At 48.7% G+C, this 62,240-nt stretch overlaps 1 protein-coding gene across 4 annotated transcripts; it reads left to right on the top strand.

Moving 5' to 3' along the window:
- Window positions 1-17,262: 17,262 nt before the first annotated feature.
- Window positions 17,263-60,006, top strand: RCOR1 (REST corepressor 1). Of its 4 annotated transcripts, none has more exons than XM_063948568.1 (12): window positions 17,263-17,636; window positions 17,733-17,792; window positions 45,313-45,393; window positions 47,112-47,164; window positions 49,359-49,520; window positions 50,505-50,623; window positions 53,700-53,778; window positions 54,463-54,660; window positions 55,179-55,256; window positions 55,528-55,585; window positions 55,939-56,171; window positions 57,162-60,006. In XM_063948568.1, the coding sequence occupies exons 1-12, from the start codon at window positions 17,486-17,488 to the stop codon at window positions 57,198-57,200; spliced, it is 1,311 nt and encodes a 436-aa protein (XP_063804638.1). In that variant the 5' UTR covers window positions 17,263-17,485; the 3' UTR covers window positions 57,201-60,006. The 4 variants fall into 4 exon arrangements, with proteins under 4 accessions (XP_063804638.1, XP_063804639.1, XP_063804640.1 ...); XM_063948569.1 differs by having other exon boundaries at window positions 54,466-54,660; XM_063948570.1 differs by lacking the exon at window positions 17,733-17,792.
- Window positions 60,007-62,240: the final 2,234 nt, after the last annotated feature.

The following is a 62,240-nucleotide window of genomic DNA, read 5'->3' on the forward strand; positions in this document are numbered from 1 at the left end:
CAGATACAGCAGACAGAGAGAGCACCCCTTTCATATACAGCAGACAGAGAGAGAACCCCTTTCATATACAGCAGAGAGAGCACCCCTTTCAGATACAGCAGACAGAGAGAGCACTCCTTTCAGATACAGCAGACAGAGAGAGAACCCCTTTCAGATACAGCAGACAGAGAGAGCACCCGTTTCAGATACAGCAGAGAGAGAGCACCCCTTTCAGATACAGCAGAGAGAGCACCCCTTTCAGATACAGCAGACAGAGAGCACCCCTTTCAGATACAGCAGACAGAGAGAGCACCCCTTTCATATACAGCAGACAGAGAGAGAACCTCTTTCATATACAGCAGAGAGAGCACCCCTTTCAGATACAGCAGACAGAGAGAGCACCCCTTTCAGATACAGCACACAGAGAGAGCACCCCTTTCAGATACAGCAGACAGAGAGAGCATCCCTTTCAGATACAGCAGACAGAGAGAGCACCCCTTTCATATACAGCAGACAGAGAGAGCACCCCTTTCAGATACAGCAGACAGAGAGAGCACCCCTTTCAGATACAGCAGACAGAGAGAGCACCCCTTTCAGATACAGCAGGCAGAGAGAGCACCCCTTTCAGATACAGCAGACAGAGAGAGCACCCCTTTCATATACAGCAGAGAGAGCACCCCTTTCAGATACAGCAGACAGAGAGAGCACCCCTTTCAGATACAGCAGACAGAGAGAGCACCCCTTTCAGATACAGCAGACAGAGAGAGCACTCCTTTCATATACAGCAGAGAGAGAACCCCTTTCATATACAGCAGAGAGAGCACCCCTTTCAGATACAGCAGACAGAGAGAGCACCCCTTTCAGATACAGCAGACAGAGAGAGCACCCCTTTCATATACAGCAGACAGAGAGAGAACCCCTTTCATATACAGCAGAGAGAGCACCCCTTTCAGATACAGCAGACAGAGAGAGCACTCCTTTCAGATACAGCAGACAGAGAGAGAACCCATTTCAGATACAGCAGACAGAGAGAGCACCCGTTTCAGATACAGCAGAGAGAGAGCACCCCTTTCAGATACAGCAGAGAGAGCACCCCTTTCAGATACAGCAGACAGAGAGCACCCCTTTCAGATACAGCAGACAGAGAGAGCACCCCTTTCATATACAGCAGACAGAGAGAGAACCCCTTTCATATACAGCAGAGAGAGCACCCCTTTCAGATACAGCAGACAGAGAGAGCACCCCTTTCAGATACAGCACACAGAGAGAGCACCCCTTTCAGATACAGCAGACAGAGAGAGCATCCCTTTCAGATACAGCAGGCAGAGAGAGCACCCCTTTCAGATACAGCAGACAGAGAGAGCACCCCTTTCAGATACAGCAGACAGAGAGAGCACCCCTTTCAGATACAGCAGGCAGAGAGAGCACCCCTTTCAGATACAGCAGACAGAGAGAGCACCCCTTTCATATACAGCAGAGAGAGCACCCCTTTCAGATACAGCAGACAGAGGGCACCTCTTTCAGATACAGCAGACAGAGAGAGCACCCCTTTCATATACAGCAGACAGAGAGAGAACCCCTTTCATATACAGCAGAGAGAGCACCCCTTTCGGATACAGCAGACAGAGGGCACCTCTTTCAGATCCAGCAGACAGAGAGAGCACCCCTTTCATATACAGCAGACAGAGAGAGCACCCCTTTCAGATACAGCAGACAGAGAGAGCACCCCTTTCAGATACAGCAGACAGAGAGAGCACCCCTTTCAGATACAGCAGGCAGAGAGATCACCCCTTTCAGATACAGCAGACAGAGAGAGCACCCCTTTCATATACAGCAGAGAGAGCACCCCTTTCAGATACAGCAGACAGAGAGAGCACCCCTTCCACATACAGCAGGCAGCGAGAGCACCCCTTTCAGATACAGCAAACAGAGAGAGCACCCCTTTCAGATACAGCAAACAGAGAGAGCACCCCTTTCAGATACAGCAGACAGAGAGAGCACCCCTTTCAGATACAGCAGACAGAGAGAGCACCCCTTTCAGATACAGCAGGCAGAGAGAGCACCCCTTTCAGATACAGCAGACAGAGAGAGCACCCCTTCCACATACAGCAGGCAGTGAGAGCACCCCTTTCAGATACAGCAGACAGAGAGAGCACCCCTTTCAGATACAGCAGACAGAGAGAGCACCCCTTTCAGAAACAGCAGGCAGAGAGAGCACCCCTTTCAGATACAGCAGACAGAGAGAGCACCCCTTTCATATACAGCAGAGAGAGCACCCCTTTCAGATACAGCAGACAGAGGGCACCTCTTTCAGATACAGCAGACAGAGAGAGCACCCCTTTCATATACAGCAGACAGAGAGAGAACCCCTTTCATATACAGCAGAGAGAGCACCCCTTTCAGATACAGCAGACAGAGGGCACCTCTTTCAGATACAGCAGACAGAGAGAGCACCCCTTTCATATACAGCAGACAGAGAAAGCACCCCTTTCAGATACAGCAGACAGAGAGAGCACCCCTTTCAGATACAGCAGGCAGAGAGAGCACCCCTTTCAGATACAGCAGACAGAGAGAGCACCCCTTTCATATACAGCAGAGAGAGCACCCCTTTCAGATACAGCAGACAGAGAGAGCACCCCTTCCACATACAGCAGGCAGCGAGAGCACCCCTTTCAGATACAGCAGACAGAGAGAGCACCCCTTTCAGATACAGCAGGCAGAGAGAGCACCCCTTTCAGATACAGCAGACAGAGAGAGCACCCCTTTCAGATACAGCAGGCAGAGAGAGCACCCCTTTCATATACAGCAGACAGAGAGAGCACCCCTTTCAGATACAGCAGACAGAGAGAGCACCCCTTTCAGATACAGCAGAGAGAGCACCCCTTTCAGATACAGCAGACAGAGAGAGCACCCCTTTCAGATACAGCAGACAGAGAGAACGCCCCTTTCAGATACAGCAGACAGAGAGAGCACTCATTTCAGATAAAGCAGACAGAGAGAGCACTCCTTTCAGATACAGCAGACAGAGAGAGCACCCCTTTCAGATACAGCAGAGAGAGCACCCCTTTCAGATACAGCAGACAGAGAGAGCACCCCTTTCAGATACAGCAGACAGAGAGAGCACCCCTTTCAGATACAGCAGACAGAGAGAGCACCCCTTTCAGATACAGCAGACAGAGAGAGCACCCCTTTCAGATACAGCAGACAGAGCGAGCACTCCTTTCAGATACAGCAGACAGAGAGAGCACCCCTTTCAGATACAGCAGACAGAGAGAGCACCCCTTTCAGATACAGCAGACAGAGAGAGCACCCCTTTCAGATACAGCAGACAGAGAGAGCACCCCTTTCAGATACAGCAGACAGAGAGAGCACCTCTTTCAGATACAGCAGACAGAGAGAGCACTCCTTTCATATACAGCAGACAGAGAGAGAACCCCTTTCAGATACAGCAGACAGAGAGAGCACTCCTTTCAGATACAGCAGACAGAGAGAGCACTCCTTTCATATACAGCAGAGAGAGAACCCCTTTCATATACAGCAGAGAGAGCACCCCTTTCAGATACAGCAGACAGAGAGAGCACCCCTTTCAGATACAGCAGACAGAGAGAGCACCCCTTTCATATACAGCAGACAGAGAGAGAACCCCTTTCATATACAGCAGAGAGAGCACCCCTTTCAGATACAGCAGACAGAGAGAGCACTCCTTTCAGATACAGCAGACAGAGAGAGAACCCCTTTCAGATACAGCAGACAGAGAGAGCACCCGTTTCAGATACAGCAGAGAGAGAGCACCCCTTTCAGATACAGCAGAGAGAGCACCCCTTTCAGATACAGCAGACAGAGAGCACCCCTTTCAGATACAGCAGACAGAGAGAGCACCCCTTTCATATACAGCAGACAGAGAGAGAACCTCTTTCATATACAGCAGAGAGAGCACCCCTTTCAGATACAGCAGACAGAGAGAGCACCCCTTTCAGATACAGCACACAGAGAGAGCACCCCTTTCAGATACAGCAGACAGAGAGAGCATCCCTTTCAGATACAGCAGACAGAGAGAGCACCCCTTTCATATACAGCAGACAGAGAGAGCACCCCTTTCAGATACAGCAGACAGAGAGAGCACCCCTTTCAGATACAGCAGACAGAGAGAGCACCCCTTTCAGATACAGCAGGCAGAGAGAGCACCCCTTTCAGATACAGCAGACAGAGAGAGCACCCCTTTCATATACAGCAGAGAGAGCACCCCTTTCAGATACAGCAGACAGAGAGAGCACCCCTTCCACATACAGCAGGCAGCGAGAGCACCCCTTTCAGATACAGCAGACAGAGAGAGCACCCCTTTCAGATACAGCAGACAGAGAGAGCACCCCTTTCAGATACAGCAGACAGAGAGAGCACCCCTTTCAGATACAGCAGGCAGAGAGAGCACCCCTTTCAGATACAGCAGACAGAGAGAGCACCCCTTCCACATACAGCAGGCAGCGAGAGCACCCCTTTCAGATACAGCAGACAGAGAGAGCACCCCTTTCAGATACAGCAGACAGAGAGAGCACCCCTTTCAGATACAGCAGACAGAGAGAGCACCCCTTTCATATACAGCAGAGAGAGCACCCCTTTCAGATACAGCAGACAGAGGGCACCTCTTTTAGATACAGCAGACAGAGAGAGCACCCCTTTCATATACAGCAGACAGAGAGAGAACCCCTTTCATATACAGCAGAGAGAGCACCCCTTTCAGATACAGTAGACAGAGGGCACCTCTTTCAGATACAGCAGACAGAGAGAGCACCCCTTTCATATACAGCAGACAGAGAAAGCACCCCTTTCAGATACAGCAGACAGAGAGAGCACCCCTTTCAGATACAGCAGGCAGAGAGAGCACTCCTTTCAGATACAGCAGACAGAGAGAGCAGCCCTTTCATATACAGCAGAGAGAGCACCCCTTTCAGATACAGCAGACAGAGAGAGCACCCCTTCCACATACAGCAGGCAGCGAGAGCACCCCTTTCAGATACAGCAGACAGAGAGAGCACCCCTTTCAGATACAGCAGACAGAGAGAGCACCCCTTTCAGATACAGCAGACAGAGAGAGCACCCCTTTCAGATACAGCAGACAGAGAGAGCACCCCTTTCAGATACAGCAGGCAGAGAGAGCACCCCTTTCAGATACAGCAGACAGAGAGAGCACCCCTTTCAGATACAGCAGGCAGAGAGAGCACCCCTTTCATATACAGCAGACAGAGAGAGCACCCCTTTCAGATACAGCAGACAGAGAGAGCACCCCTTTCAGATACAGCAGAGAGAGCACCCCTTTCAGATACAGCAGACAGAGAGAGCACCCCTTTCAGATACAGCAGACAGAGAGAACGCCCCTTTCAGATACAGCAGACAGAGAGAGCACTCATTTCAGATAAAGCAGACAGAGAGAGCACCCCTTTCAGATACAGCAGACAGAGAGAGCACTCCTTTCAGATACAGCAGACAGAGAGAGCACCCCTTTCAGATACAGCAGAGAGAGCACCCCTTTCAGATACAGCAGACAGAGAGAGCACCCCTTTCAGATACAGCAGACAGAGAGAGCACCCCTTTCAGATACAGCAGACAGAGAGAGCACCCCTTTCAGATACAGCAGACAGAGCGAGCACTCCTTTCAGATACAGCAGACAGAGAGAGCACCCCTTTCAGATACAGCAGACAGAGAGAGCACCCCTTTCAGATACAGCAGACAGAGAGAGCACCCCTTTCAGATACAGCAGACAGAGAGAGCACCCCTTTCAGATACAGCAGACAGAGAGAGCACTCCTTTCATATACAGCAGACAGAGAGAGAACCCCTTTCAGATACAGCAGACAGAGAGAGCACTCCTTTCAGATACAGCAGACAGAGAGAGCACCCCTTTCAGATACAGCAGACAGAGAGAGCACTCCTTTCAGAAACAGCAGACAGAGAGAGCACTCCTTTCAGATACAGCAGACAGAGAGAGCACCCCTTTCAGATACAGCAGACAGAGAGAGCACCCCTTTCAGATACAGCAGAGAGAGCACCCCTTTCAGATACAGCAGACAGAGAGAGCACCCCTTTCAGATACAGCAGAGAGAGCACCCCTTTCAGATACAGCAGACAGAGAGAGCACCCCTTTCAGATACAGCAGACAGAGAGAACGCCCCTTTCAGATACAGCACACAGAGAGAGCACTCCTTTCAGATACAGCAGAGAGAGCACCCCTTTCAGATACAGCAGACAGAGAGAGCACCCCTTTCAGATACAGCAGAGAGAGCACCCCTTTCAGATACAGCAGACAGAGAGAGCACCCCTTTCAGATACAGCAGACAGAGAGAGCACCCCTTTCAGATACAGCAGACAGAGAGAGCACCCCTTTCAGATACAGCAGACAGAGAGAGCACTCCTTTCAGATACAGCAGACAGAGAGAGCACCCCTTTCAGATACAGCAGACAGAGAGAGCACTCCTTTCAGATACAGCAGACAGAGAGAGCACCCCTTTCAGATACAGCAGAGAGAGCACCCCTTTCAGATACAGCAGACAGAGAGAGCACCCCTTTCAGATACAGCAGACAGAGAGAACGCCCCTTTCAGATACAGCACACAGAGAGAGCACTCCTTTCAGATACAGCAGACAGAGAGAGCACCCCTTTCAGATACAGCAGAGAGAGCACCCCTTTCAGATACAGCAGACAGAGAGAGCACCCCTTTCATATACAGCAGACAGAGAGAGCACCCCTTTCATATACAGCAGACAGAGAGAGCACCCCTTTCAGATACAGCAGACAGAGAGAGCACCCCTTTCAGATACAGCAGACAGAGAGAGCACCCCTTTCAGATAAAGCAGACAGAGAGAGCACTCCTTTCAGATACAGCAGACAGAGAGAGCACCCCTTTCAGATACAGCAGACAGAGAGAGCACCCCTTTCAGATACAGCAGACAGAGAGAGCACCCCTTTCAGATACAGCAGAGAGAGCACCCCTTTCAGATACAGCAGACAGAGAGAGCACCCCTTTCAGATACAGCAGAGAGAGCACCCCTTTCAGATACAGCAGACAGAGAGAGCGCCCCTTTCAGATACAGCACACAGAGAGAGCACTCCTTTCAGATACAGCAGACAGAGAGGGCACTCCTTTCAGATACAGCAGACAGAGAGAGCACCCCTTTCAGATACAGCAGAGAGATCACCCCTTTCAGAAACAGCAGACAGAGAGAGCACCCCTTTCAGATACAGCAGAGAGAGAGAGCACCTCTGTATACACACACACACACACACACACACACACACACACACACACACACACACACACTCTCTATCCTCAGTGCTGCAGCCCCTCTCATCATCTTCACCAAAGTACTACATCCACCTCCTCTCTCTTGCAGGACCTTCACTGGCTCCCCTTCCCATTCAGAATACAAGTCAAGCTTCTCACACTCACTTACAAAGCCCTCACCCTCTCCCATCTACATTTCTGACCTTATCTCTCTTTACATTCCCACCCGTCTTCTTCACTCTTCTAATACACGCCATCTCTCCGGCCTACGGGTTACTTCCTCCCACTCCTACCACCAAGATTTTACACGTGCTGCACCCTATCTCTGGAATTCTCTACCTCTCCCCCTCAGACTCTCCACCTCTCTACAAAACGGGCAATCAAGACCCACTTCTTCACCAAACCCAGCCAACTTTCCTCCTAGCCCTCTTGTCTACGCTCACTGTCTACCCCATCTGTGTCACCCTGGTCTGTCGGCTCTTCACCTTTTAGATTGTAAACTCGCAAGAGCAGGGACTTCTTTCCTTACTTACACAATCTTATACCCCATACTCCCTTTGATGGCACCTGATCCCTGGTTTTCTATACCTGTCCTATGATGTCTTGTACTGTAAGTGCTGTCTTCTTGTTTGCTCCTTAGATTATGTATTGTGTAATGGGCGCTGTGGATCCCTTGTGGCGCCATATAAATAAAGGATAATAATAATCCATAATAATCCATTGATGGCACTACTGTCTCCTCTAGCCCCCAAGTACGCTGTCTTGGTGTAATCCTGGACTCCTCCCTCTCTTACAAACCACACATTCAGCACCTCTCGCAAACCTGTCATTTTCATCTCAAAAACATTTCCAGGATCAGATCCTTTCTGACCCAGGATGCCACTAAAATCATTATTCACTCACTGGTCATCTCCAGACTGGACTACTGTAATCTCCTCCTAACTGGCCTCCCTGACAATTACCTCTCTCCACTCCAATCTATCCTCAATGCTGCTGCCCGGCTCATCTTCCTCACCAAACGCACTACGTCCACCTCTCCTCTCCTACTAGATCTTCACTGGCTTCCCTTCCCTTTCACAATCCAATTCAAGCTTCTCACACTCACTTACAAAGCCCTCACTCACTCCTCTCCCATCTACATCTCTGACCTTATCTCCCTTTACTCTCCCACCCGTCCTCTTCACTCTGCTAATGCATGCCGACTCTCCTGTCTTCTGATTACTTCCTCCCACTCCTACCTCCAAGATTTTTCACGTGCTGCTCCCTTCCTCTGGAATTCCCTACCTCTCCCCCTCAGACTCTCCACCTCCCTACAGAACTTCAAACGGCCTCTTAAGACCCACTTCTTTACCAAACCCAACCAAATCTCCTCCTAACCCTCTGTTCTACACTCTCCATGTACCCCATCTGTGTCACCCCTGTCTGTCTACCCCTCCCCTTAGAATGTAAGCTGTCACGAGCAGGGCCCTCTTCCCTCATGTGCTTATCCTTTTCTTACTTTAATAATCCTCAACTGCCCAAATCCTGCAGTTTTCGGCCACCTGGAACTTATCTCTGTCATTTACTGGTGTAGTTATGTTTAGTTACCCTGTACTTGTCCTATATTGTCTTCAACTGTAAGTCACTGTTTTTCTGTTTTGATTATGTGCTTATGTACTCTGTAATTGGGCGCTGCAGAACCCTTGTGGCGCCATATAAATAAAGGATAATAATAATAATAATAATAATAATAATAATAATAGTCCAAAACCCATGAGAATCCGACAGCGGGAAGATGACGTTCGGCCTTGCTTTGGGATCTGAGTAAGGCAGGAAGTCCCGAGCTGGACTGGGATCCCGGCTCAGATTACAATGTTTTCCTGAGAACCGAACCCGCTCATCTCTAGTTTTTAGCCACTCTGGCTCAGGTTTTGAAAGAAGCTCCAGTGCGTTCAGCACAATGCTGTTTTTCCTAGTGGGGGAGTGAGAGAAGCGCCAGTACGTTCAGCACAATGCTGTTTTTCCTAGTGGGGGAGTGAGAGAGGCGCCAGTGCTTTCAGCACAATGCTGTTTTTCCTAGTGGGGGAGTGAGAGAAGCGCCAGTGATTTTAGCACAATGCTGTTTTTCCTAGTGGGGGAGTGAGAGAAGCGCCAGTGCTTTCAGTACAATTCTGTTTTTCCTAGTGGGGGAGTGAGAGAAGCGCCAGTGCTTTCAGCACAATGCTGTTTTTCCTAGTGGGGGAGTGAGAGAAGCGCCAGTGCTTTCAGCACAATGCTGTTTTTCCTAGTGGGGGAGTGAGAGAAGCGCCAGTGATTTCAGCACAATGCTGTTTTTCCTAGTGGGGGAGTGAGAGAAGCGCCAGTGATTTCAGCACAATGCTGTTTTTCCTAGTGGGGGAGTGAGAGAAGCGCCAGTGCTTTCAGCACAATGCTGTTTTTCCTAGTGGGGGAGTGAGAGAAGCGCCAGTGCTTTCAGCACAATGCTGTTTTTCCTAGTGGGGGAGTGAGAGAAGCGCCAGTGATTTCAGCACGATGCTGTTTTTCCTAGTGGGGGAGTGAGAGAGGCGCCAGTGCTTTCAGCACGATGCTGTTTTTCCTAGTGGGGGAGTGAGAGAAGCGCCAGTGCGTTCAGCACAATGCTGTTTTTCCTAGTGGGGGAGTGAGAGAAGCGCCAGTGCTTTCAGCACAATGCTGTTTTTCCTAGTGGGAGAGTGAGAGAAGCGCAAGTGCGTTCAGCACAATGCTGTTTTTCCTAGTGGGGGAGTGAGAGAAGCGCCAGTGCTTTCAGCACAATGCTGTTTTTCCTAGTGGGGGAGTGAGAGAAGCGCCAGTGATTTCAGCACAATGCTGTTTTTCCTAGTGGGGGAGTGAGAGAAGCGCCAGTGATTTCAGCACAATGCTGTTTTTCCTAGTGGGGGAGTGAGAGAAGCGCCAGTGCTTTCAGCACAATGCTGTTTTTCCTAGTGGGGGAGTGAGAGAGGCGCCAGTGCTTTCAGCACAATGCTGTTTTTCCTAGTGGGGGAGTGAGAGAAGTGCCAGTGCTTTCAGCACGATGCTGTTTTTCCTAGTGGGGGAGTGAGAGAAGCGCCGGTGCGTTCAGCACGATGCTGTTTTTCCTAGTGGGGGAGTGAGAGAGGCGCCGGTGCGTTCAGCACGATGCTGTTTTTCCTAGTGGGGGAGTGAGAGAGGCGCCAGTGCGTTCAGCACAATGCTGTTTTTCCTAGTGGGGGAGTGAGAGAAGCGCCAGTGCTTTCAGCACGATGCTGTTTTTCCTAGTGGGGGAGTGAGAGAAGCGCCAGTGCGTTCAGCACGATGCTGTTTTTCCTAGTGGGGGAGTGAGAGAAGCGCCAGTGATTTCAGCACAATGCTGTTTTTCCTAGTGGGGGAGTGAGAGAAGCGCCAGTGCTTTCAGCACAATGCTGTTTTTCCTAGTGGGGGAGTGAGAGAAGCGCCAGTGCTTTCAGCACAATGCTGTTTTTCCTAGTGGGGGAGTGAGAGAAGCGCCAGTGCTTTCAGCACAATGCTGTTTTTCCTAGTGGGGGAGTGAGAGAAGCGCCAGTGATTTCAGCACAATGCTGTTTTTCCTAGTGGGGGAGTGAGAGAAGCGCCAGTGATTTCAGCACAATGCTGTTTTTCCTAGTGGGGGAGTGAGAGAAGCGCCAGTGCTTTCAGCACAATGCTGTTTTTCCTAGTGGGGGAGTGAGAGAAGCGCCAGTGCTTTCAGCACAATGCTGTTTTTCCTAGTGGGGGAGTGAGAGAAGCGCCAGTGATTTCAGCACGATGCTGTTTTTCCTAGTGGGGGAGTGAGAGAGGCGCCAGTGCTTTCAGCACGATGCTGTTTTTCCTAGTGGGGGAGTGAGAGAAGCGCCAGTGATTTCAGCACAATGCTGTTTTTCCTAGTGGGGGAGTGAGAGAAGTGCCAGTGCTTTCAGCACAATGCTGTTTTTCCTAGTGGGAGAGTGAGAGAAGCGCAAGTGCGTTCAGCACAATGCTGTTTTTCCTAGTGGGGGAGTGAGAGAAGCGCCAGTGCTTTCAGCACAATGCTGTTTTTCCTAGTGGGGGATTGAGAGAAGCGCCAGTGATTTCAGCACAATGCTGTTATTCCTAGTGGGGGAGTGAGAGAAGTGCCAGTGCTTTCAGCACAATGCTGTTTTTCCTAGTGGGGGAGTGAGAGAAGCGCCAGTGATTTCAGCACAATGCTGTTATTCCTAGTGGGGGAGTGAGAGAAGTGCCAGTGCGTTCAGCACAATGCTGTTTTTCCTAGTGGGGGAGTGAGAGAAGTGCCAGTGCGTTCAGCACAATGCTGTTTTTCCTAGTGGGGGAGTGAGAGAAGCGCCAGTGCTTTCAGCACAATGCTGTTTTTCCTAGTGGGGGAGTGAGAGAAGTGCCAGTACGTTCAGCACAATGCTGTTTTTCCTAGTGGGGGAGTGAGAGAAGCGCCAGTGCTTTCAGCACAATGCTGTTTTTCCTAGTGGGGGAGTGAGAGAAGTGCCAGTGCGGTCAGCACAATGCTGTTTTTCCTAGTGGGGGAGTGAGAGAAGCGCCAGTGCGTTCAGCACAATGCTGTTTTTCCTAGTGGGGGAGTGAGAGAAGCGCCAGTGCGGTCAGCACAATGCTGTTTTTCCTAGTGGGGGAGTGAGAGAAGCGCCAGTGCGTTCAGCACAATGCTGTTTTTCCTAGTGGGGGATTGAGAGAAGCGCCAGTGATTTCAGCACAATGCTATTTTTCCTAGTGGGGGAGTGAGAGAAGCGCCAGTGATTTCAGCACAATGCTGTTTTTCCTAGTGGGGGAGTGAGAGAAGCGCCAGTGCTTTCAGCACAATGCTGTTTTTCCTAGTGGGGGAGTGAGAGAAGCGCCAGTACGTTCAGCACAATGCTGTTTTTCCTAGTGGGGGAGTGAGAGAAGCGCCAGTGCTTCCAGCACAATGCTGTTTTTTCCTAGTGGGGGAGTGAGAGAAGCGCCAGTGCTTTCAGCACAATGCTGTTTTCCCTAGTGGGGGATTGAGAGAAGCGCCAGTACGTTCAGCACAATGCTGTTTTTTCCTAGTGGGGGAGTGAGTGAAGTGCCAGTGCTTTCAGGACAATGCTGTTTTTTCCTAGTGGGGGATTGAGAGAAGCGCCAGTGCTTTCAGCACAATGCTGTTTTTTCCTAGTGGGGGAGTGAGAGAAGTGCCAGTGCGTTCAGCACAATGCTGTTTTTTTCCTAGTGGGGGAGTGAGAGAAGCGCCAGTGCTTTCAGCACAATGCTGTTTTTCCTAGTGGGGGAGTGAGAGAAGCGCCAGTGCTTTCAGCACAATGCTGTTTTTTCCTAGTGGGGGAGTGAGAGAAGCGCCAGTGCTTTCAGCACAATGCTGTTTTTCCTAGTGGGGGAGTGAGAGAAGCGCCAGTGCTTACAGCACAATGCTGTTTTTCCTAGTGGGGGAGTGAGAGAGGCGCCAGTGCTTTCAGCATGATGCTGTTTTTCCTAGTGGGGGATTGAGAGAAGCGCCAGTGCGTTCAGCACGATGCTGTTTTTTCCTAGTGGGGGAGTGAGAGAAGTGCCAGTGCTTTCAGCACAATGCTGTTTTTCCTAGTGGGGGAGTGAGAGAAGCGCCAGTGCTTTCAGGACAATGCTGTTTTTTCCTAGTGGGGGAGTGAGAGAAGCGCCAGTGCTTTCAGCACGATGCTGTTTTTCCTAGTGGGGGATTGAGAGAAGCGCCAGTGCGTTCAGCACAATGCTGTTTTTTCCTAGTGGGGGAGTGAGAGAGGTGCCAGTGCTTTCAGCACAATTCTGTTTTTCCTAGTGGGGGAGTGAGAGAGGCGCCAGTGATTTCAGCACAATGCTGTTTTTCCTAGTGGGGGAGTGAGAGAGGTGCCAGTGCTTTCAGCACAATTCTGTTTTTCCTAGTGGGGGAGTGAGAGAGGTGCCAGTGCTTTCAGCACAATTCTGTTTTTCCTAGTGGGGGAGTGAGAGAGGCGCCAGTGCTTTCAGCACAATGATGTTTTTCCTAGTGGGGGAGTGAGAGAAGCGCCAGTGCTTTCAGTACAATTCTGTTTTTCCTAGTGGGGGAGTGAGAGAAGCGCCAGTGCTTTCAGCACAATGCTGTTTTTCCTAGTGGGGGAGTGAGAGAAGCGCCAGTGCTTTCAGCACAATGCTGTTTTTCCTAGTGGGGCAGTGAGAGAAGCGCCAGTGCTTTCAGTACAATTCTGTTTTTCCTAGTGGGGGATTGAGAGAAGCACCAGTGCTTTCAGGACAATGCTGTTTTTTCCTAGTGGGGGAGTGAGAGAAGCGCCAGTGCTTTCAGCACAATGCTGTTTTTTCCTAGTGGGGGAGTGAGAGAAGCGCCAGTGCGTTCAGCACGATGCTGTTTTTCCTAGTTGGGGATTGAGAGAAGCGCCAGTGCGTTCAGCACGATGCTGTTTTTCCTAGTGGGGGATTGAGAGAAGTGCCAGTGCGTTCAGCACGATGCTGTTTTTCCTAGTGGGGGATTGAGAGAAGCGCCAGTGCGTTCAGCACAATGCTGTTTTTCCTAGTGGGGGATTGAGAGAAGCGCCAGTGCGGTCAGCACAATGCTGTTTTCCTTAGTGGGGGAGTGAGAGAAGCGCCAGTGCGGTCAGCACAATGCTGTTTTTTCCTAGTGGGGGCTTGAGAGAAGCGCCAGTGCTTCCAGCACAATGCTGTTTTTTCCTAGTGGGGGCTTGAGAGAAGCGCCAGTGTTTTCAGCACAATGCTGTTTTTTTCCTAGTGGGGCGTTTTTATTTTGCTGAATAGATTGGGACTGTGTCACATATTCATTTATTTTCAAATTCTACATTTAAAATGCCAGTCATTGTCATATAGGTGATTATGATGAATGACGTCTCCTGTATGTGGCCACATCATGAGGCGCTTACCCCGTATCTCCATGCATTCGCTGTGAATGCATTATGCTGAGTTACCCATATTTTAAAATACATGTAAATGTGAATAAACATGCAAATGCACCATTGTATGACACCCATGTCTTTGGATGCAAATACGTCCTACTCTACTTGAGGCTTTATCTGTAATATGTATTTAGCATGAGTTTGTCCTTATTTGCCTCTTCTAAGCATTTTCCTGCTATTTTTAAGTTATTTCAATACACTGAAATCTACAAGTAAGTTCTCTTTCTGCGGAGGAGGGAAATCACACCCAATAAATGTCACAAGTGTTAGAACACGTCCTTATTGTTGTTGTTTTTTTTACAATGGTAGTGTGAATTGTTCAACAATAGAGTTAAACGAATAAACAGTCACCATTGACAATACTGCAATGCAATGTTATGCCGGCCGCAGACAAGTAAACTTACTTACCCCATGCACTAATGTGTTCTTTATCCAAGATTCTATATACCTAAGGTGGCCATAATGAGCTTTAAAATCATTAACACATGATATATCTGGCAAAAAACAGAGTCCTTAGAGTACATGTAACGTAGCACTGATGTGACGTTATATAAATGTAATAGAAAATGTCTGTTTTTAGAACGCCAACTAAAGGTTTTACATTTTAGCAATTGGTTAGTAACATAGAAGAACCTTGCAATAATATTTTGGAACTGCAATAATATTCCTTTTCCTCTCCAAAACCTGGGAGGGGGGGGTGTCAATCAGATCCGAACTGCGCATGCGTCTGAGCTGCACTGCGCCGGCGCGGCGGACGGCTGCTGCGGGGACTGGCGCCCTGCGCATGGGCATTTGCCAGGAGATCAACAGGAAGAGGCCGTGGCAACTGACAGGGTGGCAACTGACAGTTTTCCGTGAGTGTCCGGAAAAACGCAGGCGGGCTCAGGCGTTTTGAGGGAGGGTGTCTGACGTCAGCTCCGGCCCCGATCAGGAGGATTCAATCGCTGCGTAAGTCCTGAGCTGCGCAGAGACTGCACAAACTGATGTTTGTGCACACCTGCACAGGCTTTTCCCCTCCCCCTGCAGGCGGCGACTATCTGATCGCAGGGCTGCAAAAAACGCAGCCCAGCGATCAGATCTGAATTACCCCCTATATTGGTAGTGGACACCTCTCTTATTAAGCTATGTGTTTGCGGGAGCCTTCGCTTCCTCATCCTCTGAATAGGGTGTTAGGGTAGAGCTGACAAAAAAAGGGAAAAAAAAGCAAATAATAAAAAGAAATGTAAGACGTTAGGCCACGGCATGTGTAGATTAGGTGTGGCGCTAAATCCCATCTTGTTGAACATACTGGCCAGTGTATCCCCTGCACGCCTCATTTCTCCTATTGTCTCACACTCCGCCAGGACAGTGGGGAGTCTGTGTGCCAGCAACCCGCCACCCCCTGCTCTGCCCCACGCTCTTTTGTGGTGAATAGCCCCAGCAGCCCGCAGTTAAGATATTTGAGGAATTATGTTTACAAAGGGTTAAAACGGCAGAAAGTGACCTGGGACCAGTGGCAAACGCAGGATTTCTAGAGGGGGGTTTCCAAATGCTACCCCACAATCTCCCTCTCTGCAGAACATTGGAGCAAGTGTGGGAGTCTGGGGGAGCTGTAGAGGAACCTAGTACCAACCCTGGACATTAAGTTACACATTGGTCTTCTTATACACTGTATACTGTATGGAAAACAGTATTAATATTTAACACTGTAGATGGTCTATAGTGTAGGTGGTATCAAACATTTCAGTAATATAAGTGGTCAGGAAAGGGTTAAACAAAACATAATAGAGCCAGTACTGCACTTTCTAAGCACACATTCTCCCACCTCATGGTAAGGCTCCTGTCTCTTCTTCCTGGGAGCTACTCTCTGGTCCAGTGCAGTGACTGAGCACTTAGAGCCACTCACACATCAAACTTGGTAGAAGAAGTAGCTAGAACTGGGCACGGGCAGCAGCTCCGCTTTGTCTCTTACACTACATGTGTCGGCAGCTCTAGTAAGTGTATAATATACCACTGCTATTGTTGTCATAATTTGAGCCACTTGTCAAGAGGGAGGTTTCCAGGCAACCGTAACCCCCACGTGTGTGCGCGTTTGCCCATGGGGATGGTGTATAAGGGTGGCTGAGGTAGAAGATCACCCACTGAGTGGGGTTAGCAAATTATTTGCAACCAGAAGGGTGCACCATATATATATATATATATATATATACATATATATATTTATTTATTATGACCCAAAGAGGGGTACACACCCCAACAGGGAGCAGCCACCCCAGGGAGGGGGACTTGTGTGGCTTATTTTCATATTTATTTTGGGTCATCATTGTTTAGTGATTGGCCTTAGCCACAGCCGGGTCTCTAGAATAGGGTGAGTGGTAGCTGCAGAACCTCTTAGAAAGTCACCACTATTGGCCAGCACTGCAGATTCCATATGCTTTGCATTTGTTCTGTTTTTTTTTTATTTTTCTTTAATGGGTAAAAAAGTGACTTGCAGAGGCCAGCAAGGGGGCAATGTGCAGCTGCATCCACTCCACAAGTGGCCCCCTGCATTGGTGGATGAGTGTGGACTCCCAGCCCTGCCTATTATAATACAGGGGAGGAGTGTGTGGGAGGCTGGGGAGTGCTCCCACCTGAGGTAGCAAATATAGGTTTTACCCCCACCCATGTAAAAACTTGTGACCTACTCATCCATCCACCCACACACTGGCACCCCTGGTAACTGCCCCCCTCATTGCTGGGTATTATATTGGGATAAAGAAGTCTTTATAGTGTAGCCCTCCGCCCCAGTCAAGGAAAAAAATAGTTCCCCTCACTTCTAATTCTTGCTGTCCCTCACAAAGTGTCCCCCGGCAGCCGCAGGGCCACAGTGTGCAATGGCAGCCGGGTTTCTGAGCTACTTTCATTCAGTTGCGCTGACACTGGCGCCCGGGGGACGGGTTTGACACCCTCTGCCCACAATAAGAAGGCAGAGAGCAGCTATAACAGGGCGGAGGGATCCCAAGCTCCGAGCCCACGTACAGGAGAGCTGCTGCTGCTGCTGCGGCGCAACCGAACCAGGCCAGCGGAAGCGCCGGCAGCGGCTGAGTGGCGGGGGCGGCAGCCAATGGGCAGCGAGATGTCTTTCCAAAATTCCCCTGTGGCCAATGGGAGAGGGTGAGAGGCGGGATTAGGCCGGGCAGCGGGTTAGGTTGGTCCCGGCCGCTGTGGCTGCTGTGTGGAGCGGAGTGCGGGCGGCGATGTGACGGAAAGTTCTGCGCTCTCTTCTCTCTGTGGCGGAGACGGCACCGGAGGCGTCTGCGGGCGGCGGAGCTCGGCTCAGCGGCCACCAGGCGTCACCCCCCCAGTACCCACCCCAGCGGGCTCCCCCATGCCAGCCATGATCGAGAAGGGGGCAGAGGTGTCGGGCAAGAGGAGGGGCAGGAACCACGGCGCCAGCAGCAAAACTTTGGCCCCCAACGGCAACGGCAGCAACTCCTGGGAGGACGGCAGCTCCAGCTCCTCCAGCGACGATGAGCACGGTAGGTCACCCCGGGTGGTAGCCTCGAACTCTGCCCCCTCCCCGGAGAGAGGAGCTCACCCCCCGCCTGACCCCCCCTCTCTCTCTGACCCTGCAGGTGGCGGCGGCATGCGGGTCGGGCTGCAGTACCAGGCGGTGGTGCCAGAGTACGACCAGGGTAAGTTCTGCACCATTGTGGTGGTAGCCTCAAACTCTGCAGCGCCTGTGCCTCCTCCATGAGGCAGCTAGGTGGTGCTGTGCCTCCCTCTGTGGGGGCAGCCGGGTGGTGCTGTGCCTCCCTCTGTGGGGGCAGCTGGGTGGTGCTGTGCCTCCCTCTGTGGGGGCAGCTGGGTGGTGCTGTGCCTCCCTCTGTGGGGGCAGCTGGGTGGTGCTGTGCCTCCCTCTGTGGGGGCAGCTAGGTGGTGCTGTGCCTCCCTCTGTGGGGGCAGCCGGGTGGCGCTGTGCCTCCCTCTGTATGGGGCAGCCGTTTGGTGCTGTGCCTCCCTCTGTGGGGGGCAGCCGGGTGGCGCTGTGGCTCCCTCTGTGGGGGGTGGCGCTGTGGCTCCCTCTGTGGGGGGTGGCGCTGTGGCTCCCTCTGTGGGGGGTGGCGCTGTGGCTCCCTCTGTGGGGGGCAGCCGGGTGGCGCTGTGGCTCCCTCTGTGGGGGGCAGCCGGGTGGCGCTGTGGCTCCCTCTGTGGGGGGCAGTCGGGTGGCGCTGTGCCTCCCTCTGTGGGGGCAGCTAGGTGGTGCTGTGCCTCCCTCTGTGGGGGCAGCTAGGTGGTGCTGTGCCTCCCTCTGTGGGGGCAGCTAGGTGGTGCTGTGCCTCCCTCTGTGGGGGCAGCCGGGTGGCGCTGTGCCTCCCTCTGTATGGGGCAGCCGTTTGGTGCTGTGCCTCCCTCTGTGGGGGGCAGCCGGGTGGCGCTGTGGCTCCCTCTGTGGGGGGTGGCGCTGTGGCTCCCTCTGTGGGGGGCAGCCGGGTGGCGCTGTGGCTCCCTCTGTGGGGGGCAGCCGGGTGGCGCTGTGGCTCCCTCTGTGGGGGGCAGCCGGGTGGCGCTGTGGCTCCCTCTGTGGGGGGCAGCCGGGTGGCGCTGTGGCTCCCTCTGTGGGGGGTGGCGCTGTGGCTCCCTCTGTGGGGGGTGGCGCTGTGGCTCCCTCTGTGGGGGGTGGCGCTGTGGCTCCCTCTGTGGGGGGTGGCGCTGTGGCTCCCTCTGTGGGGGGCAGCCGGGTGGCGCTGTGGCTCCCTCTGTGGGGGGCAGCCGGGTGGCGCTGTGGCTCCCTCTGTGGGGGGCAGTCGGGTGGCGCTGTGCCTCCCTCTGTGGGGGCAGCTAGGTGGTGCTGTGCCTCCCTCTGTGGGGGCAGCTAGGTGGTGCTGTGCCTCCCTCTGTGGGGGCAGCTAGGTGGTGCTGTGCCTCCCTCTGTGGGGGCAGCCGGGTGGCGCTGTGCCTCCCTCTGTATGGGGCAGCCGTTTGGTGCTGTGCCTCCCTCTGTGGGGGGCAGCCGGGTGGCGCTGTGGCTCCCTCTGTGGGGGGTGGCGCTGTGGCTCCCTCTGTGGGGGGCAGCCGGGTGGCGCTGTGGCTCCCTCTGTGGGGGGCAGCCGGGTGGCGCTGTGGCTCCCTCTGTGGGGGGCAGCCGGGTGGCGCTGTGGCTCCCTCTGTGGGGGGCAGCCGGGTGGCGCTGTGCCTCCCTCTGTGGGGGGCAGCTGGGTGGCGCTGTGCCTCCCTCTGTGGGGGGCAGTGCAGAGGGCACCCCAACTGTCCAGGTTTTAGGTTTATCCATGCTTGGCCACAGGTGACTTAATTAGCGCCTCAGTCAATGTGATGTAACCACCTGTGCTGAGCCATGGCTATACCTAACACCTGGCCTGTTGGGGTGCCATGTGGACTGCAGATGAGAACCTCTGTGTTATAGCATGGGGGATGTATTGTGCGAGCAGCAACACACGCTCCCCTGCACTGCCTCACCGTGCTGTCTAGAAGGGTCTGATTGCTGGAAGCTAATATTGGTCTTTAGGCATAAATGTTGCACATTGTATTGGAAAAGTTGCACAGCGGGGAGGGACCAGATTGTTAAATAATGAGGTTCCCCTGCGCTCAGTGACATAATGAACAGACCGCTTGTAAAGTGATCCTGGAAGATGGTTGCTGGTAAAATGAACTGATGAGAGTGACAGCTTTCTGTTCTATAATGTCTGAGACAGCAGTTGGGTGACTTACTGTGTGTGTGTATGTATGTGTGTGTATGTGTGTGTATATGTGTGTATATATATATATATATATATATATATATATATATATATATATATATATATATAAATTTTTTGTGTGTGTATAATGTGCCGCTGTCATTGTGAGGTCCTCCTGATGCAGTGTAGCAGGATTTGGTGGAGGGTATGGATGTTGTGTGACTGTATGGTATATGGGCCGGCAGGTGCGTAGACTAAACTGCAAACTCCTCATTCTGTTCTGCTCTAGGGCTTCCTGCATTTTCATTGATATCCGTATTAACCCTGTCACCACTAGATTACCTCCCTGTGTAAGTAACAGCATTCTATATGTATCTATAGATCAGCTTTCCATGTTTACCATCTTTCTCAGCTTTTCTGTGCAAATAAATATAGTCCAGGCTCAGCCACCTATTATCACTTGTTCCCTGCGTTGTACTTCTTGTGAGTGAAGGCCTTATCCTCCCACCCACAATACAGTGAGCTGCGTGGGGCGCTGTTTGTAGCAGTTGGTGATTTGTGTTGTGGTTTTGTGTTTAGATTATTATTATTATTATTATTATTATTATTATTATTATTATTTTCTCTAACAAGTTTAATACTTTCCCCATAAAATACATCTAAGACTAGAGATTTCATGCAAGATCTTTCTATGCTTGCGCTGGCTGGCTCATGTGCGGCTAACGCAGGCTGGCTGGCTCACGTTCAGTTGTGTAGATTGTAGAGCAGAAGTGGGCAATAAGCGGCCTTCCAGCTGCTGTGGGGCTACTTTCAGCATGCCATGGCACAGTTTTTCTGTCAGGGTGTGCTAAAACTGGCAGGGAATGCTGGGTTGTGTGGTTCACCAGCTGGACGGGCACTTGTTGCCCGCCACTAATGTATAGGCTACCTGGCTGGCGGATGGCCAGGCTGTGGTGAGGAGGCTGGCTGGCGGATGGCCAGGTTGTGTTGAGGAGGCTGGCTGGTGGGCGGATGGCCAGGCTGTGGTGGGGAGGAGGCTGGCTGGCGGATGGCCAGGCTGAGGTGTGGAGGCTGGCTGGCGGATGGCCAGGCTGAGGTGTGGAGGCTGGCTGGCGGATGGCCAGGCTGAGGTGTGGAGGCTGGCGGGCGGATGGCCAGGCTGAGGTGTGGAGGCTGGCGGGCGGATGGCCAGGCTGAGGTGTGGAGGCTGGCGGGCGGATGGCCAGGCTGAGGTGTGGAGGCTGGCGGGCGGATGGCCAGGCTGAGGTGTGGAGGCTGGCGGGCGGATGGCCAGGCTGAGGTGTGGAGGCTGGCGGGCGGATGGCCAGGCTGAGGTGTGGAGGCTGGCGGGCGGATGGCCAGGCTGAGGTGTGGAGGCTGGCGGGCGGATGACCAGGCTGAGGTGTGGAGGCTGGCGGGCGGATGGCCACGCTGAGGTGTGGAGGCTGGCGGGCGGATATGCAGAGGCTGGGTGATGTGCAGTTGTGTATATGTTAGCTGTTTATGTAACTGACAATATGTAACTTGTTTTCCATGCAGTAGCTTTGTGTCAGGTAGTTTTGCAGACACATTATTCTGTGTCTTTTGATCCCCATAATGATTAGATGCCAAATTGAATAAATGTCGGTAAATAACTCTGGGATGGACAATACCATCTCATTCACTGACGGAAACCACATTCCTGTTGCCTAAACATAGGCATGAGGTCTGCACAAAGAATACACACAATGGTCACTGACTGCACAAACCCAGACAGCAGTGTAGTATGGCATGCCTGTCTCCATTGTGTGTAGACGACACTGCACATGGCTTCACACTGTAACACAGGCTTTCTCTGAAGCGGCAGTCATGTGCTGGTCTGATGGGAGTGTTTCTGAGTACTACACTTTAGCTGCTTTTGTGCGACTGTTGACACACACCATAATACAATGGGCTGTTCTGGCTACAATACAGAACATGAGTTAAAAGTGATTTTTGATTATTTATGGCTATGTCCTGTTTGAAGCTTTTTATTAATATTTTTTGGCTGAATATTCATGGTATCCGTCATCTACATTTACAAATAAGAGTAAAAAAGTGATAAACGTTACAGCGTTATTACAGTGTTGCCACATGTTTGCAGATATGCTGCATCCAGTGCTTTGGAAGGTGCTGTTTACTTCTAGGGGCTCAAGTCCACACAGATCTATTGTCAAAATGCTAACTCTATAAAATGAAGGCAGTCCTGTCCCCCCTTCCAGCATAGATCAGAGGGAACACTAGTGTGATATTATGTATCACTTTGCCAGGCCTCTACCCCTGTACAAGCTATGTACATTTGAGCCATCGTGGCACTGAAATATCCGTCTGATCCTGCGACTTTCCCTTCCCTGATTCTGAGATGGCGATTAGTCTTTAATACAGAGGCCTGTGTGCCAGGCTTGTTGGGTGCTCAGTATTCGTTATTGCCATTTAAAGGACGGGTGTTGTCGTCGTCTCAGTTTCTTTTCTTTGACAGATGTGATCTTCCCATAGCCGGCTGCTGCCTCAGAGTAAGCCCTTGCCTCTTACCGACTAGTAACACGTTGCTGATTGTAGTTCCGGATCTATGAGAATCCGCTGAATCCTGTGATCACATCCTGTAGATGGGATACAAGTGGTCTGATGGGGTACACCAGATTATTAGATGACACCTGTGACAAGTGGGGTGCTCACGATGGTTTCACTAATTACTCCATGTGGTCATCCGTACCCTCTATACAGCTATGTCGGCTGTAGGATGCTGGCTTAAGTTTTATATCTAATTATGTAAAATATGTAGCAGGTTGTGCTTTTGCTGGTGGTTAGTATGCAAGAGGTTACTGTGCATGTGCATGCAGTCTGTTAGTCAGTTCCAGTAACAGAGAATGAACAACAGCGCTGTTTGATATAATACTTCGCCCTGAATGGTGTTACTGCGGTGATGGGAGCGCTCCGATATGGATATTTGCAGTCCCATGCTCTCCTACGGACTCCTTAGTTTAGTAGGATCCCAGCGTCTTTGCTGTTACCGGAGGGCTTTTGTAGACTGGGCACTGCGGGACGTACTGTGCAGCGTCTGTAGTGAATGCGGGACGCCTACTTGGTGCCGCAACTTCTGGGTTTGGGGCTTCCGGCTTCCACTTACTGCTTTCCACTGGTTGTTTGCGTCGCCTATAATTGGTGAATATCCAGGTCCACGCTGTGAAGGAAGCCAGAGAATTGGTCTAATAATTCATTGGGGTCAATTCTATTCTCCGACAGTTGAATAGCAACTCCGGCGCTATTCAATACAGCGACGACTGACCCTCAATTGTCGGGAATTCTTCTCTCATCCCCGGGGGATGAGAGAAGAAACACAACAAAAGTGCGGCCGGCGCGAGGCTGATTCTGTCGGGAATCGGCATCGCTGCGGGTAGTTAAGTCTGAGAATGCCCGTTCTCCCGACAAAACTACCTGTTAAGTCGGCGAGAACGGGCCATCGCCGACTTAACTGGAGCTGAATTGAATAGCGTCGGGAGCTAATTCCCGGCGCTATTCAACTGTCGGAGAATAGAATTGACCCCATTGTATTTTTTTTTTTTTTGTATCATGCAAACATCCAGCACATTGTATTTCATATATTAGCGCCCACTATATTGTTGTTTTTTAATATAACATGTCGCTCGTCATTGGTAGCGTAACGCTGCACGATCTGCGGCTAGTTATTAGTGATGTCTTTGAAGTTGAGCTGCATGTACAGACGACAGGACGTTGCTAGCGATATAGTGCACACACTGAACCATTTTAAGAATACGTTGCAACAAATGGTCGTTACCTGCAAATTCATTTAAAAATGTTGTCTAGTGTGTTCCCGGCTTAACTGGTATAGAAGTACTTTCTGCAGCGGGGTGCACTGGTGTAGCAGTACTTTCTGCAGCGGGGTGCAGTGGTGTAGCAGTACTTTCTGCAGCGGGGTGCACTGGTGTAGAAGTACTGTCTGCAGCGGGGTGCACTGGTGTCGCAGTACTTTCTGTAGCAGGGTGCACTGGTGTCGCAGTACTTTCTGTAGCGGGGTGCACTGGTGTCGCAGTACTTTCTGTAGCGGGGTGCACTGGTGTCGCAGTACTTTCTGTAGCGGGGTGCACTGGTGTCGCAGTACTGTCTGTAGCGGGGTGCACTGGTGTCGCAGTACTGTCTGCAGCGGGGTGCACTGGTGTCGCAGTACTTTCTGCAGCGGGTTGCACTGGTGTCGCAGTACTTTCTGTAGCGGGGTGCACTGGTGTCGCAGTACTTTCTGTAGCGGGGTGCACTGGTGTCGCAGTACTTTCTGTAGCGGGGTGCACTGGTGTCGCAGTAATTTCTGTAGCGGGGTGCACTGGTGTCGCAGTACTTTCTGTAGCGGGGTGCACTGGTGTCGCAGTACTTTCTGTAGCGGGGTGCACTGGTGTCGCAGTACTTTCTGTAGCGGGGTGCACTGGTGTCGCAGTACTTTCTGTAGCGGGGTGCACTGGTGTCGCAGTACTTTCTGTAGCGGGGTGCACTGGTGTCGCAGTACTTTCTGTAGCGGGGTGCACTGGTGTCGCAGTACTTTCTGTAGCGGGGTGCACTGGTGTCGCAGTACTTTCTGCAGCGGGGTGCACTGGTGTAGCAGTACTTTCTGCAGAGGGGTGCACTGGTGTAGCAGTACTTTCTGCAGAGGGGTGCACAGGTGTCGAAGTACTTTCTGTAGCGGGGTGCACTGGTGTCGCAGTACTGTCTGTAGCGGGGTGCACTGGTGTCGCAGTACTGTCTGTAGCGGGGTGCACTGGTGTCGCAGTACTTTCTGTAGCGGGGTGCACTGGTGTCGCAGTACTGTCTGCAGCGGGGTGCACTGGTGTCGCAGTACTGTCTGTAGCGGGGTGCACTGGTGTCGCAGTACTGTGCAGCGGGGTGCACTGGTGTCGCAGTACTTTCTGCAGCGGGTTGCACTGGTGTCGCAGTACTTTCTGCAGCGGGGTGCACTGGTGTCGCAGTACTTTCTGCAGCGGGGTGCACTGGTGTCGCAGTACTTTCTGCAGCGGGGTGCACTGGTGTCGCAGTACTTTCTGCAGCGGGGTGCACTGGTGTCGCAGTACTGTTGCTTCACTAGGAATAGTTGTTATTGTCCTCCTGGTGGCTGATCACTGTGTGACGTTACTGACTCTTAGCTACCATAGACCTACCCCAAATGCTCTAAATTATGATACAAATAAAACCTATATGTTCCTGAGGGGGAGGGGGGGGGGGGGGAGTAAAATTACTAACGCTTACACAGCTGAGAATTGGTGATGATCATTTCTCTATTGCCTTTAGAAAATGATAGACAGCATCTGCTTGGTTGCTATGGGCAACATCACCAATTCTCTGTTTTAGAGGCTTTGGTAAATTTACTCCTAGGAGTCAGCTGGAGCTGTTGCCTTTTGACAAATACAATGGTGTGTGTGTACAGTATATTAGTGTGTGTGTGTGTGTGTGTAGATAGAGAGAGAAGCTTAGGGTGGGCACTCCAAAGTTTAAGGAATAAAAGCAACGTTCTGCCTATCGGCTTGAGAGAGGATTGCAGATATCCAAAACATGGTTTATATTCCAGCAATAAACCTTTCGGTGTGTGTGCATCTGTATTATTTACTCATGTATGTGTGTGTATATATATATATTATATACAAAAAAAATACTGTTTAAACCAAAAAAAAGAAAGTTTTGGGGGATTTATTTATTTTAAACCCTGTGACCCCCCCCCCCCCCCCCCCCCCCAACCCTGAAAGTTACCCAATAAAATGTGACCCGACAGGCTGGAACGTTATGTATACTCCTCTGATATGTAATGTGGGACACGAGGGGGTTACTGTTGTTAATGAGGCTTTAAGTCCTTTCCTGGAGGTGGCGATTTCATTCCCTCCTATGTAGCAGCGTGTTGTGTTCTGTGGGGAGTGTCTATGCTGAGGCAGGCCTGACATGTGCTGGGGCATCCTAGCATGAGAACGTGGGGAAATGCTACCCCCGTTACCTACAAGCACTGGCAGGTAACTGGATGCTGCATTATAGTGTATGTTCCCAACGCTCGGAATAATGGCGCGCTGGTACTGCAGCCACAGCCTGGCTGTGCGCTGGAAGCTCACTGTAAAACTATTGCTTTTAGAGCTGTTCAATTCCTTGTTGCCATATTTATATTTTTTTTCTGTTTTTAACTGCACACACCCCATAAACCCCCCCAAAAATGTGCACCCAGGCAGGGATGTAACTGAAGCCAGAGCAGTCCCTGTATTTCTCAGTGGAGGAAGGCAGATGGAGAGGCTGCTGTGTGTCACCAGTGTGGGGAGCTGCTGGTTCTGCACTCTGGCTGCTCACTGCTTAACGTGACCTCTCACTGCTATTAAGGACAATGCATGTTCTGATTGGCTGACGAGAGTGATTCATTGGGAATTGTGGGTAATACTGGACCAAATTGGGATGGGGTCTTTGTATGACTTGTACCAGGCAATCTAATATTAATCTTGCCCATATCTGTGTGTGACTGACAGCTAGCGCAGGGAGATAAATGCATTAAAGCTGGGTACACACTAATGCAATCATTGGCCAGATATCTGCTGAACAGCCGTTGTTTGTAAAGGAAAATAATTTGAACTCCATCACTGCGCAAAAAGATAGCAGCCTGTGGAATTCAATTGGTGCAAAGCGTCACCCACACTTCAATAAAACATAATACACAAACAATATCACCAATATAGTCCCTCGGTGCTTTAATACTGAATGAGTGACTTCAGTAGGTCATTCAGTATTAAAGCGCAGAGGGACTCTATATTGGTGATATTGTTTGTATAGGTGTGTATGCGGTCTCGATGCAGGCGCGTCGACTAATAAATGGCTTATAACGCTCCTGTAATGGTTGGGACAGAGAGGCGGCATCTTATGTGCTGCACATGCGACCTCCTGATCCCCGCAGAAGAGCCGTTAAGAGACGTGTTTGGGTCTGAAGAATGAATCTGTTCTTATTCCTGGAAGTCCTGAGTGTAACTTCCTGTTAGGGGAACGTTTGGTAACTGTGTCCTGGTGGTGAAATACCCCTCTGCTTTCTTTCCGAGAGAATTAGTCCATTATCACAGCTGCAAATGTCATATTATAATCCAATTAGTCTGTTATATCAGCATAGACCTAGTTTTGTTACATCTCAGCGTTTATAAGAAGGGCCTCTTGCGTGTCCTTTCTGCAGCTAGAGATGGGAAATAATGGCAAATGTACTGTATGGTGGTCTCACCGTTCCTCATAGAAACCTCCTACTATAGTTACAGTACTAATAATTCTCTTATCTACCCTTTATTCCAACATAAAGATGCCTTCCTGCACCTGTCTGCAGATATACCATTCAGATGTGTTCTGCTCCCTGTAGTGGTGGAGGATTGGATAGAGCGCACCTATTGCTATCCCTGAACTACACTAACTAGGCAACCACTAAACAGTGAAGGATGCAGTGATGCAAGATCTTGCAAATATTCCAGCATTGAAATATCCCCCCCCACACCCCACCACATACACCCAGACACGCAACCAACCTTTTCCTGTCAGCATGTAGGAGATGTCTTTTCACCTTGCGTGGTCTCTGGAAGCTTGCACAATGCAGGACGTTTCTAGAAGCAGGCTGAAGATACTGGAACCCGTCTTTCATTCTGTGCACTAGGAATTTAATCTGATTGCTGATGTTGATGGCGCCTGTTTATGCGCTGCCTGTGTGTAACATGTCTCATAGCTGTCCGCAGGGTTTGTTTCTGTGGTTATTACATAAGAATGTCTTTAGGTTAGACGTTGCATGCTGTGAAATAGAGGGGTCTCCACTCCAGTCCTCAAGTGACCCCAATAGGACATGTTCTCTGGGTTTCGTTAATCACTCACAGGCAAGTTAATTTGTTTTCCTGGGTCAGTATTGGTATCTGGTCAGAAGGTCAATGGTGACCATGTAGCCATTCATAGGGGGCAATTCATATGTTGTGGTTTTTTTGGGGGGCACTGAAAGTAATGACACTATCAGTTCAATTCATTACTTGCTCTGATCGCAGCTAAACCACATTCATTTGGTCTCCCGAATAGCAGCTAATCCCATTGAAAGTCCAGGTTAGGGCACCCAAACCTCTGCACGGACGCCTGAACTGCAAACATTTTGTGCAGTTCTTCAAACCTCAGGAGGCACCGAGAAGCAATGGGGTCGATTCAATTCAGCAACAGTTGAATAGCGCCGGGAATTAGGTCCCGGCGCTATTCAATACGGCGACTAGTTACCCTCAATTGTCGGGAATTCTTCTCTCAGCCCCGGGGGGTGAGAGAAGAAAACCAACAAAAGAGGTGCTGCGCGGCCAATTCTGTCGGGAATCGGAATCGCCGCGGGTAGTTAAGTCGGAGAATGCTCGTTCTCCCGACAAAACAACCTGTTAAGTCCGCGAGAACGGGCATTCTCCGACTTAACTTTAGCTGAATTGAATAGCGTCTGGAGCTAATTTCCCGCGCTATTCAACTGTTGCTGAATTCAATCGACCCCAATATGTCTCCCAGGGCTAATGGGTGCCCAACGGAGCAACAATTCAATGGCTCTGTTCTGCGGCCCCTAGTGGTAGCTGAGGGGGAAAACAATTGAATTACCCCCATAATGTCTACACCACTTTGTCGACCTCAGAATCTTTAACATGGTTCAAACTGGCCCAGGTGGTCCACAGTAATAGCCGATCCGATATCTATAGACTGCATTGACTTGGGGGGGGATTCAGATCTGTTCGTACATGTGCTCAATTTAGCACATCTACGATCAGTTACTCAGATGTGGGTGGCACCCAGCATAGGGCTAGTACGCCCCGCATGTCAGGTCCTGCCCCCTCCGCACGGGTGTGAAAGCATCGCACGGCGGTGATGCTTTTGAACCCAGCTGAGTAGCTCCCTGCCTGCGCAACCTAGCTGCCTAGCAGTGGCTACCCGCCGCGTCCCGGGTCGCAGTGGCTGCGTGTGACGTCGCGCAGCCCCCCGCAACAGTCTGGGCACGCCTACGTTGTCCAGACCACGCCCCACCAATGGCGTTCTAACGCCGTTGGCACACCCCCTCACGCCCGCTTCTGCCTGTCTATCTGCTGGAATTACTTTTCCCCTCTTGAGACTATGCTGCATACCCTAAAGTGAAGACACTATTGGTCTGCTGTCTAGAGATGGTGGCGGTTTTCTCAGGATAGGATACCTGTGATCCATCTGTGTCTAAGCCAGGCATTCCCAACCACGGTCCTCAAGGCACACCAACAGTGCAGGTTTTAGTGATATCCAGGCTGCAGCACAGATGGTTAAATCAAAATAACTGAGGTAGGTACTAATTAAGTCACCTGTGCTGAAGCCTGGATATCACTAAAACCTGCACTGTTGGTGTGCCTTGAGGACCGTGGTTGGGAATGCCTGGTCTAAGCCCTTAGTGGGACTGAAACTTTTAGGACAAAATACCCTGTGGTGATTATTACATCCAAGATGCATTCTGTTTCCAGATAAGCCATCCCACGGCATGTCAAGTTGTGTCCAATCTCTATCAAGCCATTGACTTTATGTATGAATAATCACTGGCACCTGATCGCTTAACCCCTGATGAAGTCCTTGGTGACGAAACGCGTTGGGTTTTCCTTGCTTACGCAACATCTGCATCTTATTAAGGTCAAACTCCACTAAAGGAACCCAGTGTATTTAATGTGGATGAATTCGCTATCATGTACTATGTATGTGGATGTGAACTGATGCCATTTGTTTTTTATTCATTTTATTGTGAATAAATCTTTTATGTAAAAGTGAAGTCTATAGTGACTTAAAGGAAATAAATGTGTTGAATACTGTAATGTCTATGTCGGGAAGTCTCACACTCAGCGCCCTCAGATTGTCTATTTTCTCTAATGTCCTAGAGGATGCTGGGACTCCGTAAGGACCATGGGGAATAGACGGGCTCCGCAGGAGATATGGGCACTTTAAGAAAGACTTTAAACTCTGGGTGTGCACTGGCTCCTCCCTCTATGCCCCTCCTCCAGACCTCAGTTTTTTTAGACTGTGCCCAGAGGAGAATGGGTGCACTGCAGGGAGCTCTCCTGAGTTTCCTGCTAAGAAAGCATTTTGTTAGGTTTTTTTCTTATTTTCAGGGAGCTCTGCTGGCAACAGACTCCCTGCATCGAGGGACTGAGGAGAGAGGAGCAGACCTACTTAAATGATAGGCTCTGCTTCTCGGCTACTGGACACCATTAGCTCCAGAGGGAGTGGAACACAGGTTCGTCCTGGGCGTTCATCCCAGAGCCGCGCCGCCGTTCTCACAGAGCCGGAAGAAAGAAGACTACTGAGGCGGCAGAAGCCCTCGGATGCTTCACTGAGGTACTGCACAGCACTGCAGCTGTGCGTCATTGCTCCCATACACCTCACACACTCCGGTCACTGTAAGGGTGCAGGGCGCAGGGGGGGCACCCTGGGCAGCAATAGAATACCTCTCCTATGGCAAATGACTATATACATGTACAGGTGGGCACTGTACATGTATATAAAAGAGTCCCCGCCATATTTTATTAAGTTTGAGCGGGACAGAAGCCCGCCGCCGAGGGGGCGGGACTTCTCCCTCAGCACTCACCAGCGCCATTTTCTCTCCACAGCACCGCTGAGAGGAAGCTCCCCGGACTCTCCCCTGCTTGACACACGGTGAAAGAGGGTTTTAAAGTAGAGGGGGGGGCACATAATTGGCGATTATACATTACAGCAGCGCTACTGGGTAAACATTCTGTGTTTTTCTCCGGGGTCATATAGCGCTGGGGTGTGTGCTAGCATACTCTCTCTCTGTCTCTCCAAAGGGCCTAAAGGGGAACCTGTCTTCAGAAAAGAGTTTCCCTGTGTGTGTGGAGTGTCGGTACGCGTGTGTCGACATGTTTGACGATGAAGGCTCGCCTAAGGAGGAGAGGGAGTGCATGATTGTCAGGTCGCCGTCGGCAACGCCGACACCGGACTGGATGGATATGTGGAATGTCTTGAATGCTAATGTAAATTTATTGCATAAGAGATTAGACAAAATTGAGGCTAGGGATCAGTCAGGTAGTCAGACCATGCCTGTCCCAGTGGCACCGGGACCTTCTGGGTCTCAGAAACGCACATTATCCCAGATCACTGACACAGATACCGACACAGATTCAGATTCTAGTGTCGACTATGAGGATGCAAAATTACAGCCAAAAGTGGCTAAAGGTATTCGTTACATGATTATTGCTATTAAAGAGGTTTTGCATATTACTGAGGAACCCCCTGTCCCTGACACGAGGGTACACATGTATAAAGAGAAAAAGCCTGAGATCTCTTTTCCGTCCTCATTTGAGCTAAGCGAATTGTGCGAAAAGGCTTGGGAATCTCCAGACAGGAGTCTACAAGTTCCCAAAAGGATTCTTATGGCGTATCCCTTCCCACAAAAGGACAGGATATGATGGGAATCTTCGCCTAAAGTAGACAAGGCGTTGACACGCTTTCCAAGAAGGTGGCACTGCCTTCCCAGGATACTGCTACCCTCAAGGATCCTGCGGATCGTAAGCAGGAAGTTACCATGAAGTACATTTACACACATTCTGGTACTATTGTTAGGCCGGCTATGGCATCAGCATGAGTTTGTAGTGCTATCGCAGCATGGACAGATTCCTTGTCTACGGAGATTGAGACCCTAGATAAGGATACCATTCTAATGACCCTAGAGCATATCAAGGATGCTGCGTTATATATGAGGGATGCTCAAAGAGACATTTGTTTACTAAGCTCCAGAATAAATGCTATGTCTATTTCTGCTAGGCGACTCTTGTGGACCCGACAGTGGACGGGTGATGCCGACTCAAAGCGGCATATGGAGTCATTGCCTTACAAGGGTGAGGAGTTGTTTGGAGAAGGCCTCTCGGACCTTGTCTCTACTGCTACGGCTGGTAAATCGAATTTTTTACCTTATGTTCCCCCACAACATACTAAGAAGGCACCTCATTACCAAATGCAGTCCTTTCGTTCAAATAAAAGCAAAAAGGTACGGGGATCGTCCTTTCTTGCCCGAGGTAAAGGCAAGGGAAAAAAGCTGCACACAGCTAGTTCCCAGGAGCAGAAGTACCCCCCTACGTCTGCAAAATCCACCGCATGACGCTGGGACTTCCCTGGGGGGGCCAGATCAAGTGGGGGCACGTCTTCGATTTTTCAGCCACGTCTGGGTTTACTCACAGGTGGATCCCTGGGCAATAGAGATTGTTTCTCAGGGATACAGGCTGGAATTCGAAGAAATGCCTCCTTGCCGGTTTTTCAAATCGGCTCTGCCAGCTTCTCCGTCAGAAAGGGAGTTAGTGTTAACTGCAATTCAAAAATTGTACCTGCAACAGGTGATAGTCAAGGTTCCTCTAATCCAGCAAGGAAAGGGGTATTACTCAACCCTGTTTGTGGTTCCGAAACCGGACTGTTCGGTCAGACCCATTTTGAATCTGAAATCCCTGAACCTGTACTTGAAAAAGTTCAAGATGGAATCGCTCAGAGCGGTCATCGCCAGCCTGGAGGGGGGGGATTGGATGGTTTCCCTGGACATAAAGGATGCTTACCTTCATGTTCCAATTTTTCTTCCTCACCAGGCGTTCCTGAGATTTGCGGTACAGGACTGTCATTACCAATTTCAGACGTTGCCGTTTGGGCTTTCCACGGGCCTGAGAATTTTCACCAAGGTAATGGCGGAAATGATGGTGCTCCTGCGCAAGCAGGGTGTCACAATTATCCATTACTTGGACGATCTCCTCATAAAGGCGAGATCTCGAGAGAAGTTACTGGACAGCGTGTCACTGTCAGTGAGGACGTTGCAACAGCACGGCTGGATTCTCAATATTCCGAAGTCCCAGCTGGTTCCTACAACGCGTCTGACCTTTTTGGGTCTGATTCTGGACACAGAACAGAAAAAGGTTTTTCTTCCGATGGGAAAAGGCTCAGGAGCTCATAGCTCTGGTCAGGAACCTATTAAAGCCAAAAAAGGTTTCAGTGCTTCACTGCACTCGTGTCCTGGGGAAGATGGTGGCATCGTACGAGGCCATCCCCTTCGGCAAGGTTCCATGCGAGGACTTTTCAATGGGACCTACTGGACAACTGGTCCGGGTCTCATTTACAAATGCATCAAAGGATCACCCTGTCTCCCAGAGCCAGGATATCTCTCCTGCGGTGGCTGCACAGTGCTCACCTCCTGGAAGGCCGCAGGTTCGGCATTCAGGACTGAATCCTGGTGACCACGGACGCGAGCCTCCGAGGTTGGGGAGCAGTCACACAGGGAAGAAATTTCCAAGGACTTTGGTCAAGTCAAGAGACTTATAACATAAGGGTACACAATTGCGCCTGAATATGTGGTGGTAATGGTTGTAATACTAAATGACAAGTATACACTGTATATATGAAGAATAAGTGTATTTATTCTAAAACAAAATGACAGAAAGAGAATAAATGGAAAAAGATGTGAAAAAATAGAAAATTAATACATTAATGAAAGTGTGTGTATGTATGTATGTATATATATATATATATATATATATATATATATATATATATATATATATATATAATATATATATATATATATATATATATATATATATATATATAAGAAATCTATACATATGTATACTTTGGTCCGCAGTCCAGTACAATAGAGTGTGGCGTCCCACCTCGTTTAATTGTGCTCAAACTTCTACCACAATGTGTGGAGGGGCATATACAACACAGTCCCAGAGGAGCTCGTTCAGTAATATATGGGGGTCACGGTAAAAGAGTCTGTTGCAGCAGCTTGATCCTGTCTTGAGAGGCAGGGGGGGTGAGGTGATCTTCTGACGGTGCTAGCAAATGAAGGGGTACCCCATATATTACTGAACGAGCTCCTCTGGGACTGTGTTGTATATACCCCTCCACACATTGTGGTAGAAGTTCTCTTTCTGTCATTTTGTTTTAGAATAAATACACTTATTCTTCATATATACAGTGTATACTTGTCATTTAGTATTACAACCATTACCACCACATATTCAGGCGCAATTGTGTACCCTTATGTTATATATCTTTAAAGAGGTATTGGGTTTAACCTCCACCACAATTTTGCTGCCACAGCGTTTATCCACACAAGTAGAGCGCTGGATACAATTTGTTCATAAGTCAAGAGACTTGTCTTCACATCAACATCCTGGAACTAAGGGCCATATACAACGCCCTACGTCAAGCAGAGATCTTACTTCGCAATTGACCAGTTCTGATCCAGTCAGACAACATCACCGCAGTAGCTCATGTAAACCGCCAAGGCGGCACAAGGAGCAGAGTGGCAATGGCGGAAGCCACCAGAATTCTTCGCTGGGCGGAGAATCATGTAAGCGCTCTGTCAGCAGTGTTCATTCCGGGAGTGGACAACTGGGAAGCAGACTTCCTCAGCAGACACGATCTGCATCCGGGAGAGTGGGGACTTCATCAGGAAGTCTTCGCGCACATTGCAAGTCGGTGGGGACTACCCCAAATAGACATGATGGCATCCCGTCTCAACAAAAAGCTACAAAGGTATTGCGCCAGGTCAAGAGACCCTCAGGCGGTAGCTGTGGACGCCCTAGTGACACCGTGGGTGTTCCAGTCGGTATATGTGTTTCCTCCTCTTCCTCTCATACCCAAGGTGTTGAGGATAATAAGAAAAAGAGGAGTGAGAACAATTCTCATTGTTCCAGATTAGCCACGAAGGACCTGGTATCCGGATCTGCAAGAAATGCTCACAGAAGATCCGTGGCCTCTTCCTCTAAGGCAGGACCTGTTACAACAAGGTCCCTGTCTGTTCCAAGACTTGCCGCGGCTGCGTTTGACGGCATGGCGGTTGAACGCCGGATCCTAGCGGAAAAAGGTATTCCGGATGAGGTCATTCCTACGCTAATAAAGGCTAGGAAGGACGTGACGTCTAAACATTATCACCGAATATGGCGAAAATATGTTTCTTGGTGTGAGGCCAGGAATGCTCCTACGGAAGAATTCCATCTAGGCCGTTTTCTTCACTTCCTACAAACTGGAGTGAATTTGGGCCTAAAATTAGGCTCCATTAAAGTTCAGATTTCGGCCTTATCCATTTTCTTTCAAAAGGAATTGGCCTCGTTACCTGAAGTACAGACTTTTGTGAAGGGAGTACTGCATATTCAGCCTCCTTTTGTACCTCCGGTGGCGCCTTGGGACCTTAACGTGGTGTTAAGTTTCCTTAAGTCACATTGGTTTGAACCACTTAAAACAGTGGAGTTGAAATTTCTCACTTGGAAGGTGGTCATGTTGTTAGCCTTAGCTTCGGCTAGGCGAGTTTCGGAATTGGCGGCTTTATCACATAAAAGCCCCTATCTGGTTTTCCATATGGATAGAGCGGAATTGCGGACCCGTCCTCAATTCCTACCTAAGGTGGTCTCATCCTTTTCATATGAACCAACCTATTGTCGTGCCTGTGGCTACGAGTGACTTGGAGTCCCTTGATGTGGTCAGGGCTTTGAAAATTTACGTGGCCAGAACGGCTAGGATCAGGAAAACAGAAGCACTGTTTGTCCTGTATGCAGCCAACAAGGTTGGCGGACCTGCTTCAAAGCAGACTATTGCTCGCTGGATCTGTAACACAATTCAGCAGGCGCATTCTACGGCAGTATTGCCGTTACCGAAATCGGTTAAGGCCCATTCCACTAGGAAGGTGGGCTCGTCTTGGGCGGCTGCCCGAGGGGTCTCGGCACTACAGCTGTGCCGAGCTGCTACTTGGTCGGGGTCAAACACTTTTGCCAAGTTCTATAAGTTTGATATCCTGGTTGGGGAGGACCTCCTGTTTTATCAATCGGTGCTGCAGAGTCATCCGCACTCTCCCGCCCGTTTGGGAGCTTTGGTATAATCCCCATGGTCCTTACGGAGTCCCAGCATCCTCTAGGACGTTAGAGAAAATAAGATTTTACACTTACCGGTAAATCTATTTCTCGTAGTCCGTAGAGGATGCTGGGCGCCTGTCCCAAGTGCGGACTTCTTCTGCAAGACTTGTATATAGTTATTGCTTACATAAGGGTTATATTATAGTTCATCGGTTTGGACCGAGACTATGTTGTTTGTTCATACTGTTAACTGGTTAGTATATCACATGTTATACGGTGGGATTGGTGTGGCTGGTATGAATCTTGCCCTTGGATTAACAAAAATCCTTTCCTCGTACTGTCCATTTCCTCTGGGCACAGTTTCTCTAACTGAGGTCTGGAGGAGGGGCATAGAGGGAGGAGCCAGTGCACACCCAGAGTCTAAAGTCTTTCTTAAAGTGCCCATGTCTCCTGCGGAGCCCGTCTATTCCCCATGGTCCTTACAGAGTCCCAGCATCCTCTACGGACTACGAGAAATAGATTTACCGGTAAGTGTAAAATCTTATTTATTTTGTCTGGGAACCTTTCTAACAGGAGGATCATCTGGAGGTGCAGCTCCTATTATATATATATATATATATATATATATATATATATATATCTGTTAATTTTGTGTTCTTTTTTCCTAGATGTATGTGTGTGTGTATATATGTATATATGTATATATATATATATATATATCTATCTATGTTAATTTTGTTTTCTTTTTTCCTAGATGTGTGTGTATATGTATGTATATATATATATATATATATATATATGTATATATATATATATATATATATATATATATATATATATATATATATATAATTTCCACAAACATAGAGGGTGCACTCTCACAGATACTCAATCTTCACATAAGTACTCATGATTTATTGAAGTAGAAGATGTAGCCCAATAGTCATCCGACATTTTGATTCCAACATGGAATCTTTTTCAAGGAAGGCCATACAGATTACACCATGTGTAATTACATCAAGTCATATACATCTAGGAAAAAAGAAAGCAAAATTAACTCAGTCTCCCAGGCCCCAAAGTGGTAATAACAGGTTTAAAGGTGCGGCTGAAGTACGCCATTCCTGCTCACCACAGGTTTGCAGACGTGTAACTACATCACTAAGCTTCCTGAACAGACAAAACTCCCAGGACTATGGCAATGCATTACCCTCAACCAGCGAGTATAACCAACTAGGAGCAATCACCACAATAGTAGGTAAAATATATACAATTTCCAGTGTAGTACCATGAAGACTCCTTGTAATGCATGTCAACAGAATACACTTTGAGAAACTGTGTAAAGACAAACATATGTACACACAATATCAATCTCCATACATATAATCTAATAGAAACATCAAAAGGAAATTACCTGTGCATCAAAATGAAGAGACTCGGGGGCAGCCTCCTATAGACAGAAATCACTGCAACTGTTCCACAACAACTGCATCAAAAAGACAAGTACTCCACTAAGCAAATAGAACACAGGTTACCTCAATACCGATCCAATCAACCATAAACTCACTCTGTCCAAGCGTAACATATCTCAGGGGTTGCTCACCCACGCCCGCCACGCTACTGAGTATTTATACTACCTGCGATCGGAAGTAGCGGAAGAGACCAGAAAACATCTAATACAGGATCTATTAATACCTCAAAAAGACCTTCATAGAAAGTAGGGCCCTAAAACCGCATCCTAAAAGGCAACAACCATCTGATGCGGCTCTCACATCGCCGATATAACTCACCGCCATCTGTGACCTCAACTCACGACCGCCGCAGCGGAAATGCCATGTGTTCCACGCAGCAAGAAGTGCCACGCGGAACGCATGAGATGTGTTCCACCTCGCCGGAAGTGCAGAGGATACAGTGTTCTACTGCATTCCACACGGCAGGAAGGGGAATTTATGCGCTCCACAAAGCGGAAACCAGTCGCCATTATTCAACAATAACACAGGACAATGCGTTCCACAAGGCCAAGTACTAGTATTTCACAAGTGTTCCACAACATGTATAAAAACAGTATAAGTAATTACTCAAACTGTTAGAGCCCAATAATATCACAATGGTGAATACCATTACCACTAGGGACCCATGTTACAAAAGGCAGACTAAACAATACAAATATACATATACACTAATAACATCAGCAGCAAATCGGAGGTTTAGCAGAGTCGTAGAAACACCAATTCTCACAGAATATATGTATACATAAGTCGTTATACAAAACAGCTAAAAGTTGAGCTGCTGTTAAGTGTATAAGAAAAACATACATAAATAAAAATAGAAAAACATAAACAATTTAAAAAATATATAAAAAACACAAAATAACAATGTCGCATAGTGTCATAGTAAAACATTTAAAGAGTTTGACTCGTTTAAACCTCTAGGCGCTACAGTGTCCGATCTATTGATCCAGAAACATTCACGCTGTTTCAACCTGCACCTATGGTCACCCCCCAGTAATTTGGGGGAGTATCCTGTCAATTAGTTGGCACTTAAGGCTGGCAACTTGGTGATTGGCAGCCAAAAAATGTGACTTGGTGACGAAACGCGTTGGGTTTTTCCTGGCTTACGCAAAATCTGCATCTTATCAAGGGCAAACTGCACTAAAGGAACACAGTGTATTTAATGTGGATGAATTCGCTATCGCTGCTGTGAATCGCCTATTGTGTACTATGTATGTGGATGTGAACTGATGCCATTGATTTTTAGTCATTTTATTGTGAATAAATCTTTTACGTAAAAGTGAAGTCTATAGTGATTTAAAGGATTATTGTGTTGAACACTGTAATGTCTATATTGGGAAGTCTCACACTCGGCGCCCTCAGATTGTCTATTTATTCTGTCTGGGAACCTTTCTAACAGGAGGTTCATCTAGAGGTGCAGCTCCTATCACAGCGCAATAGGGGAATTTTACCCTGGTGCGGCGCTCACAGCTCACTTTGGTATATAAAGTAACGTTTCAGTGCCAATTTATTAATATTGCGGCACTTTCATCAGACCGTATATGTGTATCATATCCTCGTGTTAGTGCGGTAGCTCTGTGCTCGAGGGCTGGGAATCGTTATGTTGGGTACAACCAGTCTCTCCTGTGAGTATAACAGATTAGTCAGCATAATGGGTACTATTCAGTACTGATTCCCCATACAGGTCACCATGGCGGATCATTAGCCCCGCCTCCCAGAGGTATGTGCTGGGAGCTCTGCCTGCTCTCACGCTTTACCTGCTGTATGGGAGCCCTGCCTGCTCTCACGCTTTACCTGCTGTATGGGAGCTCTGCCTGCTCTCACGCTTTACCTGCTGTATGGGAGCTCTGCCTGCTCTCGCGCTTTACCTGCTGTATGGGAGCTCTGCCTGCTCTCGCGCTTTACCTGCTGTATAGGAGCTCTGCCTGCTCTCGCGCTTTACCTGCTGTATAGGAGCTCTGCCTGCTCTCACGCTTTACCTGCCGTATAGGAGCTCTGCCTGCTCTCACGCTTTACCTGCCGTATAGGTGCTCTGCCTGCTCTCGCGCTTTACCTGCTGTATAGGAGCTCTGCCTGCTCTCACGCTTTACCTGCCGTATAGGTGCTCTGCCTGCTCTCGCGCTTTACCTGCTGTATAGGAGCTCTGCCTGCTCTCGCGCTTTACCTGCTGTATAGGAGCTCTGCCTGCTCTCGTGCTTTACCTGCTGTATAGGAGCTCTGCCTGCTCTCGTGCTTTACCTGCTGTATAGGAGCTCTGCCTGCTCTCGCGCTTTACCTGCTGTATAGGAGCTCTGCCTGCTCTTGCGCTTTACCTGCTGTATAGGAGCTCTGCCTGCTCTCGCGCTTTACCTGCTGTATAGGAGCTTTACCTGCTGTATAGGAGCTCTGCCTGCTCTCGCGCTCTACCTGCTGTAGCAGAGATCAATTGCTAGAACCATTCAGGGGTTTCTGAGGCCTATCTTGCTTTGCAGTTTGGTTTAATTCTGCTACAAGTTCTCATTATTTCTCTAACGTCCTAGTGAATGCTGGGAACTCCGTAAGGACCATGGGGAATAGCGGGCTCCGAAGGAGGCTGGGCACTCTAGAAAGATTTATGACTACCTGGTGTGCACTGGCTCCTCCCACTATGACCCTCCTCCAAGCCTCAGTTAGATCTTGTGCCCGGCCGAGGTTGGATGCACACTAGGGGCTCTCCTGAGCCTCTAGAAAGAAAGTATAGAATTAGGTTTTTTATTTTCAGTGAGACCTGCTGGCAACAGGCTCACTGCAGCGAGGGACTAAGGGGAGAAGAAGCGAACTCGCCTGCTTGCAGCCGGATTGGGCTTCTTAGGCTACTGGACACTAGCTCCAGAGGGATCGACCGCAGGCCCAGTCCTTGGTGTTCGGTCCCGGAGCCGCGCCGCCGTCCCCCTTACAGAGCCAGAAGCAAGAAGAGGTCCGGAAAATCGGCGGCAGAAGACATCCTGTCTTCACCAAGGTAGCGCACAGCACTGCAGCTGTGCGCCATTGCTCCTCAGCACACTTCACACTCCGGTCACTGAGGGTGCAGGGCGCTTGGGGGGGGCGCCCTGAGCAGCAATAAAAACACCTTGGCTGGCAAACATACATCACATATAACCCCCAGGGCTATATGGATGTATTTTAACCCCTGCCAGAATCCATAAGGCCGCGGAAAAGGGGCGGAGCTATCTCCCTCAGACACACTGGCGCCATTTTCTCTTCACAGTGCAACTGGAAGAAAGCTCCCCAGGCTCTCCCCTGTAGTTTTCAGGCTCAAAGGGTTAAAAAGAGAGGGGGGGGGGCACTAAATTTAGGCGCAATATTGTATATACAAGCAGCTATGGGGGGAAATTCACTCAGTTATAGTGTTAATCCCCACATTTATATAGCGCTCTGGTGTGTGCTGGCATACTCTCTCTCTGTCTCCCCAAAGGGCTTTGTGGGTCCTGTCCTCAGTCAGAGCATTCCCTGTGTGTGTGCGGTGTGTCGGTACAGCTGTGTCGACATGTTTGAGGAGGAGGCTTATATAGTGACGGAGCAGATGCCGATAAATGTGATGTCGCCCCCTGTGGGGCCGACACCAGAGTGGATGGTTAGGTAAAAGGTATTAACCGACAGTGTCAACTCCTTACATAAAAGGCTGGATGACGTAACAGCTATGGGACAGCCGGCTTCTCAGCCCGTGCCTGCCCAGGTGTCTCAAAGGCCATCAGGGGCTCAAAAACGCCCGCTCATTCAGATGGCAGACACAGATGTCGACACGGAGTCTGACTCCAGTGTCGACAAGGTTGAGACATATACACAATCCACTAGGAACATCCGTGACTTGATCCCGGCAATAAAAAATGTGTTACACATTTCTGACATTAACCTCTAAAAATGGGTTTTTATGTTTGGGGAGAAAAAGCAGGCAGTGTTTTGTTCCTTCATCAGATGAATGAATGAAGTGTGTGAAAAGCGTGGGTTCCCCCTGATAAGAAACTGGTAATTTCTAAAAAGTTACTGATGGCGTACCTTTTCCCGCCAGAGGATAAGTTTACGCTGGGAGATATCCCCTAGGGTGGATAAGGCGCTCACACGGTTGTCAAAATAGGTTTGGCACTGCCGTTTTAGGAACGGCCACTTTTAAGGTACCTGTTGATAAAAAGCAGGAGGCTATCCTGAAGTCTGTATTTACACACTCAGGTACTAGACTGATACCTGCAGAGCGTGCTGCTGCAGCATGGTCGGTGACCCTGTCAAACATACTAGTTTGCTAACATGAGAACATATTAAAGACGTCGTCTTATATATGAGGGATGCACAGAGGGATATTTTACCGGCTGGCATCCAAAATTAATGTAATGTCCATTCTGTCAGGAGGGTATTAGAGACCTGTCACTGGACAGGTGATGCTGCCTTTAAAAGGCGCATAGAGATTCTGCCTTATAAGGGTGAGGAATTATTTGGGGATGGTCTCTGGGACCTCGTATCCGCAGCAACAGCTGGAAAGAAATATTTTTACATCAATTTTCCTCACAGACTAAGAAAGCACTGTATTATCAGGTACAGTCCTTTCGGCTTCAGAAAAGCAAGCGGGTCAAAGGCGCTTCCTTTCTGTACAGAGACAAGGGAAGAGGGAAAAAGCTGCACCAGTCAGCCTGTTCCCAGAATCATAATTCTTCTCTCGCTTCCTCTGAGTCCACAGCATGGCGCGGGGGCTCCACAGGTGTAGCCAGGTACGGTGGGGGGCCGTCTCAAAAATTTCAGCGATCAGTGGGCTCGCTCACAGGTGGATCCCTGTTTCATTCAAGTAGTATTTCAGGGGTACAAGCTGGAATTCGATATGTCTTCCCCCCGCCGTTTCCTCAAATATGCCTTGCCGACAACTCCCTCAGGCAGGGAGGCTGTGCTAGAGGCAATTAATAAGCTGTATTCCCAGCAGGTAATACTTAAGGTGCCCCTACTCCAACAAGGACGGGGTTACTATTCCACACGGTTTTGGGGTACCGAAACCGCATGGTTCGGTGTGACCCTTTTTTATATTTAAAATCCTTGAACACATACATAAAAAAATTCAAGTTCAAGATGGAATCGCTCAGGGCGGTTATTGCAAGCCTGGACGAGGGGGATTACATGGTATCCCGGAACATCAAGGATGCTTACCTGCATGTCCCTATTTACTATCCTCGCCAGGAGTACCTCAGATTGTGGTACAGGATTACCATTACCAAGTCCAGACTCTGCCGTTTGGACTGTACATGGCACCGAGGGTGTTACCATGGTAATGGCCGGAATGAGGATACTCCTTCGAAAAGGGGAGTTTTTAATTATCCCGTACTTGGACAATCTCCTTATAAGGACGAGGTCCAAGGAGCAGTTGCTAGTCGGGGTAGCACTATTTTGGAAAGTGCTACAACAGCAAGGTTGGATTCTAAACAGTCCAGAGTCGCAGCTGGTTCCTACGACACGTCTACTGTTCCTGGGGATGGTTCTGGACACAGACCAGAAATAAGTGTTTCTCCAGGAGGAGAAAGCCAAGGAGCTGTCATCTCTAGTCAGAGACCTCCTGAAGCCAAAACAGTTATCGGTGCATCATTGCACGCGAGTCCTGGGAAAAATGATAGCTTCCTACGAAGCAATCCCATTCGGCAGGTTCCATGCAAGAACTTTTCAGGGGGACCTGTTAGACAAGTGGTCCGGGTCGCATCTTCAGATGCATTAGGCTGATAACCCTGTATCCAAGGACCAGGGTATCTCTACTGTAGTGGCTGCAGAGTGCCCATCTTCAAGAGGGCCGCAGGTTCGACATACAGGACTAGGTCCTAGTGACCATGGATGCCAGCCTTTGAGGCTGGGGGGCAGTCACACAGGGAAGAACCTTCCAGGGACTTTGGTCAAGTCAGGTGACTTCCCTACATAACTGGAACAGAGGGCCATTTACAATGCCCTGAGTCAGGCAAGGCCTCTGCTTCAAAACCAGCCGGTCCTGATCCAATCAGGCAACATCACGGCAGTCGCCCATGTAAACCAACAGGGCGGCACAAGAAGCAGGATGGCGATGGCAGAAGCCACAAGGATTCTCTGATGGGCGGAAAATCATGTGTTAGCACTGTCAGCAGTGTTCATTCCCGGAGTGGACAACTGGGAAGCAGATCTTCTCAGCAGACACCCGAGAGTGTGGGGACTTCATCCAGAAGTCTTCCAAAGGATTGTACACCATTGGGAAAGGCCACAGGTGGACATGAAGGCGTCCCGCCTCAACAAAAAGCTATAAAAGATATTGCGCCAGGTCAAGGGACCTTCAGGCGATGGCTGTGGACGCTCTGGTAACACCGTGGGTGTACCAGTCGGTTTATGTGTTCCCCCCTCTGCCTCTCATACCAAAGGTACTGAGAATAATAAGAAGGCGAGGAGTAAGAACGATACTCGTGGTTCCGGATTGGCCAAGAAGAGCCTGGTACCCAGAACTTCAAGAAACTATATATCAGAGGACCCATGGCCTCTGCCGCTCAGACAGGACCTGCTGCAGCAGGGGCCCTGTCTGTTCCAAGACTTACCGCGGCTACGTTTTGATGGCATGGCGGTTGAACGCCGGATCCTAAAGGAAAAGGGCATTCCGGAGGAAGTCATTCCTACGCTGATTCAAGCCAGGAAAGATGTTACTGCAAAACATTATCACCGCATATGGCGGAAATATGTTGCTTGGTGAGGCCAAAAAGGCCCCAACAGAGGAATTTAAACTAGGTCGATTTCTGCATTTCCTACAAGCAGGAGTGTCTATGAGCCTAAAATTAGGCTCCATTAAGATACAGATCTCGGCTCTGTCGATTTTCTTCCAGAAAAAATTAGCTTCAGTACCTGAAGTTCAGACATTGTAAAAGGAGTGCTGCATATTCAGCCCCCAGTTGTGCCTCCAGTGGCACCTTGGGATCTCAACGTGGTGTTGCGTTTCTTAAAATCACATTGGTTTGAACCACTAAAAACCGAGGATCTAAAATATCTCACGTTGAAAGTGGTCATGTTATTGGCCTTGGTTTCGGCCAGGCGTGTGTCAGAATTGGCGGCTTTGTCATGTAAAAGCCCTTATCTGATTTTCCATATGGATAGGGCAGAATTGAGGACTCGTCCCCAGTTTCTCCCTAAGGTGGTATCCGTTTTGCACTTGAACCAACCTATTGTGGTGCCTGCGGCTGCTAGGGACTTGGAGGATTCCAAGTTACTGGACGTAGTCAGGGCCTTGAAAAATTATGTTTCCAGGACGGCTAGAGTCAGGAAAATTGACTCGCTATTTATCCTGTATGCACCCAACAGGCTGGGTGCTCCTGCTTCTAAGCAGACTATCGCTCGCTGGATCTGTGACGCGATTCAGCAGGAGCATTCTGCGGCTGGACTGCCGCATCCTAAATCAGTGAAAGCCCATTCCACTGCGAAGGTGGGCTCATCTTGGGCGGCTGCCCAAGGGGTCTCGGCTTTACAACTTTGCCGAGCTGTTACTTGGTCAGGTGCAAACACGTTTGCAAAATTCTAAAAATTTGATACCCTGGCTGAGGAGGACCTTGAGTTCTCTCATTCGGTGCTGCAGAGTCATCCGCACTCTCCCGCCCGTTTGGGAGCTTTGGTATAATCCCCATGGTCCTTACGGAGTTCCCAGCATCCACTAGGACGTTAGAGAAAATAAGATTTTACTCACCGGTAAATCTATTTCTCGTAGTCCGTAGTGGATGCTGGGCGCCCATCCCAAGTGCGGATTGTCTGCAGTACTTGTAAATGGTTATTGCTAACTAAAGGGTTATTGTTGAGCCATCTGTTGAGAGGCTCCGTTGTTTTCATACTGTCAAACTGGATATGAGTTGTACGGTGTGATTGGTGTGGCTGGTATGAGTCTTACCCGGGATTCAAAATCCTTCCTTATTATGTCAGCTCGTCCGGGCACAGTGTCCTAACTGAGGCTTGGAGGAGGGTCATAGAGGGAGGAGCCAGTGCACACCAGGTAGTCATAAATCTTTCTAGAGTGCCCAGCCTCCTTCGAAGCCCGCTATTCCCCATGGTCCTTACGGAGTTCCCAGCATCCACTACGGACTACGAGAAATAGATTTACCGGTGAGTAAAATCTTATTTTTCACCTATACATTGTAATCCTCTGTATTACAGAAGTGGCAAAGACCTGCCAGGAGCGGGAGAACCTTGGTATGTTGGTGTGGTCACCTAATCAGAACCTATCGGAGGCCAAATGTAAGTATGGCAGACAGCATAAATGTGTTCTCATTTGTCCTGTGGATTGATAGCCCAATAGTCATTGTGGTACCATGAGATACACTGTGTACCACTCATCAGGCACAGCTGTAACGTTCAGTGTTGTGGAAGAACCTCTGTCATAGGAAACTCAGATCTCACCTGCCTCGATTTCCCAATCCATTTTTATTATGGTGAATATGATATCCTATTACAGAGGAGACCATCTTACCACCTGCTGCTGTCAGTGAGCCAGTGCTGTTACATATACCCAGTCCCCATTCTGCAATAGCTATATTGGGAAATGGGCGCTGGAATGGGAAAAAACCAAACTGGTGGCTGATGATTTAGCCACCAGTTTGGTTTTTTCCCATTCCAGCGCCCATTTCCCACACCCATCAATTATGTATAGCCCGTCCCCCAATAGGTGCCTGTAATGTGCCCTGTTTCCCAGGGATGTCGGGTTACATCTGCTGAGAGGGCCGCAGGATTTATTTTACAGAATTATTGTGGGAACACATGATGGAATATTTAGTTGTGATTATTTTTGTCCTCTCTTAGTCCTTCTTGGTGATGAATGTGTCTTGGACCCATCTGCAGTCCTCACAACAACTTTCCATCTTCTGTAGCTTGTCTGGTCTACGTTATGTTTGAAATAAAATTTGTGTCTGGAAAGAGCGGGACACATCCTCGAGATGTTCTGTGTATCGTAGCACTCAAATGCTAAGGGGGGAAACGATGGACCCTATTCAGCTGAAGTTCTGCTAATTTAGCATAAATGCAACTGCTAGCCCTCGCGTACAGGCATAGCCGCCAGCGATGCGATCGCAATTCAATTACAATCAACTCAAGCTGAATAAGGCCCGACGTCTTGTATCCACTATCGTATAAAACATGCCCAGGTGCAGTTTGTGTGGGGCACCAGGGCGATTCTCCCCCCCCCCCCCCCCCCCCCCCCGCCCTTTTTCATTTCTTTCTGGTTCTATGCATCCGATGATTTGCATTGTCCTGTTAGTGCCTTCTCCGCGCCTGCCTGTAACACTCAGATGGTTAGTCTAATCAGAACTTCTGTTTAAATGTCCAATTATTCTAAGACTTTAGGACTGTTTAAAAAGCCTGAAAATTTCCATAAGGTTTGATTGACCTGTCCTTTTAAATAGTTGCAATGGAAATCCTTGCTGCACATTTCAGAGGTAATGCTGACGTTGCAATGATGTGAAAGCATGTAATCTGCTTGTATCTGTATTTCTGCCACTAGATGGCAGCAGGGGTTTCTGTTTATACTACCCTATGCCCATGTTGTCCTCTGGCTGCAGATAGTACATCACGCTATATCCTGTATTCTATTTAGCATTTCTGGAGATGAGGTTTGGATTTGTAACTGAGCGCTTGTATGCAGCTATTTTCTAGACTTGTTGAGAATGTTTACACTGAAATGTCACAGTAGGCGTGTTAGATTCAGAGCAAAGGTTTCACTGTAGAATAAGTATACGGTCAGGTTTATATTGCTGTTAGAGACCTGCATGGGCGGAGCTGAGATAAGAAAATGTTGTTGTCAGAGAAATCCTATGGAGTCCTTCCTATAGAGTACAGTGCAATACTGTGGTATAAATATTATACGTGTGACTGGGGAACAGGCTCGGGACACGAATATACAGTGTGTGACTGTAAGAGGGGATTTGGTTTTGCGTAGTAACTTTTCTGTCATTGCGTTTCAGTGGATGAATACATTTCTGTTGCGAAAGAGAAGCACGGCTACAACATGGAGCAGGTAACGGCTGTTATTGCTTTTATCAAATGTAGATTCTGACACGATAGACGCACAGTCCCACTATGTAATGTCCTGTAACGGAGTGCCTTGTGGAGTGTTGTGGAGGAGATTGCTGGTCTCTTCAGTAAAGTGATATTTAAAATAACGGTAATGTCTTATTTACCTCCTAAATCTTCTAAGAAGAATTCAGATGTCTCATCACCACTGAGCGCAAGTGCCACGAACGCCCATTACTTCTCGCACATGTCGCGCCAGGATAAGCTGCGTTAAGGGACTAAACTTGTGTAAATGACTGTATGTAAACAGTAGTATGGATGCCCAAAACCCCAACTTTAGTTGTACTTCTGCTTGCCATCTCAGGACATTGCGTTCTGCTTGCCACCTAAGGAGAGTGCGATCAGAAGTAATGGGCGCCCTCTGCACTTATTCCCAGTGGCACAAACCATTGAATATCCCGTTATGGTAGACAGATCTGCGGCAGAGTAGAACAATGGAGCCCTAAAAGCTGATTACTATTTTCTCCATCTCCTAACCTTCTCCAGGGACCATTCTGACAGCTGGTGCTCCGTGTCCTGTAACCCACAGCTAGCAATCTAATTCAGCCCATTCTCTGACCTAACACTGCCATGCTTGCTGTGGGTTCCAGGGGCTGTTTGCTGATGTCAGTGTTGTATGTTATCTATGCAGTTGATTTACAGTGGACAGTGCTGTACGTGTAAAATAACTTACCTAAAGCAACAATAAGTAATCGCTGGGAGTCGCAGTCCTTAGGCACTTGGCCCATACAAAGCAGCACACCTCAACTAAATGGAACAAGGAAAAATTTGATTTAATCCAAATGATTTATTTTATTTATTTATTAACCGTTTATTTTATAGCGCAGCATATTCCGTTGCGCTTTAAAATTGATAAATGATAAAACAAAACTGGGTAATAAACAGTCATAGAGGTAGGAGGGCCCTGCTCGCAAGCTTACAATCTATAGGGAAATAGTGCCTTTCCTTGTGTATCAATGCCTATCTATTGCATATTTGTCCACCGGATTGCAGAGGTTCTAGGTGGGGTTGCATGATATCACAGCAATGATGAACCCTGGTCACAAAGAAGGGAAAGGGAAAATATGTGGAGGATATGTGTGGACTGTACAGGGGGGATTTAATCGGATAGGAAAACTTATGAAGGTTGAGTGAGCGGTTCTGGAATGTGATAAGCTGCCTGAAGAGGTGAGTTTTCAGGGAATGCTTGAAGGTTTGGAGACTCGGGGGAGAGTCTTATTGTGCGGGCATTCCACAGAGTGGGTGCAGCCCGGAGAAAGTCCTGCAATCGTGCATGGGAGCGAGTAATGAGTGTGGATGAGAGACGCAGATCTTGTGCAGAGCGGAGAGGTCGGGTTGGGAGATATTATGAGGCGAGTGAGGAGATGTACGTTGGTGTAGTTTGGTTAATGGCCTTGTGTGTGAGTAAAAGTATTTTATATTGAATACGGTAAAATAGCGGTAACCAATGGAGGGACTGACAGAGCGGATCTGCAGACGATGAACGTCTAGCGAGGAAGATTAGCCTCGCAGCTGCATTCAAAATGGATTGTAGTGGTGAGAGGCTGTTAGGGAAGACCAGTCAGGAGACTATTACAGTAATCAATGCGGGGGATGATGAGAGCATGGATTAGAGTGTTTGCTGTGTCTTGTGTAAGATAAGGATGTAGTTTGGATATGTTTCTTAGATGTATGTAACATGATCTTGTGATTGAATGTGGGGATAAAGGACAGATCAGAGTCGGGGATGACACCTAGGCAGCGAGCTTGTGGGGTAGGGATGATTGCTGAGTTCTCAACTGTGATAGAGATATCAGGTTGGTAACTACTATTGGCCGATGGAAATATAAGTAACTCTGTTTTGGAAATATTAAGTTTGAGGAGGCGAGATGACATCCAGGATGGAACGGCAGAGAGGCATTCAGTGACCCGGCCCAGTACAGATGGTGACAAATCTGGGGAGGATAGGTAGATTTATACATATACATGTCACTAGAGCCTAGACGCTGCGTTTCTATCAGCAGAGAATCCTCTTGCACCTCATGGGTCCTCTGAGAACTGGAACGTCCGCTTCTGTAAAACCTAGTAGGACTACTCGCATCATGTTCTGCATGTGACTGCTGGCAGCTCACTCATCCTCCTCCTTGATTTGCCCGCAGGCTCTTGGCATGCTCTTCTGGCACAAACACAACATTGAGAAGTCATTGGCCGATTTACCCAACTTTACCCCCTTTCCTGATGAATGGACTGTGGAAGACAAGGTCCTGTTTGAGCAGGCTTTCAGCTTCCACGGGAAAACGTTTCATAGGATCCAGCAGATGGTAAGAGCACTCCTCCTCGCTGGCCGTGGCAGTTCCGTGACAGGCCACCGGTGTACATACATCCATAGTCACAGGCAGACTTCTCTCTTGTTGCACTCGGTCTCAGTAAAGTGGGTTCATGTATACGGGGAGAGATGAAACACTAGTGTGATATTGTAACAGTAAAAGATAACATAAGTCTCTATTAAAGATGTAATAAATTAGCTGTTAAATACAGCAGTAAACAGACGCATGGGCTCCGTTCTGCAGCGATAAAACAGAACATTTCGGTAAATGGCTAGAAAGCCTCCATACCAGAAGCATCTACAATAGCTGTCCAGCATTGGTCTGCACTGAGGGGAATCCGGGTAACCCCCAGTGTCACAGACACTCCTGCACTGCGGCTGGTAACACTTGCTCAGATAGTCTTAACGCGTTTCAGGCGTACAGCTCTTCCTCAGATGGCATTGCCTTTCTAGTCATTGACTGTTACTTTATGACCGCTGTAATGTTCTGTTTTATTGCTGCGGAACGGAGACAGAGTGCAACAAGAGAGAAGTCATTTGTTTTTGTTTCGTTTATTCCCAGCTGGGTGCCATTGGTTACGGCACATTTTCTCTGTTATCAGGATCGGATACATGGTGTCTCGGTAGATGACCTGGCCGCTGCGCTGAATTGTGCTTACTATAAATAAAAGGGATTCTCCTGGGGGGCATCTGCATCACGTTCTGTACTCTGCATGTAAATCCACCGTGGATATTTCATTTTATACTAAATTATTTCACTGTACATATATTGGGGGAAATATCCTATGTTTTTGTGGATGTAGATGTTGCTGGACGACACAAGCATTTTGTGGTTGGTTTGTGTTTCTCTCCAGTCTCTGTCCTGCATCCTGCCTGTACTGGTTGCTGGAGTTATCACAGTTATTATACGGTTATATCGCTCTGCGTCCTGTAAACTGCGTCGTGCTCCTCAGAACTAAATCTCTCCTTTTATTTGCAGCTTCCTGATAAATCCATTGCTAGCTTAGTAAAATTTTACTATTCTTGGAAAAAGACCAGATCTAAGACCAGTGTGATGGATCGCCATGCCCGCAAGCAGAAAAGGGAACGGGAAGGAAGGTAAGTCCCAGACTGCATTATCTGGCTGATGGTTGGGTGGTGGGGGTTTGGCCATGGTGGAGGATGTGCAGTATCTGGCTGATGGTTGGGTGGTGAGGGTTTGGCCATGGTGGAGGATCTGCAGTATCTGGCTGATGGTTGGGTGGTGGGGGTTTGGCCATGGTGGAGGATCTGCAGTATCTGGCTGATGGTTGGGTGGTGAGGGTTTGGCTATGTTGGAGGATCTGCAGTATCTGGCTGATGGATGGGTGGTGGGGGTTTGGCTATGTTGGAGGATCTGCAGTATCTGGCTGATGATTGGGTGGTGAGGGTTTGGCCATGTTGGAGGATCTGCAGTATCTGGCTGATGGTTGGGTGGTGGGGGGTTGGCCATGGTGGAGGATCTGCAGTATCTGGCTGATGGTTGAGTGGTGGGGGTTTGGCCATGGTGGAGGATCTGCAGTATCTGGCTGATGGTTGGGTGGTGGGGGTTTGGCCATGGTGGAGGATCTGCAGTATCTGGCTGATGGCTGGGTGGTGGGGGTTTGGCCATGGTGGAGTATCTGGCTGATGGATGGGTGGTGGGGGTTTGGCTATGTTGGAGGATCTGCAGTATCTGGCTGATGGTTGGGGGTGGTAAGGGTTTGGCTATGTTGGAGGATCTGTAGTATCTGGCTGATGGATGGGTGGTGGGGGTTTGGCCATGGTGGAGGATCTGCAGTATCTGGCTGATGGTTGGGTGGTGGGGGTTTGCCCATGGTGGAGGATCTGCAGTATCTGGCTGACGGTTGGGTGGTAGGGGTTTGGCTGTGTTGGAGGATCTGCAGTATCTGGCTGATGGTTGGGTGGTGGGGGTTTTGCCATGGTGGAGGATCTGCAGTATCTGGCTGGGTGGTGGGGGTTTGGCCATGGTGGAGGATCTGCAGTATCTGGCTGATGGTTGGGTGGTGGGGGGTTGGCCATGGTGGAGGATCTGCAGTATCTGGCTGATGGTTGGGTGGTGGGGGTTTGGCCATGGTGGAGGATCTGCAGTATCTGGCTGATTGCTGGGTGGTGAGGGTTTGGCCATGGTGGAGGATCTGCAGTATCTGGCTGATGGTTGGGTGGTGGGGGGTTGGCCATGGTGGAGGATCTGCAGTATCTGGCTGATGGATGGGTGGTGGGGGTTTGGCTATGTTGGAGGATCTGCAGTATCTGGCTGAAAGTTGGGTGGTGAGGGTTTGGCCATGGTGAAGGATCTGCAGTATCTGGCTGATGGATGGGTGGTGGGGGTTTGGCTATGTTGGAGGATCTGCAGTATCTGGCTGATGATTGGGTGGTGAGGGTTTGGCCATGTTGGAGGATCTGCAGTATCTGGCTGATGGTTGGGGGTGGTAAGGGTTTGGCTATGTTGGAGGATCTGCAGTATCTGGCTGATGGTTGGGTGGTGAGGGTTTGGCCATGGTGGAGGATCTGCAGTATCTGGCTGACGGTTGGGTGGTGAGGGTTTGGTCATGGTGGAGGATCTGCAGTATCTGGCTGATGGATGGGTGGTGGGGGTTTGCCCATGGTGGAGGATCTGCAGTATCTGGCAGATGGATGGGTGGTGGGGGTTTGCCCATGGTGGAGGATCTGCAGTATCTGGCTGACGGTTGGGTGGTAGGGGTTTGGCTGTGTTGGAGGATCTGCAGTATCTGGCTGACGGTTGGGTGGTGAGGGTTTGGCCATGGTGGAGGATCTGCAGTATCTGGCTGATGGTTGGGTGGTAGGGGATTGGCTATGTTAGAGGATCTGCAGTATCTGGCTGACGGTTGGGTAGTGGGGGTTTGGCTATGTTGCAGTATCTGGCTGATGGTTGGGTGGTGGGGGTTTGGCTATGTTGAAGGATATTCGTTATCTGGCCGATGGTTGGGGTTTGGCTATGTTGGAGTATGTCTGTGTTCTCTGAAGCTGCCACACACAACTGATTCTAGCTGATAAACGACTACCAGAAACACTTCTTGCTCCCACCCAAACAAAGCATCTATTTTATAGGTTTATGGGAATCTAACCTACCAATTCACTAGGATGTAGTGAGCACGCATTAAACGAGAGTCTTGGATAGGCTTTAATACTCATAGTCCTATTAAAGTTTGTTAACTTAAAAGTCCTTCTTCCCCTCCGGTCCACCAGTCAGAGGCACAAAGGCAGCACGTCTATACGGCTTACTAAGAATTGTCCTTTCTGTGCAGGGAGGAACTGGTTGTTATTATTTATTATTATTATCATCCTTTATTTATATAGCGCCACAAGGGATCCGCAGCGCCCAATTACAGAGAACATAAATAATCAAAACAGGAAACAGTGACTTTACAGTTGCAGACAATATAGGACAAGTACAGGGTATATACACACAGCTACAGCAGCAGACGACACTGGCAGAAGTATCAGGGTGGCAGAAAACCGCGGGATTTGGTTCAGTTACGGCTGTGATTAGCACTTAGGCAGACTGGTACACTGTTATCAGAGCATGGCAATCGCTTCTATTGGAGAGTGCCCATTTACTAACCTGTCCTTGGGCCTCCCAAACAAGACGTGTCCTGCGGATCATCTCCCAGGAGTACAACTGAATGAATCTTATTTAGCTGCCTGTACTCCTCAGAGGCGAGAGCTAAAACAACCACCCTGGCTGAGGTGCAGGACTCCTAGCTGTAGCGACAGGCACCACAATAGTTTCTACGACTGAAGAGACACTAACGAGGTGGCCCTGGGTTTGACCTTGCCAGGATACAAGCCAAACTGGTTTCCCATGACAGGCCATCACAGGGTCCAACACCTTTTGGATTAATTTCCTCATTGCCAGAGGTTTCACCAGGAGAGGCGGAAGGGTCCTTCTAGATGGACCCTCTATACCCTCAGTGCCAATGTCCCCTGTAGGGGGTGTGCAGAATATTTTTCCTATAGAGATTAGTGACCACAGACCCCAGGTCAAAACTTTAAACCACTTTAATGTGCTCCCCCAGATGTACAGAATCCATCTTGTGACTGTCCAGAAACACAACTTGTTACTGCACGCAGACTGCACAATTGGCTGATTGGTTTATTATGTCTCTCAACTCCATATTTCTCTTTCTGCTAGTGGTGATGAGACGGATCAAACCAATGGTAACAATCCAGTGGATATGGAGGTTGAACAACCAAAAGAACCCAAGAAAGAGGTAAGTGCTCCTATACCGTAACTCTGATATAAGGTCCTTGTCATTAGCTTCATAGCGGAAGGCTCTACCTGGCACCTGGGAGTTGTAGTTCTCCTAAATGTACAACAGCCATCTGTAGCAAGATGGACACCAGTGTTTCCTTCTAGTGTAGGGTTTAATTTCCTTCATGTTTCTAGGAGGACATCTAGATCTCCATATGTCCTATTTCATGGACACCGGGCAGTTCATGTGAAACCACCTTTTCAATCATGATATTGTGACTGTCCCTTGGTAAGTCTCCTGTAGAAGAGGCATGGAACCGCCACTCGTGCACTGCGAGGAGAACAGATGGAACACTATAATGGACAGGAGCTTTATTTCAGATGTTCAAGTGTCCCCCAGGTGGCTGATGGGAAATCAGTTGGCTCGGAGGACATTGGGGCACATCAGGTGCTCGCCCTTTAGCTCTGTAGCACTCCATTAATGTTTTCCTTCTGTCTTCCTGTTTTTATTGTTCCTTTGTCACTCCTGTACTATGGGGCTTGGTCGGTAAGGTACCCGGCTTCCTCTGGCAGAGGGCTATGGAGGGGGAGGTGTTTCAGACATGGAGGAAAATGCTGATCCTGTTTACAGTGACGCTAAGTGACTTGTGCGTAACGCACGCGCTGTTTCTCATTGTGCATTTTGTGTGTCGTCCTTTGTCAGCAGGAAACGAAGAATGACACTGTCCCTCATGTAAAAAAAGAGAAGCACCCGTCCCAGGCCAAAAACAGGGCGAAGAGAAAACCCCCAAAGGGAATGTTCCTTTCCCAGGAAGACGTGGCAGCCGTCTCTGCCAACTCCAATGCTGCTAGCACTCTGCTGAGACAGCTGGACATGGAGCTGGTGTCTGTAAAGAGACAGGTAAGTAGCAGTTCCGGAGCGGCCGGCCTGCGCATTGCCCCTTCTCTAGCCTGTGATATGTGTTATTGTTTCCAGGTGCATTTATGGTCTTACATACTGGGGTTTGTGCCCTATAGCACTGTTCTAATTCCATACTACAGGGGAGCGGTCTCCAGGTTCTGCTTAGAGCTTCTCACCTTGTAGAGAACTCATTATATTCAGTATGCTCTCTCCTGGGCTGACGTCCTGGCAAGAGCCGAGTCAGCTGAGGAGGACGCTCACCCAGAAGAGAGCATAATGTATAATACAGCTTGGTGTAACACCAAAGTCACGGTATCAGATAGGAGCTTGTAGACCCATCGCTCTATCACTGGTTATTGTGGTTTACACACACATCTGTTACACTATAAACACACTACCTTAGAGCCAATTGTCTTTGTGGTGATCTTTTAACCATCCATCCTCTTGTCCGTGATTGGTCGGTTTGCCCCGTACGTACTGAAACCACTTTTCTTTCTTGCCCTCCACTCCTGTCTTAGATTCAGAATGTCAAACAGACAAACAGTGCACTGAAGGAGAAGCTGCAGGGTGGGATAGAGGAGTACAGGGTTCCCGAGGTAAGTGCAAGACGCACACAGGCTGCTTTGTGTTTCCAGAGCTAATGGGTCAGATACCCCCCTTCCCCAATGTATCAAACTGTGGAGAGAGATAAAGCACCAATCAGCTCCTAACTGCCATGTTACAGGCTGTGTTTGAAAATGACAGGACCTGATTGGCTGCTACTTTATCTCTCTCCCAAGGCTTGATACCCCATAATCAGAAACAACACAGCATATATAGTCACTATGCATGTTAGCGTATGGAATAATAATGTATTCTCCTATGTAGGCTGCTCAGAAATTTAATGCTCGCTGGACAACAGAGGAGCAGCTTCTCGCTGTGCAAGGTACATGAGAAAGATGCTTATCCCCTGAAGCCAGTCACGTTTATTGTAGCAACTTCGGTCCTCACTGTAAATGAACCTTTCCCCTGCCCGCGCCACTTTTTACTTAAAGCAGCAGCCCCCTCCCATGTTGTAGCCCTATATGCACATTTCCACGGTTACTCTATATAACAATACCTATTGCGTTTGACATTACCGGCAGTCTCCCATCAACCACACATGATGGAAGCTGTGAGCAGCAGCCACACCCTCTGTCAACACTGGACTGTTCTGATTGGCTAGTTATGGGATAGTGACATCGCCGAGTATCAGAGCTGCTTGGGACTTGGTTACATCATGATGTTGTTTTTCCGCAGCGATCCGAAAATATGGCCGCGACTTTCAGGCGATCTCTGACGTGATTGGTAACAAGTCTGTGGTTCAAGTGAAAAACTTTTTTGTGAATTATCGCCGTCGCTTCAACATAGACCAGGTCTTACAGGAGTGGGAAGCGGAACACGGGAAGCCTGAGGAAAATGGAGATTGCACTGAGAAGCCCATAAAACTACCAGATACTGCTATTAAGATGTCTGATGATGAGGAGGAGGAGGTAACGCAAGCTGTAGGTTGTGGTTTTACCGCTGCAGGCATAAAAGAGGATGATTCTCACAGAGGAGCGACTAGCCATATATACCCTATCATTTCTTCTCTGGTCAGGAAGACGTGGGGGGGGGGTTTCTGTGTATCGCTTGGACCTAGTCAGTGTGGCTGTTTCCTTGTGGATAAGCCGGCAGGTGTTTTGGGGGGGGGGGGGGGAGTTGCACAGATTGTGGCGGTAACTGATGGCGTGTGATGTACACCAAGGTGGGATATGATCCGCAGTGTAGAGGGGGAGGTTTTATAAACTTTAATGTAAATGAAAATAATTTCTGATGCTGTAGATGACACGCCACACAACTCAGATGCAGGGTTCACATTGTATTGCCATACAGTGGCAGTCCGTTATGGAAATATGGATGGTATGCCACGCGGGTAATGAGCTCCGTCTGTTGTCCTGCTTCCAGTTGGCAAATAGTTTAGTGTCCTGATGGGTTTCACCCAGGGTACAAGGAGTCCGTAGGTCACTTGGTATGCAGACTTTCAGGGCGGTATTCAATTGTCCCTCCCGCCAGCAGATGGCGCCCAACGGAGCTATTCAATGGCAGCTTCTGCATTTCAGCTCACACCCCCTGGGTGTGGCGAGCTGAAATGCACAAAAAGTGACCTGTTTTGGTACCCAAATGGCACTTTTCATGATCGCGCCCAGCACTTCACGCGGCTAAACCTGATCTATGGGTGCGATAAATAAATGCAATTGAATATCACCCCCACGATCTCCCATCACATTAGACAGGAGATCAGGGGCGATAATAATTTGCAAACCGTACTCAGTGTGTGCTGTATTGTGTAATGGTGCGGAGACGTGACTTGCCATAATATAGTCACCCCACTATGTAAGGAAAACAGTGCTGCTATATAAACTGGTAATACCTTGCTGGCATTAGTTGTGTTTTGTGTGTGTCGCGTTATTTGTCATTTATGTATATCTTTCTCTCCACAGGCCTCCCTTCTGGACGTCAGATACGCCTCTGCCTCTTGAGACTAAGAACTGTTAATGTTGACTACTTTCATTTGGCCAGAATTTCAGGTATTCCAAGAACTCAGCCAGCCACCTGCATCCTCTATTGTGGACACGCAGCTACTTACCAAAAAGGCAAATAACTTTCAGCACTTTGTGATATCTGCCTTATTCATGTCCAGAACCCCCCACACTGCTTCCACGCCTGCCCGCAAGCCAGGGCGCAGACTCGTCTGTCCCACCAGTGGAGCAAGGTGACCTTCCTCCTGTAAATATACACATCCATCCCCGGCTCCAGGATGTCTCCGCTGCCTGCTGACAACCGTCGCTTTACGCATGGACTCGTGTTGTAAAATTACTTTAGCATTAATACTCCAATTCTCTGCTCGGTCCTGTTCCCACTATCCTTATTTATTTAGGACGCCTCAGTCTAGAACATACAGCAGACCCGCAGATCGGCTGCAGTGTTTTCATTCGCACATCAATGCGCTGTTCTTGTGGATTTATCCTCTGTAATATTTCTGACCTTCCGGGTTTCATTGTCTCACCCCAGCCTTGTAACTGGCGGTTTCTATACGGTGTGGTTATATTGCCCACAGAAAGCAAATCCACTCCCGCTCCATCTCTGTAATTCCCCGGAGAGTAGGGAATCTGCTCATTTTATATCTTTTTTTTATTTTTTTTATTTTATAGATTTTCTTTTAGATTATGCACCGAGATTTTCTTCATAATCTGAAAATGTTCTAGTAGAGTGAAGTAATGTCATCACGTTCTCCCCATTAGCGAATGTGTAGTCGGACTGTTCCCGTGTACTTCATAGTTTATGCCCACAGAAAACATTTTACTTTGTAAACAGAACTACGCTATAGAAGGTTTTTGTTTTGTTTTTTTACAAAGCTGTTTGTACCAATTTATTCATCTTCAGAATCCTAAATAGTACTCGGCGATGAGTATAATTTATTTGTGCTGCAATCGTGTATAGAATAAGATGTCTTTATTTGCATGTATGTTTGTCCTACGTGCCTTCTCATCTTACAGCTGGCTAGAGATAGGTTGATATTTAATTTTTCTATTTGGATTCCGTGTGTTCCCATGGGATATTTTTTTCTTTTTGTTCTTTTTCCTTTCTGGTTCCGAAATGATATACTTGCATTTTTCTGTCATTTATTTTTTTTAAGGACTTTTAGGAAGTTCACTGTACACATTGAATATTGTAAACTTTCTACAAAGTTGTCTGAGATTGTCTGTCTGTGTTTGGAGGTTTTCAGTCGACTCAAAGATTTTTTTTTTATTTTTGATTTTTTTATTAATTTAACGTTTTTAAATTTTTGTGGTTATTGGGGTTTTTCATAAGTTTGGAATCCTAATTTTTAGAGTGCCTAATACAGTTGTTACCATCTGGTACAGAATGGTCTGCTGCTGCGATGTCTAGATACAGGACTCCACACGTCTGGATTATCTGGCCCTCTCTTAGGCATCATCTGTGTGACTGCTTTCATTGCATGGTCCCTCCTGAGCTTCAAGTATCGCCGCACAGTTGCACAGGTTTTTATATGGAAGATTATTGCTGTGAGACCATTTCTGTCTGTCGTTGTATAGGTTCCCTCCCTCCCTGTGTCATACCAGCTGCGGCTAGGGGATCCAGTCTGTAGGTCAACAAGACTTACGTCGACCACTATTGGCTGACAGTAAGTGTCGACATGGTTTCTAGGTCGACAGGGAGTCTAGGTCGACATGAGTTTTTCACCTTTTTTTTAACTTTTTTATACTTTACGATCCACGTGGACTACAATTGGGAATGGTAACCTGTGCCGAGCGCAGCGGTAACTGAGTGAAGCACCTTGCCCGAAGCATGGCGTGCGGACACGGTGCACTAATTGGGGTTCCCAGTCATACTACGAAGAAAACGACACCAATATTTTTTTTATTTATTTTTTTACTTTTTTTTTAACTCATGTCTGCCTTTTTTTCATGTCGACCTAGTGTCCCTGTCGACCTAGAACCCATGTCCACCTACTTACTGTCGACCCAGACACTGTCGACCTAAGTCTAGTCTATCTATCATACCACAACCGCGGCTAGTAGCTCACACTACTCCGTACAGGTACACGAGTCCTGGTTTATTTATTTTTTTAACTTTGTTTGCAGAATGTTGAGGCCTTTTTGTGGTGAGTGACATTTACGGACTGCTTGGGTGCCACTTGGCAGAACACAGGTTCCGTTTTCTAGACCAATGTCTCTGGGGTCTTAATGGAAGGTAGTAATTTAGTAACGTAGTTGAATCTGCAGCATGCCTGCATGTCATATTACTATCTAGTACAATCTGTATGCGCGCAGTGCCCGGCCTGAGAGAGTGGCTGTATTTCCAGCTTTCCTGTCTATCTGCCTAGTAGTCCAGTGTAGAACGTTGTGTTTATGGGGATTGCCGTGTCCGAGGGCCGTTCCCTGTTCATCATTGTGTTTGTGTTGGTTATCCTTTTCCTTTTATAGTACCAGAGAGGGGTGGAAAAAGGAAGAATGGCTGATGGTCTGTGAAGGAGTCCACAGACTGGCTCCCTGAATTTGTATTTATGTAAATTCCCATTTATAGCTTATTAAGAATTTTAGCAAATTAACTTTGTAATGAGGGTCCATGAAATTTTTGCCTAATATATTAACCTCTTCTTTTTTTCTTTTGTTAACTATTGTGCAAAATTATCAATGTGAATGTTTCAAATTATATATTTTGGTGAAAGCCGGTGCGTTTTTCTCAGAAATATAATAAGTTATTGTGCAAAATCTATAATTTATAGCAAAGACAACAGTTTTAGTAATAGATTTTTTATTTTTTCTCTATCGTCCTAAGTGGATGCTGGGGTTCCTGAAAGGACCATGGGGAATAGCGGCTCCGCAGGAGACAGGGCACAAAAAAGTAAAGCTTTACTAGGTCAGGTGGTGTGCACTGGCTCCTCCCCCTATGACCCTCCTCCAGACTCCAGTTAGATTTTGTGCCCGAACGAGAAAGGGTGCAATCTAGGTGGCTCTCCTAAAGAGCTGCTTAGAGAAAGTTTAGTTTAGGTTTTTTTTTCTTTACAGTGAGTCCTGCTGGCAACAGGATCACTGCAACGTGGGACTTAGGGGGAAAGTAGTAAACTCACCTGCATGCAGAGTGGATTTGCTGCTTGGCTACTGGACACCATTAGCTCCAGAGGGATCGAACACAGGCCCAGCCGTGGAGTCCGGTCCCGGAGCCGCGCCGCCGACCCCCTTGCAGATGCTGAAGCGTGAAGAGGTCCGGAAACCGGCGGCTGAAGACTCCTCAGTCTTCATAAGGTAGCGCACAGCACTGCAGCTGTGCGCCATTTTCCTCTCAGCACACTTCACTGGGCAGTCACTGAGGGTGCAGAGCGCTGGGGGGGGGCGCTCTGAGAGGCAAATATAAACCTTATACAAGGCTAAAAATACCTCACATATAGCCCATAGGGGCTATATGGAGATATTTAACCCCTGCCTGACTGGAAAAATAGCGGGAGAAGAACCCGCCGAAAAAGGGGCGGGGCCTATCTCCTCAGCACACGGCGCCATTTTCTGTCACAGCTCCGCTGGTCAGAACGGCTCCCAGGTCTCTCCCCTGCACTGCACTACAGAAACAGGGTAAAACAGAGAGGGGGGGCACATTAATGGCTATATATATATATATTAAAGCAGCTATAAGGGAGCACTTAATATAAGGATATCCCTTGTATATATAGCGCTTTGTGGTGTGTGCTGGCAGACTCTCCCTCTGTCTCCCCAAAAGGGCTAGTGGGTCCTGTCTTCATTAGAGCATTCCCTGTGAGTTTGCGGTGTGTGTCGGTACGTGGTGTCGACATGTATGAGGACGATATTGGTGTGGAGGCGGAGCAATTGCCAAATATGCAGATGTCACCCCCCAGGGGGTCGACACCAGAATGGATGCCTTTATTTGTGGAATTACGTGATGGTTTATCTTCCCTTAAACAGTCAGTTGAGGACATGAGGCGGCCGGACAATCAATTAATGCCTGTCCAGGCGCCTCAAACACCGTCAGGGGCTGTAAAACGCCCTTTGCCTCAGTCGGTCGACACAGACCCAGACACGGGCACTGATTCCAGTGACGACGGTAGAAATTCAAACGTATTTTCCAGTAGGGCCACACGTTATATGATTTTGGCAATGAAGGAGACGTTACATTTAGCTGATACTACAGATACCGTAAAACAGGGTATTATGTATGGTGTGAAAAAACTACAAACAGTTTTTCCTGAATCAGAAGAATTAAATGACGTGTGTGATGAAGCGTGGGTTGCTCCTGATAAAAAGTTGATAATTTCAAAAAAGTTATTGGCATTATACCCTTTCCCGCCAGAGGTTAGGGCGCGCTGGGAAACACCCCCTAAGGTGGACAAGGCGCTCACACGCTTATCCAAACAAGTGGCGTTACCCTCTCCTGAGACGGCCGCACTTAAGGATCCATCAGATAGAAAGATGGAAGTTATTCAAAAGAATATATACACACATGCAGGTGTTATACTACGACCAGCTATAGCAACTGCCTGGATGTGCAGTGCTGGAGTAGTTTGGTCAGAATCCCTGATTGAAAATATTGATACCCTAGATAGGGACAATGTTTTACTGTCGTTAGAACAAATAAAGGATGCATTTATCTATATGCGTGATGCACAGAGGGATATTTGCACACTGGCATCTCGGGTGAGTGCTATGTCCATTTCAGCCAGAAGAGCCTTATGGACACGACAGTGGACAGGCGATGCGGATTCAAAACGTCACATGGAGGTTTTGCCGTATAAAGGGGAGGAGTTATTTGGAGTTGGTCTATCAGACTTGGTGGCCACGGCTACTGCCGGGAAATCCACTTTTTTACCTCAAGTCACTCCCCAACAGAGAAAGGCACCGACCTTTCAACCGCAGCCTTTTCGCTCCTACAAAAATAAGAGAGCAAAGGGCTTGTCGTACCTGCCACGAGGCAGAGGAAGAGGGAAGAGACACCAACAGGCAGCTCCTTCCCAGGAACAGAAGCCCTCCCCGGCTCCTGCAAAAACC

Source organism: Pseudophryne corroboree, chromosome 12 (assembly GCF_028390025.1).
Source record: "Pseudophryne corroboree isolate aPseCor3 chromosome 12, aPseCor3.hap2, whole genome shotgun sequence".
NCBI classification, from domain to species: domain Eukaryota; kingdom Metazoa; phylum Chordata; class Amphibia; order Anura; family Myobatrachidae; genus Pseudophryne; species Pseudophryne corroboree.

Bases quoted from the DNA above. Each gene is read 5' to 3' on its own strand.
- RCOR1 (XM_063948568.1), top strand. From the start codon at position 17,486: ATGCCAGCCATGATCGAGAAGGGGGCAGAGGTGTCGGGCAAGAGGAGG. The intron at 17,793-45,312 runs GTAAGTTCTGCA...TCTGTATTACAG, and splicing joins GGTGCCAGAGTACGACCAGG to AAGTGGCAAAGACCTGCCAG. The intron at 50,624-53,699 runs GTAAGTCCCAGA...TCTTTCTGCTAG, and splicing joins AAAAGGGAACGGGAAGGAAG to TGGTGATGAGACGGATCAAA.